General features: G+C 44.7%; 2 protein-coding genes across 4 annotated transcripts in view; one reads left to right on the forward strand and one right to left on the reverse strand.

Moving 5' to 3' along the window:
• slc2a3 (solute carrier family 2 member 3) overlaps positions 1-23,370 on the reverse strand; it is a 25,817-nt gene extending 2,447 nt beyond the window's left edge. The window contains exons 1-7 of one of the 3 annotated variants that reach the window (XM_031906330.1): positions 23,241-23,370; positions 3,584-3,682; positions 3,254-3,414; positions 2,149-2,389; positions 1,857-2,019; positions 1,474-1,661; positions 280-384 (exon numbers count right to left, since the gene is read on the reverse strand). In XM_031906330.1, the coding sequence (XP_031762190.1) occupies positions 280-384; positions 1,474-1,661; positions 1,857-2,019; positions 2,149-2,389; positions 3,254-3,414; positions 3,584-3,682; positions 23,241-23,261 (978 nt within the window). In that variant the 5' untranslated portion in view covers positions 23,262-23,370. Of the gene's footprint in view, positions 1-279; positions 385-1,473; positions 1,662-1,856; positions 2,020-2,148; positions 2,390-3,253; positions 3,415-3,583; positions 3,683-3,813; positions 3,904-10,740; positions 11,170-23,240 lie in introns of those variants that run through there. The other 2 variants (XM_031906331.1, XM_031906329.1) reach the window with 2 other exon arrangements.
• Positions 23,371-27,150: 3,780 nt separating this feature from the next.
• On the forward strand, positions 27,151-59,093 carry cep250 (centrosomal protein 250). The gene is made up of 18 exons (XM_004915785.4): positions 27,151-27,249; positions 33,686-33,820; positions 37,010-37,066; positions 37,159-37,217; positions 37,335-37,500; positions 37,931-38,037; positions 41,330-42,313; positions 43,118-43,262; positions 44,114-44,260; positions 45,158-45,370; positions 45,917-46,059; positions 48,605-48,732; positions 48,818-48,951; positions 50,055-56,123; positions 56,344-56,478; positions 56,578-56,667; positions 56,767-56,817; positions 57,994-59,093. Exons 2-18 carry the CDS (start codon positions 33,707-33,709, stop codon positions 58,210-58,212), a joined length of 8,961 nt encoding a protein of 2,986 aa, XP_004915842.2. The 5' UTR covers positions 27,151-27,249; positions 33,686-33,706; the 3' UTR covers positions 58,213-59,093.
• The last annotated feature ends 1,855 nt before the right edge of the window (positions 59,094-60,948 follow it).

A 60,948-nucleotide genomic window follows, 5' to 3' on the forward strand; every position in this document is an offset into this window, starting at 1 on the left:
GGGGAAACCTTCCAACTTCCCATTCACTCTAGATTCTAGAGTATTCTAGAGAATTCCTTGTGCTTCCTCTCCCTGGGGCATGAGTCTAGGCCAAGCCCATAGCTGTAAAAGCACTTTTTAGAGTGGCCTCGATGCACACTCAACTTTGCAGCCAATCTAGAGCTTTGCATTTGTTCTTGTGTTTGTAAATGAGCCCTATATTCCATTTGGCGCTCTCAGTTACCTTCCCAACCCACACAGAGCCATGATACATTAATGCACGTTTTCATAAATACTCACCGACACAACAGTAAACACCGTGTTGACCACCCCTGCACCAATGGTGGCATAAACAGGGTTCGGAACGCCCGCATCCTCAAATATACTGGTGGAGTAATAGAATACCTGTAGAAAGAGAAGCAGGAGGTTGGATGAGAAGGAACAGAGGGTTGGAAAAGAAATGGAGAAAGCAGAAGAACATGGATATGGAATGACAAGAGAATCCTCTACAAACCGACATAAGCACTGGGTTCGCTTAAGGCAGGGATCCCCAACCAGTGGCTCAGGGCAACATGTTGCTCCCCAACCCCTTGGATGTTGCTCTCAGTGCCCCCAAACCAGGGAGTTATGTTTGAATTCCTGACTTGGGGGCAAGTTTTGGCTGAATAAAAACAAGATTTCCTACCAAATAAAGCCCCTGTAAGCTGATAGGGTGCATAGAGGCCCCTAATAGCCAATCACAGCCCTTATTTGGCTCCTCCATGAACTTTTATGGTGCTTGTGTTGCTCTCCAAGTCTTTTTACATTTGACTGTGGCTCACAAGGAAGAAAGGTTGGGGGACCCCTGGCTTACGGTATACGGTAATCTATGTAGGTTTTATTATTTTTTTCATGTTCTGTTATACATTGATGTGGCTGGTGAGGGAAGTATGAATAATACAACATCATTGTTATTAGGTAATAGCAATTATTAGGAACACAGGTTGGTTATTTAGTCCTTTAACCCTCTTTTTGTGGGTTCCAGGGTAGTATGAATGGTACAAGTTGACTATCGGCTTTGGAACTTCATAGGGTTCCCTGTATGTTATGAATAAGGAAATCTACATGTAGCATAGTGCTCATCCTTTTATAGCCTTTAGTGTTCAAACTCGTACAGGTTGGACACCCCTGAGGGGAGACCCATTTGTAGTTGCACCCATAGGAACATAACCTAGGTAGGTGAAACCTGATCATGGGAAAGAGCAGCCCCAGAAGCTGAAAGTACAGCGAATGAGAGATCAGTACCGGGGTGAGTACTTGGAGAAGACTGGATTCACTTACCCAGGGGTAATGGACCCAGGTTACTTTATCAGTTATTTTGCAGTCTAATAACAATTATAGTTACAATTACAGTAGAAGGGTAAGAAGGAAGAGAGAATTGGAATGCAGAGAGGGCATCTAACAAAGGATACTTGGGGTATAATAGAATGTTCATAGGGGTTTATAGTTACGTACAGCATTGATCCCAGACAGTTGCTGAGAAAGTTGGAGGATGATGGCGATTGTTATTGGCTGCCGGTACTGGCTGGAGCGGAAGATTTCTAGGATAGACACTGATTTTTCTGCTGCCGTCCTAGCACTCTCATCCTTCATCTCTTGGACATCACTGGCCACGTCTGTAGTGCCACGCAGTTTCCGAAGAACTAGCCGAAGAAATGCATCATGTGACTTTACAGCAATGCACAATGGGAGGGGGTAAAACTGTTATTCCATCTTTTCTTACGTTTGGTATTAGTCTCCCTACTCTCCTTGCTTTCCTACGTGTTCCTTGAAGCCCAGGCTCAAAGTCAGACAGAGCAAGATTTGGGGGTGTATGTTGAGTGTATCCCCATACTTACTCCTCTCAGCTTTTTCATCTTCTTTCTTAACAATGAGCAGGTATCGAGGGCTTTCTGGACAGAAGGGTAGAAGCACGCATTGGATGATGGACAGGAAAACGGTGAGGCCTAACAGCAGAGGCCAAAGGGTCTCAGATCCAAGGATAAACTCTAGGCCAAAAATCTAGAGAATGGCAAAGATATAAGCAAAAAATCCAAATTTAAATGATAGATATAAAGCTTCTTAATGAGTTAATTTAGCCTTTAATCCACAAAAGAACAACATTCTCCATCCCCAAAGCCGTATACTAACCTGTGCCACCAAAATCCCCACCACGATGCCCAGCTGATTCAGGGTTCCCAGAGCTCCACGAAGAGAGGTGGGCGCCAGTTCCCCAATATACATTGGTACCAGGCCAGTACAGAGCCCACAGAAGATCCCAATAATGAAACGTCCAATGATGAGCATCTCTGGGGACCAGGCCAGTTTTGAGAAACCCATGAAAACCCCTCCGACTATGGCAGCCACATTCACAAGCAGCATGGCATTTCTCCTAAGAGATAGGTTAATAATGCACATAGGATTAATACATACAGAATCCATTTTAGGTGTCCCACATCTCTAAACAGAAAGTAAGGCCTCAAGGTCAGGCAAATGGGCGTTTGATGGGTTAAGGGACACAGATTAGACAACACTGATGTAAATTATTAAATAAAACTTACAAGTTTGCATAAGGCCTTGTAACCCTTGGCAACCTTTCATACAGTTGACCAGCAAAGACTACCTGCCAGTTGGTTCCTGAGGATTACCAGACCTGATGCAACGCATGCCCCAGGTCTAGTAACCCATATTATACTAAAAGTTTTCATATTATGCCTTTCTGTTGCCATTTTGTCCTTCTAACGCCATCTACCCTCCGTGTCTCCTCCTTCCCCAAGAGTTGCCATGTTGCCTAATATGCTTGTTATCCCTGTCTCTTCCAACAAGGGAGCTGAGTAGCTGACATATTAATAGACTCAGTGTGTATAGCCGTGCCCTTATGTCTAAATAACGGCCCAAGGGAATGCCACATTACCATAAAGTGCTAAAGCCACCATCTTACCCTTCTTTCGCCATCTTTCCCTGCTGTCACAATATCCCCTATTATGCCTGCTATCTGTCACTCTTCCAACTGCTGCTCTATAGGGAGCTTACATATTAGTAGGTGCAGTGTACAAGACCACCACATAATTGCGTGGACATTATTATATTTTTTTACTAAGCAAATTCCTGAAGAAAGCTCATGATCTGCCCAACCTTGGCACCTATGGCTCTATTAACACAAGTCCAAGGCAAGGCAACCTCTTTGTCCATGTACTTTTTCACCCAAGAGGCCCCTCTGAAGCTGGTGGCCCATGTCAAATGAAAGCCATCTTACCTTCCGAAACGGTTTGCAAAGAAGCCCACTGAGAGGGAGCCCACCATCCCCCCAACAGAGAAGATGGCCACGGATAAAGACCACAGGGATGTGAGGAGACTTTCCGAGATTTCCTTCCCATAGCGGTGCTCGTATGTGCCATTATAAAATGACTTGATGATCTGAAAAGACCAGACATTCAGTAAATGTAATGACCCCCAGAGTTGGAATAACTGGCTCCTCCACTCTTATTGTTTCTCCCGAGCACCACACACCAACACTAATTACACTTTTAATTTGCCAAATAAGTGTCTTCATGAGGAATTTTTACTATTAAACTTGAATTCTCACCTTCTCAGGCGCATTGATCACCCCGGTGTTGTATCCAAACTGCAGGGAGCCAATGGCTGCCACACAAACAGCAAAGACCAGCGAGCAAGTTATTCTGCCCTGAAATGAGAGAGAGTACAGGAACAGCGCCATTAGGGGGATGTGAGGAGTACTGCATTGCTAATTATACACCTAATTCCCAAGGTACCAAATATTATATCGACTAAACACAAAGCTCTTATCTTCTGCACCTCCTGTTCCTGGGCTGCTTTCTTTCCCATGGCCATTGATTAGATGGGCAGGGTCGGACTGGGCGACTGATATCCAACAATTGCCAAGGCTTCAATCTACAAGGCATAATATCTAAATACTAAATATCTAAAATACTAAAATTTACAATTAGTATAGATATTGGTATATACAGTATATATAGATATATATGCAAGTGTATAGTTCAACCCAACTTAACTATGTAACGATATTTAACTTAATGTATGTTCACTCCATGAATACAAAAAATAATCTTGTACTTATTGTACAGCGCTGCAGAATATGTTGGCGCTTTATAAATAAATGTTAATAATAATAATATAACAAAAAAATATCATTTTGCGGCTACTTTTACATTATTTTTGTGCTCCCGGTATTTATTTTATGTGAATATAGAATTCTTAACAACACTGAAAATTATTCTTCAGTGGAAAAACATCATTTTGTGGCTATAAAAGTTTTGTGTTCACAGAATTCATAAGTTTCCAATAAGTGTATGTCAAAGTAAAAAGATATTACGGGAATTCCACAAAATCACAATAGAGCACAACAGTGACTAAAAACTACCCCAACCCTTTGGGTTTTGGAGCCTATGAATCATTTTGTGACTGAATAGGCAAAACATTTGATAGAAGAGGGAAGGCCGTGCGTGTAAGGCTGAACGTATCTCCATCTGTGCTCAGTGACTCAGGGAGAGAATACTGGCGCGGCCTCATCATGGGGAGCAGCACGGGGAGAGGGGCCGGCAGGGTAACCCCATGGGCACCGGCAATATTATCACTAACATTTACTGACTGCTTGGGGTTATATTTGTTACCAGGTAAACAGACAGCGCACCAGGGAAGGCTATCCATAGTGACCAGAGCCATGTGGCATAGATACAGGTATGGGATCTGTTATCTGGAAACCTGGTATCCAGAAAGCTCAGAATGACAGAAAGGCCATCTCCCATAATCAATCTGTAATAATAAAACAGTACCTGTACTTGATCCCAACTAAAATATAATTACCCCTTATTGGGGCAGAACAGCCCTATTGGGTTTATTTAATGGTTAAATGATTCCCTTTTCTCTGTAATAATAAAACAGTACCTGTACTTGATCCCAACTAAGATATAATTACCCCTTATTGGGGCAGAACAGCCCTATTGGGTTTATTTAATGGTTAAATGATTCCCTTTTCTCTGTAATAATAAAACAGTACCTGTACTTGATCCCAACTAAGATATAATTACCCCTTATTGGGGCAGAACAGCCCTATTGGGTTTATTTAATGGTTAAATGATTCCCTTTTCTCTGTAATAATAAAACAGTACCTGTACTTGATCCCAACTAAGATATAATTACCCCTTATTGGGGGCAGAACAGCCCTATTGGGTTTATTTCATGGTTAAATGATTCCCTTTTCTCTGTAATAATAAAACAGTACCTGTATTTGATCCCAACTAAGATATAATTACCCCTTATTGGGGGCAGAACAGCCCTATTGGGTTTATTTAATGGTTAAATGATTCCCTTTTCTCTGTAATAATAAAACAGTACCTGTACTTGATCCCAACTAAGATATAATTACCCCTTATTGGGGCAGAACAGCCCTATTGGGTTTATTTAATGGTTAAATGATTCCCTTTTCTCTGTAATAATAAAACAGTACCTGTACTTGATCCCAACTAAGATATAATTACCCCTTATTGGGGCAGAACAGCCCTATTGGGTTTATTTAATGGTTAAATGATTCCCTTTTCTCTGTAATAATAAAACAGTACCTGTACTTGATCCCAACTAAGATATAATTACCCCTTATTGGGGGCAGAACAGCCCTATTGTGTTTATTTCATGGTTAAATGATACCTTTTCTCTGTAATAATAAAACAGTACCTGTACTTGATCCCAACTAAGATATAATTACCCCTTATTGGGGGCAGAACAGCCCTATTGGGTTTATTTAATGGTTAAATGATTCCCTTTTCTCTGTAATAATAAAACAGTACCTGTACTTGATCCCAACTAAGATATAATTATACTATATTGGGGTATAAAGTATGGAGATCCAAATTATAGAAAGACCTCATATTTGGAAAACCCTAGATAACCCTGGATAACAGAATGCCATTGTATTCCTTTTAATAGGGTCTGCGACACCCAACAACCAGAAATCAGATTTACTCTAATTATAGTATTATTTTTTTTTTTTTTTATTCAGACTCACTCATGCTTATCTAATAATCAAACCACTGCTTGGTAGAGTCAGTGTCACTTGGCGCCCCCTACAGTCCATATTTCCACATAAGTTTCATTCATTCTAATTCAAGAGACAAGCGGGCGTGGGAAGGTGCATTTTTAGGTATAGAGGGGGCCAACCTGAGGTCTGAACTAATAGAATAGGTTCACTGGGGGTTACATAACTTTCCACCGTATTCAATCTTCTCTTGTCCTTACATTCCTTTAGGGCAAAGACACATAGAGCTACTTAGTAGCAGCTACTTGTCACGGCTACAAAATGCCAGAAAATCCCCTGCCATAGACAATACTGAGAATTGCCTCGGCTAAAACACACATAGAGACAGTTATCAGTAAATGATCAGCATTGTCTGTTTCTGTAGCCACGACAAGTAGCTGCTACTAGTAGCTCTGTGTGCCTTCCCCCATCTATACTATATACCAGGGGGCTCAAACTCAATTTACCTGGGGGCCGCAGGAGGCAAAGTCAGGATGAGGCTGGGCCGCATAAGGGATTTCACAAAAAAAAAGTCGGGAGCTGCTGATTGCGGAAATGACGTTATGCCATCATAACAGTTATTATGGGAAGACGTTCTGTGTGCACAATTAGCTCCTTACGTCTTCCCATAATAACTGTTATGATGGCATAACGTCATTTCCGCAATCAGCAGCTCCCGCCCGCTGTGCCTTGCATTATCCCTTGAATCGCAATAAAAATCGCGATCCATTCATTCAGCGTTGGTGCGGGCCACAAAATATTGTACCGAGGGCCGCAAATGGCCCGCGGGCCGCGAGTTTGAGACCCCTGCTATATACTCTATGTCCCTGCCATGTGTTATGTGCAGGGCTCAGTGGCACATCCCTCACTTTCTGGTACTTATTAAGTGCAAAAAACCCCTAAAATTTGAATGTAAAAACATCTAAAAACTTGTTTCTATAGAAGTTAAGGGAGTTGTCCAAGGCAAAGTCAAGCCCTATTTTCAATTAGAGTTTTTGAGTTTTATTTGCGTTTGTAAACTCGCAAAATCAAGGTATTCATTTTTTTAATTGCTTCTAATTGTTTTTTTCTACATTAATTAAAAGCCCACTAGTGTCCTTTACCCTCTTCTCCTTCTAGATTGTAAGCTCTTTGCTTCCTGTCTCCATCAGTATTGGTCAGATCAGATATATAATCTGCATGTTTGATGCATACTCCCTGTTATGGTACAGCCATGCTGAATATGTTGGCGCTATATAAATATATGTGAATTATAAAGAATAGGAATAATAAAAACATCTGTATATATTTAGGAAGAGGAAAGTACCCAGCACTAATTTGAAGTGTATGACAATGAAAGAAGATCTGTGAAAGGCAGCACTCTTCCAAAGCTTGTCAGAGGATTCTGGGTATTGTAGTCAAGCTGTATAGAGAGGGGGAGCTATAGGGTGGGGACAGACACACAATACAGAATTGTGAAATTAGCATTTGGGCTCTTTCAGGTTGGGGGGAAATGAGACACTGAGCCGCACATCCGCTGAGTACGTTCCCACTCGCCCTCTGTGCGTAAATAGCAAAACCAGATAAAGGGGATGTAACCCCGCCCCCAAAAAAGTTTTTTAGTAATTAAAGAAAATGTACTTCACTACAAAAAATGTACTTCCCAATATAAATTGATTTCACATTTTATGTAGCTCTAAAGTTTTTAGTTGCAGTTTAAACCAATTTCTGCACTGCTGGTTGTGACTCTGTAAATGTAGCAGCAGCTCGTTATGCTTCAGCCATGACTTACCCACAATGCCTTGCATGCTCCTTCACGGGTCTGGCTTCGGCTATACTGCTATAACAGTCAGAACCAGCAGTGCAGCTTTCAGCAGAACAGACGCAGCATCCAACAGCTATTATATTTACAAATAACTTTAGAGCCAGTCAGAATGAGGAATGAATGAATATGGGGTTGGGATGATATTTTCTCTGGGGTTATTTTTGGGCTTACTTCCCCTTTAAAGATGTCAGACACACACACACAGCAGTGAAACAATCTGCATGATTCTGTATTTTGTGAAGCTTGTGGTTCCTCTCTAGACAGTGCTATCTATAGAGCCGATAGGAAGGAAGGACTGCGTGAGTACGTGCAAACATGGGGGGCTACAATGATACCCGCCCCCCTCCCCACGTGCTTTACCAGCCACAGCGGCCTATACATGCACGAGGTGGGGGGGTTTAATTATAACCCACCCAGTAGCTCTGCAGCCCCTCAGGCAACACTGGGAGTTGTATCTGCCTGCTATAGGTTAAAGAATCCTGATATAGTAGCTTTCCAATTCGCAATTTCAGTAGCTATCTGGTTGCTAGGGTCCCACTTACCTTAGCAACCAGGCAGTGGGTTAAATGAAAGACTGGAATATGAAAAGGAGAGGGGCTGAATAGTAAGATAAGTAATAAAAAAGTAACAATATTGATACATTTATAAGCACACAGAGCAATAGCGTTTGGCTGTCGGGGTCAGCGACCCCCATTTAAAAGCTAGAAAATGTGGAGAGCAAATCTTTGTAAACTATAAAAATTTAATAAAGAAGACCAATTGCAAAGTTGCTAGAAATAGGACATTCTTTAACATACTAAAAGTTGATGCAAAGGTGAACTACCCCATCTTGCCTTACTATAATAAATTTCCCATTGCATTAGGCACACTATTATACAGTTCAAAACCTTTCATCTAATACCATGTACAGGAAGGTATCCGGTGCTGCCCTAGCAGGGGGTAGGTAGAAGGGGTACCTGCCTAGGGTGCAACAGTGAGGGAGCACTAGGCAGGTACCTCTGTTGCCAACCCCCAAGTCTGGGATCTCTTATCCCCGCCACTGATTTCCTGGCACTCTCCCAGCCTGGCTTGTGGCGAGGTGGGGGCAAGATGGCCGGCCGGGTCACCTAAGGTGCCTAGGAATAGGACCTCAGCCAGAACCTTGATCAGTACTTGTGCTGTAAGTTTTTATTCCCAGTACCTAGTGGCAAGCTGGGGGGATTTTTTGATATTTATTTACCATATTTGCACCATATGGCCGTCCCCAAAAACTGCCACCCTAGGTATGGGCCCTGGAATGCCCCCTCTACCTGATGCACGTGCTCAGGGGATCCCCCTACGGGCATGGTAGGTTCCTCCCCAGAAAAGTACCCGGTAGTAGGGTAGAAAGTTGGTTTGTTTGCTGAGAGGATGGGGTAATAAAGTTGCACCCCTGATTTCTATACTTTATTACTGTATACAAATGGCAAGGGGATGCACCTACATACTAAACCACATGTAAAATTGCAAAAATGTTAGAAAATTCATTATTTTTGAACAAAACCATCTTTTAAAAATGTCAGATCCCTTTTATTTTCTAAATACAAATTCACTAAATTCATATTACAGGTAAGGGAGCCGTTATCCGGAAACTCATTATCCAGAAAGTTCAGAAATACAGAAAGCCCATTATAAGCGAATAAGTCTAATGTTTAAAAATAATTTACTTATATTCTGTAATAATAAAACAGTACCTGTACTTGATCCCAACTAAGATATAATTACCCCTTATTGGGGGCAGAACAGCCCTATTGGGTTTATTTAATGGTTAAATGATTCCCTTTTCTCTGTAATAATAAAACAGTACCTGTACTTGATCCCAACTAAGATATAATTACCCCTTATTGGGGCAGAACAGCCCTATTGGGTTTATTTAATGGTTAAATGATTCCCTTTTCTCTGTAATAATAAAACAGTACCTGTACTTGATCCCAACTAAGATATAATTACCCCTTATTGGGGGCAGAACAGCCCTATTGGGTTTATTTAATGGTTAAATGATTCCCTTTTCTCTGTAATAATAAAACAGTACCTGTACTTGATCCCAACTAAGATATAATTACCCCTTATTGGGGGCAGAACAGCCCTATTGGGTTTATTTAATGGTTAAATGATTCCCTTTTCTCTGTAATAATAAAACAGTACCTGTACTTGATCCCAACTAAGATATAATTACCCCTTATTGGGGCAGAACAGCCCTATTGGGTTTATTTCATGGTTAAATGATTCCCTTTTCTCTGTAATAATAAAACAGTACCTGTACTTGATCCCAACTAAGATATAATTACCCCTTATTGGGGCAGAACAGCCCTATTGGGTTTATTTCATGGTTAAATGATTCCCTTTCTCTGTAATAATAAAACAGTACCTGTACTTGATCCCAACTAAGATATAATTACCCCTTATTGGGGCAGAACAGCCCTATTGGGTTTATTTAATGGTTAAATGATTCCCTTTTCTCTGTAATAATAAAACAGTACCTGTACTTGATCCCAACTAAGATATAATTACCCCTTATTGGGGGCAGAACAGCCCTATTGGGTTTATTTCATGGTTAAATGATTCCCTTTTCTCTGTAATAATAAAACAGTACCTGTACTTGATCCCAACTAAGATATAATTACCCCTTATTGGAAACAAAACAATCCTATCCTAGGTATGGAGATCCAAATTATGGATCTCCTTATTCGGAATTATTCCAGTTCCCCAGCATTCTGGATAACAGGTCCCATACCAGTACCTCAGTATGGTGATATAACCTATGAACAGTTTATTAGAAACATTGCACCTGGAGCTCACTAGGCATCAAAATATGCAAAAAAAAATTTTTACCGTTTAGTAAATCCATCCCACCCTTACCCTCACTTACCTTATTAGACTCCATGATGTAGAATGTTGAATGCAGTTGAGCACAAAATACAAATCCAGTAACTTGGGACCAGTCACCTCTCTATCACTTATCTAAGCCTTTTCCCTCCTTAGTACATCTCTCCCTCTCTATGTGTATGTATAATGAGCAGCGCCACAGCCTAGGCTAGTGATACTATTGCTATAGTGACTGCTCTTTCCCTGCACGCTTACTCACAGTCTGCTCACTGAGTGATCAGGCATTTTGCACTTGCTGGGTAGGAAGTCTGCCCATAAAATGTGGCTTGCGTTTTTTTCAGTAATCGCCTCCTTACACCACGCACTTCCTTATTAAACTGAATGTCTGAATGTCACTTTCATCAGAACTCACTGGGGGGGGGGGGGTAATGGAGCAACAAAACGCCTGCCCCTTGCACAAAGAAATTATCAGTAACTCTTAACTGCTTTGGATTTTCTCTATGGCCTTGGACTGATGCCTACTGTATGGCAGTTTGGGCAGATAAAAAGGAATAGTGCCCTTCTTGTACCCCTAGGGGGCAGCAGTGAGCATGTTTGACTTAGAAATCAATAGGGCTTTTTATGAATGGAATATGCTCAATCCGTTATTTAGTTGGCAGGGGGCACAGTATTCCCAGCATGCAGTACTCTTTTATGAGGAACAAGGTGGCACTAGGGGTATACCCAGGCCCAGACTGGGATTCAAAATAGTTCCTGGCATTCCCAGTACCCAGAGGCCCAAACAGCCCCCCCCCAGCCCAATAAATAGTGACTGTCTGTGGCACCTTACAGCCCCCCTGGCATTCCCAGTACCCAGAGGCCCAAACAGCCCCCCCCCAGCCCAATAAATAGTGACTGTCTGTGGCACCTTACAGCCCCCCCAGCATTCCCAGTACCCAGAGGCACAAACAGCCCCCCCCAGCCCAATAAATAGTGACTGTCTGTGGCACCTTACAGCCCCCCCGGCATTCCCAGTACCCAGAGGCACAAACAGCCCCCCCAGCCCAATAAATAGTGACTGTCTGTGGCACCTTACAGCCCCCCCGGCATTCCCAGTACCCAGAGGCACAAACAGCCCCCCCCAGCCCAATAAATAGTGACTGTCTGTGGCACCTTACAGCCCCCCTGGCATTCCCAGTATTCAGAGGCACAAACAGCCCCCCCCCCCAGCCCAATAAATAGTGACAGTCTGTGGCACCTTACAGCCCCCCTGGCATTCCCAGTACCCAGAGGCACAAACAGCCCCCCAGCCCAATAAATAGTGACTGTCTGTGGCACCTTACAGCCCCCCCGGCATTCCCAGTACCCAGAGGCACAAACAGCCCCCCCAGCCCAATAAATAGTGACTGTCTGTGGCACCTTACAGCCCCCCTGGCATTCCCAGTACCCAGAGGCACAAACAGCCCCCCCAGCCCAATAAATAGTGACTGTCTGTGTCACCTTACAGCCTCCCTGGCATTTCCCAGTACCCAGAGGCACAAACAGCCCCCCCAGCCCAATAAATAGTGACTGTCTGTGTCACCTTACAGCCTCCCTGGCATTCCCAGTACCCAGAGGCACAAACAGCCCCCCAGCCCAATAAATAGTGACTGTCTGTGGCACCTTACAGCCCCCCTGGCATTCCCAGTACCCAGAGGCACAAACAGCCCCCCCCAGCCCAATAAATAGTGACTGTCTGTGACCCCTTACAGCAGCCCCTCTGGCATTTGTAAGAACCCACAGATTGCCAGTATGGGCCTGGATATACCAGAAGCAGGTAGTCCACTCAAAAATAATGGAATTCTAAGCAATTTTTCCAATAAACATTCATTCCAGGTTTTAATTGGTTTAAAGTTATTTACAATATGTAATTGTTTTTCAAAGAAGCCTGTTGACGTTATGGGTACTTCTGACTCTTGAAACAATTGTACATGTGTGGGATCCCTTATCCGGAAACCCATTATCGAGAAAGCTCCAAATTACGGAAAGCCTGTCTGATATAACAGTACCTGTACTTGATCCCAACTAAGATATAATTACCCCTTATTGGGGCAGAACAGCCCTATTGGGTTTATTTAATGGTTAAATGATTCCCTTTTCTCTGTAATAATAAAACAGTACCTGTACTTGATCCCAACTAAGATATAATTACCCCTTATTGGGGGCAGAACAGCCCTATTGGGTTTATTTCATGGTTAAATGATTCCCTTTTCTCTGTAATAATAAAACAGTACCTGTACTTGATCCCAACTAAGATATAATTACCCCTTATTGGGGCAGAACAGCCCTATTGGGTTTATTTCATGGTTAAATGATTCCCTTTTCTCTGTAATAATAAAACAGTACCTGTACTTGATCCCAACTAAGATATAATTACCCCTTATTGGGGCAGAACAGCCCTATTGGGTTTATTTCATGGTTAAATGATTCCCTTTTCTCTGTAATAATAAAACAGTACCTGTACTTGATCCCAACTAAGATATAATTACCCCTTATTTGGGGCAGAACAGCCCTATTGGGTTTATTTAATGGTTAAATGATTCCCTTTTCTCTGTAATAATAAAACAGTACCTGTACTTGATCCCAACTAAGATATAATTACCCTTTATTGGGGGCAGAACAGCCCTATTGGGTTTATTTCATGGTTAAATGATTCCCTTTTCTCTGTAATAATAAAACAGTACCTGTACTTGATCCCAACTAAGATATAATTACCCCTTATTGGAAACAAAACAATCCTATCCTAGGTATGGAGATCCAAATTATGGATCTCCTTATTCGGAATTATTCCAGTTCCCCAGCATTCTGGATAACAGGTCCCATACCAGTACCTCAGTATGGTGATATAACCTATGAACAGTTTATTAGAAACATTTGCACCTGGAGCTCACTAGGCATCAAAATATGCAAAAAAAAATTTTTACCGTTTAGTAAATCCATCCCACCCTTACCCTCACTTACCTTATTAGACTCCATGATGTAGAATGTTGAATGCAGTTGAGCACAAAATACAAATCCAGTAACTTGGGACCAGTCACCTCTCTATCACTTATCTAAGCCTTTTCCCTCCTTAGTACATCTCTCCCTCTCTATGTGTATGTATAATGAGCAGCGCCACAGCCTAGGCTAGTGATACTATTGCTATAGTGACTGCTCTTTCCCTGCACGCTTACTCACAGTCTGCTCACTGAGTGATCAGGCATTTTGCACTTGCTGGGTAGGAAGTCTGCCCATAAAATGTGGCTTGCGTTTTTTTCAGTAATCGCCTCCTTACACCACGCACTTCCTTATTAAACTGAATGTCTGAATGTCACTTTCATCAGAACTCACTGGGGGGGGGGGGTAATGGAGCAACAAAACGCCTGCCCCTTGCACAAAGAAATTATCAGTAACTCTTAACTGCTTTGGATTTTCTCTATGGCCTTGGACTGATGCCTACTGTATGGCAGTTTGGGCAGATAAAAAGGAATAGTGCCCTTCTTGTACCCCTAGGGGGCAGCAGTGAGCATGTTTGACTTAGAAATCAATAGGGCTTTTTATGAATGGAATATGCTCAATCCGTTATTTAGTTGGCAGGGGGCACAGTATTCCCAGCATGCAGTACTCTTTTATGAGGAACAAGGTGGCACTAGGGGTATACCCAGGCCCAGACTGGGATTCAAAATAGTTCCTGGCATTCCCAGTACCCAGAGGCCCAAACAGCCCCCCCCCAGCCCAATAAATAGTGACTGTCTGTGGCACCTTACAGCCCCCCTGGCATTCCCAGTACCCAGAGGCCCAAACAGCCCCCCCCCCAGCCCAATAAATAGTGACTGTCTGTGGCACCTTACAGCCCCCCCAGCATTCCCAGTACCCAGAGGCACAAACAGCCCCCCCCCAGCCCAATAAATAGTGACTGTCTGTGGCACCTTACAGCCCCCCCGGCATTCCCAGTACCCAGAGGCACAAACAGCCCCCCCCAGCCCAATAAATAGTGACTGTCTGTGGCACCTTACAGCCCCCCCGGCATTCCCAGTACCCAGAGGCACAAACAGCCCCCCCCAGCCCAATAAATAGTGACTGTCTGTGGCACCTTACAGCCCCCCTGGCATTCCCAGTATTCAGAGGCACAAACAGCCCCCCCCCCCAGCCCAATAAATAGTGACAGTCTGTGGCACCTTACAGCCCCCCTGGCATTCCCAGTACCCAGAGGCACAAACAGCCCCCCCCAGCCCAATAAATAGTGACTGTCTGTGGCACCTTACAGCCCCCCTGGCATTCCCAGTACCCAGAGGCACAAACAGCCCCCCAGCCCAATAAATAGTGACTGTCTGTGGCACCTTACAGCCCCCCCGGCATTCCCAGTACCCAGAGGCACAAACAGCCCCCCAGCCCAATAAATAGTGACTGTCTGTGTCACCTTACAGCCTCCCTGGCATTCCCAGTACCCAGAGGCACAAACAGCCCCCCAGCCCAATAAATAGTGACTGTCTGTGGCACCTTACAGCCCCCCCAGCATTCCCAGTACCCAGAGGCACAAAACAGCCCCCCCCCAGCCCAATAAATAGTGACTGTCTGTGGCACCTTACAGCCCCCCCAGCATTCCCAGTACCCAGAGGCACAAACAGCCCCCCCCAGCCCAATAAATAGTGACTGTCTGTGGCACCTTACAGCCCCCCCGGCATTCCCAGTACCCAGAGGCACAAACAGCCCCCCCCCAGCCCAATAAATAGTGACTGTCTGTGGCACCTTACAGCCCCCCCGGCATTCCCAGTACCCAGAGGCACAAACAGCCCCCCCCAGCCCAATAAATAGTGACTGTCTGTGGCACCTTACAGCCCCCCTGGCATTCCCAGTATTCAGAGGCACAAACAGCCCCCCCCCCCAGCCCAATAAATAGTGACAGTCTGTGGCACCTTACAGCCCCCCTGGCATTCCCAGTACCCAGAGGCACAAACAGCCCCCCCCAGCCCAATAAATAGTGACTGTCTGTGGCACCTTACAGCCCCCCTGGCATTCCCAGTACCCAGAGGCACAAACAGCCCCCCAGCCCAATAAATAGTGACTGTCTGTGGCACCTTACAGCCCCCCCGGCATTCCCAGTACCCAGAGGCACAAACAGCCCCCCCAGCCCAATAAATAGTGACTGTCTGTGTCACCTTACAGCCCCCCTGGCATTCCCAGTACCCAGAGGCACAAACAGCCCCCCCAGCCCAATAAATAGTGACTGTCTGTGGCACCTTACAGCCCCCCTGGCATTCCCAGTACCCAGAGGCACAAACAGCCCCCCCAGCCCAATAAATAGTGACTGTCTGTGACCCCTTACAGCAGCCCCTCTGGCATTTGTAAGAACCCACAGATTGCCAGTATGGGCCTGGATATACCAGAAGCAGGTAGTCCACTCAAAAATAATGGAATTCTAAGCAATTTTCCAATAAACATTCATTCCAGGTTTTAATTGGTTTAAAGTTATTTACAATATGTAATTGTTTTTCAAAGAAGCCTGTTGACGTTATGGGTACTTCTGACTCTTGAAACAATTGTACATGTGTGGGATCCCTTATCCGGAAACCCATTATCGAGAAAGCTCCAAATTACGGAAAGCCTGTCTGATATAACAGTACCTGTACTTGATCCCAACTAAGATATAATTACCCCTTATTGGGGCAGAACAGCCCTATTGGGTTTATTTAATGGTTAAATGATTCCCTTTTCTCTGTAATAATAAAACAGTACCTGTACTTGATCCCAACTAAGATATAATTACCCCTTATTGGGGGCAGAACAGCCCTATTGGGTTTATTTCATGGTTAAATGATTCCCTTTTCTCTGTAATAATAAAACAGTACCTGTACTTGATCCCAACTAAGATATAATTACCCCTTATTGGGGCAGAACAGCCCTATTGGGTTTATTTCATGGTTAAATGATTCCCTTTTCTCTGTAATAATAAAACAGTACCTGTACTTGATCCCAACTAAGATATAATTACCCCTTATTGGGGCAGAACAGCCCTATTGGGTTTATTTCATGGTTAAATGATTCCCTTTTCTCTGTAATAATAAAACAGTACCTGTACTTGATCCCAACTAAGATATAATTACCCCTTATTGGGGCAGAACAGCCCTATTGGGTTTATTTCATGGTTAAATGATTCCCTTTTCTCTGTAATAATAAAACAGTACCTGTACTTGATCCCAACTAAGATATAATTACCCCTTATTGGGGGCAAAACAATCCTATTGGGTTTAATTAATGTTTTATTGATTTTTTAGTAGACTTAAGGTATGGAGTTCCAAATTACGGAAAGACACCTTATCCAGAATACCCTTGGTCCCGAGCATTCTGGATAATGGGTCCTATACCTGTACCAGAAACCCGCGGTCCACCAGGCCAACACTTGGATAATGCAGGTCTAGAATGACCCAATGGGAGAAGACTACATCAATATGCCGATGCAATCCTCGCCCAATGAGATATTCTAACCTGCCAGATGGATATGTGGGCAGATCTTTAGACAGATATTGGTTGGGCAGGCTGTTAGGAGGCTCCATACACTAATCAATAAATTGCAAGCCTGGGGGGGCTGAGTGGCACAGCTTTTACCAAGACACCCAATGAACCCAGTGGGCATCCAACACAAGAGATTTAAATGATTGGTGCCAGATAACGATGCTCAATTTACAGTATTGTGTCTCATTTTCTCATCTCCTGCCCTCGTACTTTGGCCCTATGTGCCACCCAATGCCATGCTCCTGTTATGCTGGGATAGCACAGTCATTCTGGAGCAATAGTACATCCAATATTTTACTTTAAGAGCAATTATTTACCCTTGTTACAAGGAGTTTACCTTTTCCCTAATCTTGCAGGGATGAAATGCGCTGCCCGCTGTACAGGGCGTAGAGATAAACCCACAGGATAAGATTGTGCCAGTGGCTCTATTGTATCTGCTGTTCTAAGCTGCCATATCAGGGCTTTGATTGGGCCCAGTCCCAAGGAATGAAGGATTCTGGGAGCAATCTATTATAATGTCTATGCTAAGCTGCCATTTACAGGTATCAGCTTTAAATGGGCCCAGTCCCAAGGAATAAAGGATTCTGGGAGCAAGGAGGGGGTGGAGGTAGGAATGTAGAAAGAAGAGAGATTAATTAAAGAAACAGGAGATTCTGAGAAAAGGCAGAGCATTATTTGGATTTATTATGGTTGTTATTAGAGTATAGCAAAATACTAAATATTGGGGAGAAAATAAATACTAAAGTTGACCCTCTCTTTGCTGCTTAAATTGCCCCTACTGTTCTGGGAAGGTTCCCACTAGATGGAGGGACATTGTTACTGGGAGCATTAGTCATGTTGGGCATGATGTTGGGGATCAGGCTCACAGTTGGGGTTCCAGTCCATCCCACCGAGGTTCAGTTGGGCTGGGGTTAAGGCTTTGTCAGGTTATTCCCATCCCAGCAACCCCATTCTGTAGGATCTGGCTCTGTGCCTGGGGGCATGAACACCCCCTAAACTGTTCCACAAAGTAAGAAGCACAGAATTGTCAGGAGTTACATTGTACCCTGTAGCCATAAGGTTTGCTTTCACTGGAACCAGGGGCCCAAACCATGGAAACATCCCCAGACAATTATTCCTTCCCTCCACCAATCATCATGCATTAATGCAGGTGTTCTCCTGGCATGCAGGTTTAGACTGGCCAACTGGGGCACCAGAAGAAAACCCGGTGGGCACCATGGTTTCGACCCAGTTTTGCTGGTACATTGGTGGAACTCTAGGGTTCCAGAATAAATGGGCGATAACCTGCAGTTAATGTTAATTACCTGTGCTAGGAGCCATAATTAATTGGGGCAGGCAGTGTGCAGGAGCAATGGGCCCTTAACTGGGTGGGAGCGTGGGTAGGGGCCTTTGCTTGGGCTTTCTGGTGGCCCTGTCTCCCCTAGTCCGACACTGCTGGCATCTGTCAAACCCAATGGGACCAAGGAGGCCCAGTCCAACACAGAGTGCCAATATCCAGCCTGCTCTGATGAATTACATGCAAGTGTATGTACTGATGCACGGAACCCTAGAACTAAGGCCAGCTGGGAAGGGTGATAGTTCCAGGGTTCTACTAGAAGTTGCATGACACCTAATAATATAAATCCTATAGAAATTCATCCATTTCAAATTGTCCACAGGCCAAACAAATACTAATTTGGATCCATGTTGGTACATGACGTGTTGAAGTTGTGATGGCCACACCATCGGGTGGAATTATGTGCCTGGAATGATCTCCCTAGCGCCACAATATCTCATTGCCTCCTGAAGCGCATCACACCCCCTGCCATGTCCCCTGTATGTGCCATACGTGCCTCCAACTTACAGTAATTGTGTTGCAAAATGGCACAAAGGAAAGCATTTTGCAAGAAGTGGTTCCCGCCAATAGCCATACATAAATACATTTCATTTCCATTAACATCCGCCTGGTGCCCGGTAGTTCTATCTTCCAGATAAGCTCGCTCTCTAACCACTTCCTTCTGTTGGCAGTTTGATTGAGAAACGGAAACGTGACAAATCAAAAAATTATTTGTGTCCTACCATGGAATTAAACGTCATTAAAGGCTAAATATACCCAGGGGCAACGTGCACTCCAGCATGTAAGCACCCAGGGCAACCTGCTGCGATGGGTTCCTACAGCAATGCTAGGGTGGTGCATAACAAGCATTTGGGTGCAAGATGTGGGGAGCATTGGGAAGGGACATGGGCTTCAGTAGCTCCAAATTACAGTAAGAACCAGGCCACAAGCGTTCTGGAGAACCTGTACGTGGATAACTGGCTCTGCAGGGACAGTTACACGCAATGAATATGGAAAAAAAAACAAAGTGGGCAAGTAATACATAAATGGGAATCCATGGGAATATAAACATTTGGTATCATAATGCCATTTCCTATTTTATATACTTAATATCCTACTATAGGCACAATCCCTTCCCAGAGGCTATTATCCCCCCACTGCTACTATAGGCACCATCTCTCCCTACTATACCTGCTATCCCACAGCCCCAGTCCCTTCCCAGAGGCTATTATCCCCCCACTGCTACTATAGGCACCATCTCTCCCTACTATACCTGCTATCCCACAGCCCCAGTCCCTTCCCAGAGGCTATTATCCCCCCCACTGCTACTATAGGCACCATCTCCCCTACTATACCTGCTATCCCACAGCCCCAGTCCCTTCCCAGAGGCTATTATCCCCCCACTGCTACTATAGGCACCATCTCTCCCTACTATACCTGCTATCCCACAGCCCCAGTCCCTTCCCAGAGGCTATTATCCCCCCCACTGCTACTATAGGAACCATCTCTCCCTACTATACCTGCTATCCCACAGCCCCAGTCCCTTCCCAGAGGCTAGTTCCCCCCCCACTGCTACTATAGGCACCATCTCTCACTATTATACCTGCTATCCCACAGCCCCAGTCCCTTCCCAGAGGCTAGTTCCCCCCCCCCCACTGCTACTATAGGCACCATCTATCCCTACTATACCTGCTATCCCACAGCCCCAGTCCCTTCCCAGAGGCTATTATCCCCCCACTGCTACTATAGGCACCATCTCTCCCTACTATACCTGCTATCCAACAGCCCCAGTCCCTTCCCAGAGGCTATTATCCCCCCACTGCTACTACAGGCACCATCTCTCCCTACTATACCTGCTATCCCACAGCCCCAGTCCCTTCCCAGAGGCTATTATCCCCCCACTGCTACTATAGGCACCATCTCTCCCTACTATACCTGCTATCCCACAGCCCCAGTCCCTTCCCAGAGGCTATTATCCCCCCACTGCTACTATAGGCACCATCTCTCCCTACTATACCTGCTATCCCACAGTCCCATGTTTTTCCCCCACAATGCAGGGTTTTTTTTCCCAGAATTCATGTGTCATTGCAGATATAAGGGGGCATTGCGATTGCCTTAAACTGAGGCCAATTAGCAAAAGCTGATGCAATTATGCTTGTAGTTCCACGTAAATTGGACACAATTGAGTGGAAGTCCATCTTGTGCTATTTTCAGTATTTTAAATGAGCCCTAATGTCATTTAAACCCAGGAGCAGCCTGGCACAAGCGCTGGCCCATAACAAACACAAACACAAATCCAGCCTTCTCTTCTTTCATGTTCATTGGGCTAATCCTGATTATACACTCAGATTCCATTAAGGGCTCTGTGTGCTTTGGCAGCAGTCCGTGTTTAATAAGGCGTTACTGCCCACTTTGTATATATAGGAAATGGCGCTGCCTGGTGTTCTACAATGGGGTCTGGCACCAGCAGATGTGTATAAAGCTTTTGGAACCTCAGGACTGGAATGATCCAGTGAGATAAGAATAATAAAGAATTTCCCAAGCTTTAGGCCTGTAGTAGTCGAAAACTCTTTAGCCATCTTTATGGCGGAACTCTGGGCGAAATGGGCTTTATATTAGAATTAGGTACAGTAAGCTTCATGCTGAAACTCTGGGCAGTAGGCCTTAAACTGGCACCCCGGGTACAGTAGTTGCTATTCTGGAGCTCAGGGTACATTAAAGGTGGCCATACAGGGAAAGGTGGAACTCTAAGAATAGTCAGTAATCTCCATGGTGGAACTCTAGGTATAGTCAGTAATCTCTATGGTGGAACTCTAGGTATAGTCAGTAATCTCCATGGTGGAACCCTAGGTATAGTCAGTAATCTCCATGGTGGAACTCTAGGTATAGTCAGTAATCTCCATGGTGGAACTCTAGGTATAGTCAGTAATCTCCATGGTGGAACTCTAGGTATAGTAAGTAATCTCTATGGTGGAACTCTAGGTATAGTAAGTAATCTCCATGGTGGAACCCTAGGTATAGTCAGTAATCTCCATGGTGGAACTCTAGGTATAGTCAGTAATCTCCATGGTGGAACTCTAGGTATAGTCAGTAATCTCTATGGTGGAACTCTAGGTATAGTAAGTAATCTCCATGGTGGAACCCTAGGTATAGTCAGTAATCTCCATGGTGGAACTCTAGGTATAGTCAGTAATCTCCATGGTGGAACTCTAGGTATAGTCAGTAATCTCTATGGTGGAACTCTAGGTATAGTCAGTAATCTCCATGGTGGAACCCTAGGTATAGTCAGTAATCTCCATGGTGGAACCCTAGGTATAGTCAGTAATCTCCTTGGTGGAACTCTAGGTATAGTCAGTAATCTCTATGGTGGAACACTAGGTATAGTCAGTAATCTCTATGGTGGAACTCTAGGTATAGTCAGTAATCTCTATGGTGGAACTCTAGGTATAGTCAGTAATCTCCATGGTGGAACCCTAGGTATAGTCAGTAATCTCCATGGTGGAACTCTAGGTATAGTCAGTAATCTCCTTGGTGGAACTCTAGGTATAGTCAGTAATCTCCATGGTGGAACTCTAGGTATAGTCAGTAATCTCCATGGTGGAACCCTAGGTATAGTCAGTAATCTCTATGGTGGAACTCTAGGTATAGTCAGTAATCTCCATGGTGGAACTCTAGGTATAGTCAGTAATCTCCATGGTGGAACCCTAAGTATAGTCAGTAATCTCTATGGTGGAACTCTAGGTATAGTAAGTAATCTCCATGGTGGAACCCTAGGTATAGTCAGTAATCTCTATGGTGGAACTCTAGGTATAGTCAGTAATCTCCATGGTGGAACGCTAGGTATAGTCAGTAATCTCCATGGTGGAACTCTAGGTATAGTCAGTAATCTCCATGGTGGAACCCTAAGTATAGTCAGTAATCTCTATGGTGGAACTCTAGGTATAGTCAGTAATCTCCATGGTGGAACCCTAGGTATAGTCAGTAATCTCCATGGTGGAACTCTAGGTATAGTCAGTAATCTCCATGGTGGAACTCTAGGTATAGTCAGTAATCTCCATGGTGGAACTCTAGGTATAGTCAGTAATCTCCATGGTGGAACCCTAGGTATAGTCAGAAATCTCCATGGTGGAACTCTAGGTATAGTCAGTAATCTCCATGGTGGAACTCTAGGTATAGTCAGTAATCTCTATGGTGGAACTCTAGGTATAGTCAGTAATCTCTATGGTGGAACTCTAAGTATAGTCAGTAATCTCTATGATGAATCATCATCTTAAATCTGTCCGTGTATGGTCACCTTTGATTTAAAATGGGGTGTGTGGATGACAGTTAGCAGCCACAAATAACTACTGCTTAACATCTTTTTTTAAAGGGAAGTACCAAAAAAAGTTTTTTTTTGTTCTCCAAAAAACACACATTCATTAATGAAGTATATCCTTCTAACGCCTACCTAAGGGCTCTGGCACACGGGGAGGTTAGTCGCCCGCGACAAATCTCCCTGTTCGCGAGGCAACTTCGGCGATTTTCCGAAATCGCCTGCGCAGCGTGTGCCATCCTACCGGCGACTTACATTTTCGCCAGTGGGATGGCAATTCGGGGAGATTAGTTGCGGGCGACTAATCTCCCCGTGTGCCAGAGCACTAAACCCCTATTAGTTACATGTGCTGTGTTGTTATAGCAAAATATTTTCCTGTAATATGACATTTTTTTTTATCACTCACCTTGGACGCACGGTAATGCATTTTAGACCCTTAGATTATAGGAATCCGCTTGTATAGCCGACAGCTTCCAGCTCAGAGTTGGTAATTGGTTTGGTTTGTGGTCACGTTCTGCCTGTGCAACAAGCTTTAAACATATTGCACCATAAAATACAGCAATACAGTGCAAATACAGGCCGGTAATACCTTGCAATCCACATTATGCTTATTGCCCCATATAGTCCAGCAATACAGAGCAACAAGCCTTGTGCAAATGACTGAACAGGTCAACAATGAAGTAAATTGTAAAGTGACACTAAATTGTGCAAAACTATAAGTTCCATGCAGGATGTGCCGCTTTGCAGAGAGATTTGACAACATTGCAGAACTGGGCAGCAAACTGGGAAATGAGGTTCAATGTGGACAAGTACAAAGTTCTGCCCTTTGGTAGGAATAATATAAATGTGAACTATCTACTGAATGGTAGTGTGTTGGGGGTTTCCTTAATGGAGAAGGATCTAGGGGTTTGTGTTGATAACAAGTTGTCTAATTCCAGACAGTGTCATTCTGTGGCTACTAAAGCAAATAAAGTGCTGTCTTGTATAAAAAAGGGCATTGACTCAAGGGATGAGAACATAATTTTGCCTCTTTATAGGTCCCTGGTAAAGGTCCCCATACACTATAAGACCGCTCGCTTGGCGATGTCGCCAAACGAGCGGATCTTCACCCGATATCCCCACCTATGGGTGGGCGATATCGGGTAGCAAGTATCTTAAAAAAAAAATAATCCAGGGCCAAACGATCGGATTACATTTTCAGCCATGGGGCAGTCGGTTCGGGGACCGCATCAACGAGCCGATGCGGTCCCCGATCTGGATTTTCTAACCTGGCCGATCGAGATCTGGCCAATTTCAGGCCAGATATCGGTCGGCCAGGCCGCTCGGTTCTGCCCATACACGGGCCGATTAGCTGCCGATAACTTAGTGCCTTTTATTACATATTGGGGAATGACTACAAGTCTGGCTATAATAACCCCTCCCCCATACGTGTTACTTTTTATTCCTAAATGGGTTTGCAGAACCACAAAGAGATATAAACCCAGATTACATAAAGCAGAGCAGGGAGTTCTCATGGGTATCAAATACCAGAAGTTTGTTTTTATTATGCACCAAATAAGTAATTACTGCTTCAAATTCACTTTTGAGAAGGTGCTCAGTGGACATCGGACACACTGGGTTCAAACCCATTATTCTTGGTCACAATTAAGCCAAGTCAGAAACCCAAGTCCCAATGTAACAGGCACCATGCTATAGTCTCAGGGTATCAATTAAGCACCCCCCAAAAACTCCCCCTAACTGGCCTTCAGGCTGGGCCCCCTTAGCCCATAACAAGGTTACAGATATATAGAAACATTGGGGTAACAGTCACCCTGCTATAGTTCCAGGGGTACCCAGGGCACAAATAAGCACTCACCCCAAATCCCCCCCTAACTGGCCTTCAGGCTGGGCCCCTTAGCCCATAACAAGGTTACAGATATATAGAAACATTGGGGTAACAGTCACCCCGCTATAGTTCCAGGGGTACCCAGGGCACAAATAAGCACTCACCCCAAATCCCCCCTAACTGGCCTTCAGGCTGGGCCCCCTTAGCCCATAACAAGGTTACAGATATATAGAAACATTGGGGTAACAGTCACCCCGCTATAGTTCCAGGGGTACCCAGGGCACAAATAAGCACTCACCCAAATCCCCCCCTAACTGGCCTTCAGGCTGGGCCCCCTTAGCCCATAACAAGGTTACAGATATATAGAAACATTGGGGTAACAGTCACCCCGCTATAGTTCCAGGGGTACCCAGGGCACAAATAAGCACTCACCCCAAATCCCCCCCTAACTGGCCTTCAGGCTGGCCCCCTTAGCCCATAACAAGGTTACAGATATATAGAAACATTGGGGTAACAGTCACCCTGCTATAGTTCCAGGGGTACCCAGGGCACAAATAAGCACTCACCCCAAATCCCCCCCTAACTGGCCTTCAGGCTGGGCCCCCTTAGCCCATAACAAGGTTACAGATATATAGAAACATTGGAGGTAACAGTCACCGCCGCTATAGTTCCAGGGGTACCCAGGGCACAAATAAGCACTCACCCAAATCCCCCCCTAACTGGCCTTCAGGCTGGGCCCCCTTAGCCCATAACAAGGTTACAGATATATAGAAACATTGGGGTAACAGTCACCCCGCTATAGTTCCAGGGGTACCCAGGGCACAAATAAGCACTCACCCCAAATCCCCCCTAACTGGCCTTCAGGCTGGGCCCCCTTAGCCCATAACAAGGTTACAGAATATATAGGAAACATTGGGGTAACAGTCACCCCGCTATAGTTCCAGGGGTACCCAGGGCACAAATAAGCACTCACCCCAAATCCCCCCTAACTGGCCTTCAGGCTGGGCCCCCTTAGCCCATAACAAGGTTACAGATATATAGAAACATTGGGGTAACAGTCACCCCGCTATAGTTCCAGGGGTACCCAGGGCACAAATAAGCACTCACCCCAAATCCCCCCCTAACTGGCCTTCAGGCTGGGGCCCCCTTAGCCCATAACAAGGTTACAGATATATAGAAACATTGGGGTAACAGTCACCCTGCTATAGTTCCAGGGGTACCCAGGGCACAAATAAGCACTTCACCCCAAATCCCCCCCTAACTGGCCTTCAGGGCTGGGCCCCCTTAGCCCATAACAAGGTTACAGATATATAGAAACATTGGGGGTAACAGTCACCCCGCTATAGTCCAGGGTACCCAGGGCACAAATAAGCACTCACCCAAATCCCCCCCTAACTGGCCTTCAGGCTGGGCCCCCTTAGCCCATAACAAGGTTACAGATATATAGAAACATTGGGGGTAACAGTCACCCTGCTATAGTTCCCAGGGGTACCCAGGGCACAAATAAGCACTCACCCCAAATCCCCCCCTAACTGGCCTTCAGGCTGGGCCCCTTAACCCATAACAAGGTTACAGATATATAGAAACATTGGGGTAACAGTCACCCCGCTATAGTTCCAGGGGTACCCAGGGCCACAAATAAGCACTCACCCCAAATCCCCCCCTAACTGGCCTTCAGGCTGGGCCCCCTTAACCCATACAAGGTTACAGATATATAGAAACATTGGGGTAACAGTCACCCCGCCTATAGTTCCAGGGGTACCCAGGGCACAAATAAGCACTCACCCCAAATCTCCCCCTAACTGGCCTTCAGGGCTGGGCCCCCTTAGCCCATAACAAGGTTACAGATATATAGAAACATTGGGGTAACAGTCACCCTGCTATAGTTCCAGGGGTACCCAGGGCACAAATAAGCACTCACCCCAAATCCCCCCCTAACTGGCCTTCAGGCTGGGCCCCCTTAACCCATAACAAGGTTACAGATATATAGAAACATTGGGGTAACAGTCACCCTGCTATAACTCCACATCAGGGTCACTACGTTACGGAACTATAACTCCCAACACCCTACCAATTCAGTAGTTGTAAGCACCTACACACACGGTGACACTACATTACTCTATTAGAGGCAACAGCACTGTATATATCTTGTAACTCTATTAATAATCGGGGGGGGGGGGGGGAGACCCAGCAGGGGAGACACTGTTCCGATCTCTAAGGCAGGCAGCTTTTAACCAAACGTGTCCCATGTACTTTACTAACATTTTACAACCCCCGCCCCAACAGGTGCCCTCCCTATGCTGGAGACCCGGGCCAGGGCCCTCTATATAATGAAACAACTAGGGAGAGCGTTACACACATGTCCCGCCACTCGGTCTCTCCCAAATGGGAGGAGCTTGTACAGACTCTCACTCTACAGCAAAGCAGCCGGGGATCTAACAGCGGGGCGGTATCAGAGAAGGCCCCGCCCCATCACATGACCAGAAAGAAAGGAAGTGGTTGGCCAGAGAGGGGAGGGCGCGAAGGTCAGAGGTCAATACCCTTCTTTTCGGCGCAGAGATACTGAAACTGGAGGGAGATTCAAAATGGGGTGAGAGAAAATGGCGGCGCTTCGGGAGAGAGTGGGAATGTGTGTGCGAAGGGGGCATGGGGGGGATACGGGGGGGGGGGGGTACGGGGCGCACTGTGGGGAAAGTGAGGGGGAGGTGCGGGTAATAATAACAAAGGGGAGGAGCAGGGTTGTGTTTATGGCGGGGAGCTATGCGCTTATGTGATTGGATCATTAGACACAGGTGGAACCCTGCTTCTCTATAAATGAGTGCAGACGTGCCCATAGCAGTGCTTGTCCGGTACAGCGTTATGGGGTGGCAGAGATTGTATTGGCCCTGAGGCCCCCAGCACCACACAGGGGTCCCTACACAGAGGTTATATTGTATAGCGACTGGTTGGACAGTGTGTAGCGACTGGTTGGATCGTGTATAGCGACTGGTTGGACAGTGTGTAGCGACTGGTTGGATCGTGTATAGCGACTGGTTGGACGGTGTGTAGCGACTGGTTGGATCGTGTATAGCGACTGGTTGGATCGTGTATAGCGACTGGTTGGATCGTGTATAGCGACTGGTTGGATCGTGTATAGCGACTGGTTGGACCGTGTGTAGCGACTGGTTGGATCGTGTGTAGCGACTGGTTGGATCGTGTATAGCGACTGGTTGGATCGTGTATAGCGACTGGTTGGACAGTGTGTAGCGACTGGGTTGGATCGGTATAGCGACTGGTTGGACAGTGTGTAGCGACTGGTTGGATCGTGTATAGCGACTGGTTGGACAGTGTGTAGCGACTGGTTGGACAGTGTGTAGCGACTGGTTGGACAGTGTGTAGCGACTGGTTGGACAGTGTGTGTAGCGACTGGTTGGACAGTGTGTAGCGACTGGTTGGACAGTGTGTAGCGACTGGTTGGATCGTGTATAGCGACTGGTTGGATCGTGTATAGCGACTGGTTGGATCGTGAGCGACTGGTTGGATCGTGTATAGCGGATTGGATCGTGGACTGGTTGGATCGTGTATAGCGACTGGTTGGATGGTATAGCGGGTGGATCGTGTATAGCGACTGGTTGGATCGTGTATAGCGACTGGTTTGGACGGTGTATAGCGACTGGTTGGATCGTGTATAGCGACTGGTTGGATCGTGTATAGCGACTGGTTGGACAGTGTGTAGCGACTGGTTGGACGCTGTATAGCGACTGGTTGGTTGGTGTATAGCGACTGGTTGGACGCTGTATAGCGACTGGTTGGCTGGTGTATAGCGACTGGTTGGACGTGTATAGCGACTGGTTGGACGTTGTAGCGACTGGTGTATAGCGACTGGTTGGCTGGTGTATAGCGACTGGTTGGACGGTGTGTAGCGATGGTTGGCTGGTTGGACGGTGTGTAGCGACTGGTTGGCTGGTGTATAGCGACTGGTTTGGACGGTGTGTGTAGCGACTGGTTGGACGGTGTGTAGCGACTGGTTTGGACGGTGTGTAGCGACTGGTTGGATGCTGTGTAGCGACTGGTTGGATGCTGTATAGCAGTGATCCCCAACCAGTGGCTCAGGGGCAACATGTCGCTCCCCAACCCCTTGGATGTTGCTCTCAGTGCCCCCAAACCAGGGAGTTATTTTTGAATTCCTGACTTGGGGGCAAGTTTTGGCTGAATAAAAACAAGATTTACTACCAAATAAACCCCTCTGTAAGCTGATAGGGTGCATAGAGGCCCCTAATAGCCAATCACAGTCCTTATTTGGCTCCTCCATGAACTTTTATGGTGCTTGTGTTGCTCCCCAAGTCTTTTTACATTTGACTGTGGCTCCCGAGTAAGAAAGTTGGGGACCCCTGCTGTATAGCAACTGGTTAGATACCTACACATGAGGGATGTCTTTATGCTGTTGTCTAGCTGTAGCTCTGTCTGTGGGATTTGTGGTTGTACAACAGAGTTGCCAGATTTATCTTTCCAAATTAGCCAAAGTCAGTTTTAAAACCAGCCCAAAACTAGCCAAAAGCCACTTTGAAAGTAGCCCAAAAATAGCCCAATATGAGCAATGAAATTTTTTTTTTTAAAAATAAAAGTATATATGGGAAAACCTGCCTATTCAAAGCATATAATCACTACCCATGCCCTGTGCCCCCTCTCCTGTTACTGGGATGGCTGATAATTCCCTGCCCTCTGTGCCCAGTCCGGCTGGGATGTCATTACAGAAATAGATTCCGAATGTTGCATTAACCCCAGACATGATATCCTGATCCAAGATATCCTGAGAGTTATAGCTTAAGGATAAACTGCAGAACTGCCCCACATCCCAGTAGAAAGTAACAGTACAATCACATACCCTATAGAGCTGGGGGTAGAACTGCCCCACATCCCAGTAGAAAGTAACAGTACAATCACATACCCTATAGAGCAGGGAGCAGAACTGCCCCACATCCCAGTAGAAAGTAACAGTACAATCACATACCTATAGAGCAGGGGTAGAACTGCCCCACATCCAGTAGAAAGTAACAGTACAATCACATACCTATAGAGCAGGGAGCAGAACTGCCCACATCCCAGTAGAAAGTAACAGCCTATAGAGCAGGGGGTAGAACTGCCCCACATCCCAGTAGAAAGTAACAGTACAATCACATACCCTATAGAGCAGGGGTAGAACTGCCCCACATCCCAGTAGAAAGTAACAGTACAATCACATACCCTATAGAGCAGGGGGTAGAACTGCCCCACATCCAGTAGAAAGTAACAGTACAATCACATACCCTATAGAGCAGGGGGTAGAACTGCCCCACATCCCAGTAGAAAGTAACAGTACAATCACATACCCTATAGAGCAGGGAGCAGGGGTAGAACTGCCCACATCCCAGTAGAAAGTAACAGTACAATCACATACCCTATAGAGCAGGGGGTAGAACTGCCCACATCCCAGTAGAAAGTAACAGTACAATCACATACCTATAGAGCAGGGAGCAGGGGTTGAACTGCCCACATCCCAGTAGAAAGTAACAGTACAATCACATACCCTATAGAGCAGGGGTAGAACTGCCCCACATCCCAGTAGAAAGTAACAGTACAATCACATACCCTATAGAGCAGGGGTAGAACTGCCCCACATCCCAGTAGAAAGTAACAGTACAATCACATACCCTATAGAGCAGGGTAGAACTGCCCCACATCCCAGTAGAAAGTAACAGTACAATCACATACCCTATAGAGCAGGGGGTAGAACTGCCCCACATCCCAGTAGAAAGTAACAGTACAATCACATACCCTATAGAGCAGGGGGGTAGAACTGCCCCACATCCCAGTAGAAAGTAACAGTACAATCACATACCCTATAGAGCGGGGGTAGAACTGCCCCACATCCAGTAGAAAGTAACAGTACAATCACATACCCTATAGAGCAGGGGGTAGAACTGCCCCACATCCCAGTAGAAAGTAACAGTACAATCACATACCCTATAGAGCAGGGGGTAGAACTGCCCCACATCCCAGTAGAAAGTAACAGTACAATCACATACCCTATAGAGCAGGGGAGCAGGGGTAACTGCCCCACATCCCAGTAGAAAGTAATGGTACAATCACATACCCTATAGAGCAGGGTGTAGAACTGCCCACATCCAGTAGAAAGTAACAGTACAATCACATACCCTATAGAGGAGGGGGTAGAACTGCCCCACATCCCAGTAGAAAGTAACAGTACAATCACATACCCTATAAGAGCAGGGGGTAGAACTCCCCACATCCCAGTAGAAAGTAACAGTACAATCACATACCCTATAGAGCAGGGAGCAGGGGGGTAGAAACTGCCCCACATCATCCAGTAGAAAGTAACAGTACAATCACATACCCTATAGAGCAGGGGGCAGGGGGTAGAACTGCCCCACATCTCAGTAGAAAGTAAACAGTACAATCACATACCCTAGGGAGCAGGGAGCAGGGGTAGAACTGCCCCACATCCCAGTAGAAAGTAACAGTACAATCACATACCCTATAGAGCAGGGGGTAGAAACTGCCCCACATCCCAGTAGAAAGTAACAGTACAATCACATTCCCTATAGAGCAGGGGCAGGGGTAGAACTGCCCACATCCCAGTAGAAAGTTAACAGTACAATCACATACCCTATCAGAGCAGGGGGTAGAACTGCCCACATCCCAGTAGAAAGTAACAGTACAATCACATTCCCTATAGAGCAGGGGGCAGGGGGTAGAACTGCCCACATCCCAGTAGAAAGTAACAGTACAATCACATACCCTATAGAGCAGGGGCAGGGGTAGAACTGCCCCACATCCCAGTAGAAAGTACAGTACAATCACATACCCTATAGAGCAGGGGGTAGAACTGCCCCACATCCCAGTAGAAAGTAACAGTACAATCACATTCCCTATAGAGCAGGGGGCAGGGGGTAGAACTGCCCCACATCCCAGTAGAAAGTAACAGTACAATCACATACCCTATAGAGCAGGGAGCAGGGTGTAGAATAGACAGGTTGAGCCTGAAAGAGTAAAGAGCAATACAAAACAGAGCCTCTGTCTATACTGTCCAATTACATGCTGGGCGTTGTAGTTTTATATTAATCCTAGCTGTAGGCTAATTGTTAAATACAAACTACGTTACCCAGCATGCAGTGGGCCAAGTCTGACGGGTTTGTACTTTGGAAAACCGCCTGGGCTTTAAATTAGTAGCCCAATTTGGCAGAAAAAACGCCAACTTGGCAACCCTGTTGTACAATGTAGACGTACCATGGCAGCACTGACCAGGGCAACATCTGCAAATGGAAGCAAAGGCACATTCTACTTCCTGTTCTTAAGCAGGGAGTAGAATGCAACTTCACTTTCATTTCCCAACAAATTGCATCTGTGCCTCGCTATGCATAATATGGTAACAGAGGTGGTGCACCATTTTCATTTTTGACCTTATATAGTTAATATTTTTTTAACATTTGTATTGGTGCAGTGGTGTTGGGGACTATTTCAATGGGTTGTTCACCCCCAGTTGTACCAGTGCAGGAATGGCTGCCCCCGGGGCTACACAGCGGGGTATTTATATAAACTATAGTAGGGTTTCTGTAGCAAACACCCCAGCTGTACCAGTGCAGGAATGGCTGCCCCCGGGGCTACACAGCGGGGTATTTATATAAACTATAGTAGGGTTTCTGTAGCAAACACCCCAGCTGTAAAGTGCAGGAACGGCTTGCCCCGGGGCTACACAGCGGGGTATTTATATAAACTATAGTAGGGGTTTCTGTAGCAAACACCCCAGCTGTACAGTGCAGGAATGGCTGCCGGGGCTACACAGCGGGTATTTATATAAACTATAGTAGGGTTTCTGTAGCAAACACCCCAGCTGTACCAGTGCAGGAATGGCTGCCCCCGGGGGCATAACACAGCGGGGTATTTATATAAAGCTATAGTAGGGTTTCTGTAGCACAACACCCCAGCTGTACCAGTGCAGGAATGGTGCCCCCGGGGCTACACAGCGGGGTATTTATATAAACTATAGTAGGGTTTCTGTAGCAAACACCCCAGCTGTACCAGTGCAGGAATGGCTGCCCCCGGGGCTACACAGCGGGGTATTTATATAAACTATAGTAGGGTTTCTGTAGCAAACACCCCAGCTGTACCGGTGCAGGAATGGCTGCCCCCGGGGCTACACAGCGGGGTATTTATATAAACTATAATTAAAAATTAATCAAATAATTAAAAAAACTACAAATAATAAAAAATTAAGACTAATTGCAAATTGTCTCAGAATATTATTTACTAAAAGGTAACTCAAAGGGGAACAACCCCTTTAACAGGCGGGCCAGTGGGAAAGTCCAGCCCTGTTTAATCACTATATGGCCAAATGTATCCAGACGCCCAGTTTCAGCAAAATAATTTTTTCCCTAGGCACAAAGCCAGATCCTACAGAATGGGGTTGCTGGGATGGGAAGAACCTGACTGAACACAGCCCTGACCCCAACCCAACTGAACCCCTGTGGAATGGACTGGAACCCCAGTTGTGAGCCTGATCCCCAACATCACTAATGCTCATGTGTCTTAATGGAAGCAACTTCCAGCAACCAAGCCCCAACATCTAGTGGGAACATCGGGCTGTAGGGACTGTTATGGCAGCATAGGGAGGGGTCAACTACATTAATCCTCTTGTTACGGAAATAAGATGTTGGACAGGGAGGGCCCCGGATACTTTCCCTTTATATGGGTGTATTTATTAACATTGGAAAGAAACATCACCGGTAATGGTGCCCATAGCAACCAATCAGATCTTTGCTTTTCTAACTTGGATGTGTATAAATCTAAGTGCTGATTGGTTGCTATGGGCAAGATCACTGGTGATGTTTATCTCCAGTGTTAATAAATATGTCCCTTAGTGTATTTCCGGTACTTGTCAGATATATAAAGAATAGTAAAATCGGAAGGGTTGGTTGTTGTGCATTCCTGTGCTGCCTACTTACTGTACAATGCATCCTGAGAATGGCTTCTTCTCTGCTTTGGTTTAGGTGGGCAAGAGTGAAAGAAAGATGACACAGGGGGCGGAGCATGGCCGGGATTGGCTGGCTCTGCAGAAGGAGCTGCAGAATTCATTGGATGCTCAGAAGAGGCAGGCTGTGTTGGTGGAGAAACTTCAGGCCAAGGTGAGCAAAAGGAATGGTGGCTGTGCCACACCTGAGTGTGTATAAATGGCTGCTGCTATCCCTTTAACACATTTTCCTGTGTGTGTGTGTGTCTTATGGGACATATCTAGGGAATTGTGAAACATACACGTATGCACAGCTGTGTGACAGTGATTACCTGCTTTTTACCTACACTATTGCCTTGTATAAATAGTGCCCATCCAATGGCCTTCCTTATCTTATTGCCTGTTGGATGCTCACAATCCTTTGTTCACATAGCTATGCTTATAATGCATTATGGGTAACAGGTAACATTCACATCAGTTCCTGATCCAGTGGAACTAATTTTCCTGTGAAACACATAAGGGTTGGTATTAATGGGACACTTAACAGTGAACAATGAAGAAAACCTTTGCACCCAGGCAGGGGATACCACATGGAGGACATAGAAGTCCGTACAACAATATACCTAGTTACATAGTTAAGTTGGGTAAAAAAAAGCCAAAGTCCATCAAGTTCTATCTACTCACATACAGACCCACACTGACCTATGTATCCACTCACATACAGACCCATACTGACCTATCTATCCACTCACATACAGACCCATACTGACCTATCTATACACTCACATACAGACCCATACTGACCTATCTATCCACTCACATACAGACCCATACTGACCTATCTATACACTCACATACAGACCCACACTGACCTATCTATCCACTCACATACAGACCCACACTGACCTATCTATCCACTCACATACAGACCCACACTGACCTATCTATCCACTCACATACAGACCCATACTGACCTATCTATCCACTCACATACAGACCCATACTGACCTATCTATACACTCACACACAGACCCATACTGACCTATCCACTCACATACAGACCCACACTGACCTATCTATCCACTCACATACAGACCACACTGACCTATCCACTCACATACAGACCCACACTGACCTATCCACTCACATACAGACCCATACTGACCTATCCACTCACATACAGACCCATACTGACCTATCTATCCACTCACATACAGACCCATACTGACCTATCTATCCACTCACATACAGACCCATACTGACCTATCTATACACTCACATACAGACCCATACTGACCTATCTATACACTCACATACAGACCCATACTGACCTATCTATCCACTCACATACAGACCCATACTGACCTATCTATACACTCACATACAGACCCACACTGACCTATCTATACACTCACATACACTCACATACAGACCCACACTGACCTATCTATACACTCACATACAGACCCACACTGACCTATCTATCCACTCACATACAGACCCACACTGACCTATCTATCAACTCACATACAGACCCACACTGACCTATCTATCCACTCACATACAGACCCATACTGACCTATCTATCCACTCACATACAGACCCATACTGACCTAACTATCCACTCACATACAGACCCACACTGACCTATCTATCCACTCACATACAGACCCACACTGACCTATCTATCCACTCACATACAGACCCATACAGACCCATACTGACCTATCTATCCACTTACATACAGACCCACACTGACCTATCTATCCACTCACATACAGACCCACACTTACCTATCTATCCACTCACATACAGACCCACACTGACCTATCTATCCACTCACATACAGACCCACACTGACCTATCTATCCACTCACATACAGACCCACACTGACCTATCTATCCACTCACATACAGACCCACACTGACCTATCTATCCACTCACATACAGACCCACACTGACCTATCTATCCACTCACATACAGACCCACGCTGACCTATCTATCCACTCACATACAGACCCATGCTGACCTATCTATCCACTCACATACAGACCCCTACTGACCTATCTATCCACTCACATACAGACCCACACTGACCTATCTATCCACTCACATCCAGACCCATACTGACCTATCTATCCACTCACATACAGACCCACACTGACCTATCTATCCACTCACATACAGACCCACACTGACCTATCTATCCACTCACATACAGACTCATACTGACCTATCTATACACTCACATACAGACCCACACTGACCTATCTATACACTCACATACAGACCCACACTGACCTATCTATACACTCACATACAGACCCACACTGACCTATCTATCCACTCACATACAGACCCACACTGACCTATCCACTCACATACAGACCCATACTGACCTATCTATACACTCACATACAGACCCATACTGACCTATCTATACACTCACATACAGACCCATACTGACCTATCTATACACTCACATACAGACCCACACTGACCTATCCACTCACATACAGACCCATACTGACCTATCTATCCACTCACATACAGACCCACACTGACCTATCTATCCACTCACATACAGACCCACACTGACCTATCTATCCACTCACATACGGACCCACACTGACCTATCTATCCACTCACATACAGACCCACACTGACCTATCTATCCACTCACATACAGACCCACACTGACCTATCCACTCACATACAGACCCATACTGACCTATCTATCCACTCACATACAGACCCACACTGACCTATCTATCCACTCACATACAGACCCACGCTGACCTATCTATCCACTCACATACAGACCCATGCTGACCTATCTATCCACTCACATACAGACCCCTACTGACCTATCTATCCACTCACATACAGACCCACACTGACCTATCTATCCACTCACATACAAACCCATACTGACCTATCTATCCACTTACATATATAAACTATATAGTAGTTTATTCCAAAATCCCAATTCTGTCAGACCAGTGCTACCCAATAAGGTTCTAACTTGTTCCCCTTGTCCCTTTTTCCCCACAGTGTGTGTCCATATAATTTTATAGTGATCATCAGACTCGCCTCATATTGTGCTCCTCAGAGCACCCACGGTTGTGCATTCCTTCCCCCTTTCATAGGTGTATGTCACAGCCTTTTTTAGTGTTTCACTGGTGAAAACTTTTGATTGGTTGCTGTGGGTAACTGCACTGGGGCAGTTTAGTATCTCTGCTAGTAAATCAGCTTGTGTGTTAACCCATTCTGTGTATCAGTGTTCCACTTAATGTGCTTTTTGTTTTTTGTTTTGCTTTATTCTAAATTTGTGTCATTTTTTTCCTCCCCTCCTCCAACAGGTGATACAGTACAGGAATCGTTACCAAGAGCTGCAGCAGAGTCAGGAATGGAGCCTGGTAACAATAAACTGGCAGATACAGAGAACAGATAACTAGATAGAGTGTCTGATGCAGATATACAAGATTCTCTATGTGCCTTTATGTTCCAGGACCACGGTGAGACAGAGTTGGAGAGGGCTTTGCAGAAGCTGGAGGAGGAACAGCAGAGGTAGGAGAGCGTCTGGGTAAATAGGATTACCCAATCTGTCAGTTAGTAGTAATAATCAGAGTACCAGTGACATAAATATGGACAGGTACCTGGTATTGCAATATTCAATCTCCACAGGTGTGAGAACCTGGCTGCTGTGAATGCTCTGCTCAGGGAGGACCTTGGCCACACACAGGAAGCCAATAAGGTGCTCTGCAATGATATGCACAAACTGACTGCTGACTGGACCAGCGCTCTGCAGGAACTGAAACACAAGGAGAATGACTGGGAACAAGAGAGAGAGGTATGTTCCGATTTAGTCCCCTGGTAAACTAAATAAAGTCTAAGGCTGGCCAGAAACATGCAAATAATAATGTACAGAACTAGGGTTCGCATAACTGGGCCACGTGTATGGTGGCCCCCCAATCCTGACAAATATCTGTGTATTTGGGCTATCAGTCATTTTGTGAATTGGGCTGATTAAAATGCATCTGCCTACGCATTATGTTGGCCAGTCGCAGCCAACAGCAATACTAAGAAATCTCAGGCTGTCAGAAGCCTGTCACTTTTGTCAACTGAATGGGACCCAAAGCATAAACAGACCCAGAAATGAAGGAGATAAAGGGTTGCCTCCCTCACACTCGGTTTGGCTTATGGGAAAGGGAGAGATACTGTATGTTACTGAGGCACAGTTACAAGGTATACCTGACTATATATCTCTCATTACTCCCTAGCATTATAACAGCCTTATGAAAGGAGAGCACTCTCGCCTTCTGCGCATTTGGACTGAAGTTGTGACTTTTCGGCGCCATTTTCGTGAACTCAAATCTGCAACTGAAAGGTATGTGTAGTGTTCTCCTTAATATGATAACATAAAGCCTGGAACTATGTGCAGTATAATTACAATTGTTATCCCCTCTGGGACACCAGAACTGCAGAGATCCCTGGTTCCTGTTAAGCTCATTATAGGGAACTGGGCTAAATTATCTGCAGAACCTCTGCAAAAAAAATTACAGAAGTTTTAGGCTTTCATTATCATTAGTAACATATTTGCTTTAAAGGGCAACTATACTCTTTTGGGATCAAGCTGCAGTAATTTCTGGTTCTGTTTATTAGAGAGACCTGCTACAGTAGAATGGAACAGAGTTAGGAAATATAGGTTTGCAACAGCACTGCAGTGATGTTGAGAAAGATTTGCTTTGCGGAAATACGATGGTGACATTGGTTTTGCTAAAGCCATTGAGTAAGTCTAGAGATACAAAAAACTATGAAAAACTATTTGCCCCCTTCCTGATTTCTTATTCTTTTGCATGTTTGTCACACTTAAATGTTTCTGCTCATCAAAAACCGTTAACTATTAGTCAAAGATAAAATAATTGAACACAAAATGCAGTTTTTAAATGAAGGTTTACGTTATTAAGGGAGAAAAAAAACTCCAAATCTACATGGCCCTGTGTGAAAAATAACTTAACTGCGGTTTATCACACCTGAGTTCATTTTCTGTAGTCACCCCCAGGCCTGATTACTGCCACACCTGTTTCAATCAAGAAATCACTTAAATAGGAGCTACCTGACACAGAGAAGTAGCCCAAAAGCACCTCAAAAGCTAGACATCATGCCAAGATCCAAAGGAATTCAGGAACAAATGAGAACAAAAGTAATTGAGATCTATCAGTCTGGTAAAGGTTATAAAGCCATTTCTAAAGCTTTGGGACTCCGGCGAACCACAGTGAGAGCCATTATCCACAAATGGCAAAAACATGGAACAGTGGTGAACCTTCCCAGGAGTGGCCGGCCGACCAAAATTACCCCAAGAGCGCAGAGACAACTCATCCGAGAGGCCACAAAAGACCCCAGGACAACATCTAAAGAACAGCAGGCCTCACTTGCCTCAATTAAGGTCAGTGTTCACGACTCCACCATAAGAAAGAGACTGGGCAAAAACAGCCTGCATGGCAGATTTCCAAGGCGCAAACCACTTTTAAGCAAAAAGAACATTAAGGCTCGTCTCGATTTTGCTAAAAAACATCTCAATGATTGCCAAGACTTTTGGGAAAATACCTTGTGGACCGACGAGACAAAAGTTGAACTTTTTGGAAGGTGCGTGTCCCGTTACATCTGGCGTAAAAGTAACACAGCATTTCAGAAAAAGAACATCATACCAACAGTAAAATATGGTGGCGGTAGTGTGATGGTCTGGGGTTGTTTTGCTGCTTCAGGACCTGGAAGGCTTGCTGTGATAGATGGAACCATGAATTCTACTGTCTACCAAAATCCTGAAGGAGAATGTCCGGCCATCTGTTCGTCAACTCAAGCTGAAGCGATCTTGGGTGCTGCAGCAGGACAATGACCCAAAACACACCAGCAAATCCACCTCTGAATGGCTGAAGAAAAACAAAATGAAGACTTTGGAGTGGCCTAGTCAAAGTCCTGACCTGAATCCTATTGAGATGTTGTGGCATGACCTTAAAAAGGCGGTTCATGCTGAATATAAAGCTGAATATATAAAGCTGAATTACAACAATTCTGCAAAGATGAGTGGGCCAAAATTCCTCCAGAGCGCTGTAAAAGACTCGTTGCAAGTTATCGCAAACGCTTGATTGCAGTTATTGCTGCTAAGGGTGGCCCAACCAGTTATTAGGTTCAGGGGGCAATTACTTTTTCACACAGGGCCATGTAGGTTTGGATTTTTTTTCTCCCTAAATAATAAAAACCCTCATTTAAAAACTGCATTTTGTGTTTACTTGTGTTATCTTTGACTAATAGTTAAATGTGTTTGATGATCAGAAACATTTTGTGTGACAAACATGCAAAAGAATAAGAAATCAGGAAGGGGGCAAATAGTTTTTCACACCACTGTATATGAAGTAAAGGAAACAAATTTCCTTATGTCTCATAGCACAAATCATCTTTATTTCTGTGAAATGACCTACACAAGGTAACCGAGAGGGCTTTCACCCAGACCGGGAAGGTCAGTTTTATTACAGTAACATGGGGAAAATCATTGTGACTCTGTATCTAAGGACCGACGTCGTGCTTGCAATGAGGTTCCTTGCCTTAAAGGATAAGTAAACCATTCAGTGAATTTAAAATTTATGAGTCTGCTATTCTAAGAACTTTTGCAATATAGATTCATTGTTCTTTTTTTTTAATTCCATGACATTATGGGGTACATGTACTGTTTGTATGAATTTTGTTACAACAGCGCCACCTACTGGTCTGTTTCTGACCATAATGTTGTTGGGGAAAAAGGAGAAAGAAAGAGATGTGATGAAATTTATCTGAGGTTTCTAATGTTTTTCCTAATTAGAAGAACATCAGACGAGCCCTCTTACTTTCTCTTCGATTTCCCTGACTACTTCATAGTTGGAAACTGACCAACAGGCGGCGCTGTTGTAAGAAAATTTATTCATATTCACAGTACATCTATCCCTTAATATTTTGGAATAATGAATGTAAATAGCAAAAGTGCTTAGAATAGCACTGTCATTGATTTTACATTCACTTATTTTAAAAGTTTACTTATCCTTAGTAACACTTTAGTAACCGATTTATCAAGAACCAAAAAATCATTCTTAGTTCTCACCTGATCTCCCCAGTGACAAATCCTGAGTATGTTTTTTCTCTTTATTTCTAAGATTTTGTATTTCTTGTTCCCGTAAGCTTTATTTGAATATTTTTTTTTACTCCAACTTGAGAATTCTTGAGTAAAGCCACTGATTTGGAATATTTTCATAATATGTAATCCTATTGGATAGGTTTATTCTGAGCGCCTGAGTTGCTCCCGCACAACACAAGCAAAGGAAGGAAGATAATAAGAATAATATAAGTGTAGATAAGCGTTAAATAAAATGTCTACTTTTATATTTGTCTTGCCCAGTCACATACACCATTGTCCAGGGAATCTGGGATACTGTTGGCTAATAAACAAATGGTATGTCCTTATATGGCTATGTTGGGGTGGGGTTAGTGTAATCCACTTAAAGCTTACATAGGCATTGGGTTATACAAAGAACTCTCAGGTTTGCTCCATATTGGTTATATGATCTGACTTTCAAATCAACCATTACTATAACAAATAAAAAAAAAACTGTTTCTTATTAAAGTCTGAGTACATATTTATCTTCACTCAGAGACTTATCATCGGTACGTGCTGATTGGTCAAGATGCCTGTGTCTCATACAGTCTTGCTGCTCCTCCCTAAAGTCGTACAAGATCCATGGACTGCCGGTTTTACCATCACCCGAACCACCGGCATACCTTCTTTTGACTTGGGACCATGGAGTTGGGTCAGGTGACCAAGACGAGGCCCCAGCAGAGCAGGGGATGGAGTCGAATGTTACAAACGCCACACATGATATGGAATTAATGAAGTCCTTAAATGAATCCTTCAAACAGGAAATTCTGTCCAGCCGTCTGCTGCTTGAGACCTCAGGACAGACATTAGAGTCAATGAGGTCTCAGTTAGAGATATCAGAAAATAACGTCATTCTGATACAATCACATGTTGAGGCATTGGAAGCGGAAGTCATATCAGTAAGATCGCAGTTAGAGACAGCTCAAAGAGAAATAACTTTGCTCAGGTCACAAAAAGAGACATCACAAAATGAAGTCTTTAGCATTAGGTCAAAACATGAGACAGCAAAAGAGGAAAGTAGGTCAGTGCATGCACAATTAGAGACAACAAGAGAGGAATTAAGGTCAATGAGGTCTCAAGTGGAGACAGCTGATGAGGTGGAACGATCCCTAAGATCACAAGTAGCCACATTGGAGCAGGATATAAGAAGCACAAGGTTGCAGTTGGAGACATCTAAAGAGGACACACAGTCAATGACGTCCCGGCTAGAGGCCCAAAAAGAAGAGGCGGCCATTCTGAGATCGCAGTTGGAAGCGGAAGAGGAAACATCACAACTAAAACTGAAAGCTTCGGAACAGGAAATCAAAGCTCTGAGGCAGCAAATTCAAATGTCGGAGGCGGAGTTAAGTTTTGTGAGGTCAGAGCTGGCAGGATCCACGCTCGAAGCAGAGTCGTTAAAATCGCGCCTGGAGACCTACGAGATGGAGGCAAAGTCACGGCTGGAGGATAAGAAGCAAGAGTTACGAATCAGTCAGAGAATGTAAGAAAGTACAGGGTTAAAGGACAAGGAACCCCATTTATATATCACAGGGTCCTCCTCCAGAACTGCACACATGTACTCTCCAATACAGCCCTGTCTGCACATACCTGCTAATAGATAAAAGCACCAAGTCTGCCTGCCTGACGTCCTCTCCCAGCTCTCTGGCATCCAGGAACATGCTTTTTTCCTTTTCAGTGGAGGCTATCCCCATCAGAGAGCTGGGGAGGGAATAAAGCAGCCAGAGATGGCAGCTACTGAACCCACTGCTCTGCATTTATTAACAGGTACTGGCAAACTGGGCACTATTGGGGCTGTGTGTGGTGTGGGTTGGGTGGTGGGAGAGTGGCTGTTACAGGGTGCGTGCCATCAGGAATTGCAGGGCCCCATACTACTAAGCTAACAGGGCCTTCCTATCAGGGAGCCTCAATTATTAACTTAATTGTCTGGAAATAATATTGGGCCCCAATGAGAGAAAAAACGGTCATTGCAGAAACAGCCATGCCCATGACTCGCCACTGCCACGCCAATCATGCCAGAACCCTGCCCATGTTATACCCAAACCCCACCCATTTTTGTGACCCACAAATCACACTTGTAAGTCTCTTGGGTACCCCTATGGCATGGGGCCCCTGAATACAATACCATCTATACCCCATGATCGCAAACCCTGGCCTAAGTCATATAAATGGGTTTCTACTAATTTTTTTGTTTTAGTTCGATACCTGGACAGATCAGTCCATGATGTCTCAACTTTATTGTGCATTTTATTTTTCTACCCATGTCCCACGGGCCCACTCTCTGCAGGCAGCAGTCTTTGGAAGTTCTTGAGTGTGAGCGTTCCGCTGCGCACCAGGAGCTGATACAGTGCCGGGAGGATCTGCTGCGCTCACAGCTAGAAGGAGAATTGTGTCGGGAAGAGTGTAAGGGCCTTCGCAGTGCTCTCAGTGAGGTACATTGTGCTTATAAGAGATAGGGGTATTGCACAGTAGCTAGACAGCCCAAAGAAAGAGCAACTAGTCAAGAGAGCATGACAAATCCTTCAAGGTGGCCATACACGGGCAGATTTCAGCTGCCAATTTGGGTTCTTCAGACCAATTCGGCAGCTTAAGTGCCTGTGTATGGGCAACCCCAACGGGCAGGTTTGATTTTCTGTCAGATCGGGGACCGCATCAGTTAGTTGATACAGTCCTTGGTCCAACGGCTCCAAATCCTGCCGGTGTAATTAGCCCGATATTGCCCACCTTTAAAGGAGAAAGAAAGGTAAAAACTCCGTAAGCTTTATCTGAAAGGTCTATGTAAATACAGCCATAAGCACTCACAGAAACACTGCACTGAGTTCTCTGGCAAAAGATTTGTTGTGTCTGTTTTCCTCTGCCAGAGACACGCAGCTCTCTCCTCTCTCCCCTCTCCTGCTTCCCCCTCCCTCAAGAATGCAAAGAACTCACTCCCCCCCCCCTTAGGAATGTGGATCTGAGCCAATCAGCAGGAAGCTGACTCATAGTCTTACTAACTGATGAATGTACAGGGGTCTTGCGAGGCATTATGGGAACTTTCTTTACACAGCTCAGCGTTTTTTCTTCCTGTTTGGCTTCTGATCATCTGAACAGGAGAAATATGGGGAGACTTAAGGGCACTATTGAGAGAACTGAAGGTATGCCTGCAGCTTGGGATTAACTCTTTATTAGCCTTTCCTTCTCCTTTAAGTGGTGGGCATATTGGCATAAGATCTGCTCATTTGGTGACCTTGCCAAACAAGCAAACCTTACCGTGTATGGCCACCTCTACATGGTGTTTTTGCAGGTAGAAAGAAAGAATGTTGAGCTAGCCATGGCTCAGAGCAAGCACAAAGCAGAAGTAGATCATCTTCAAGATGCGGTCAGCAAGATGGGAGACTTGAACCGGGCTCTGTCACTGGATAAAGTGCAATTAAACAACCTCATTCTTCAGGTAAGGAAATGGCTCATGTTGTGTGTAGTACTGCTTACTGCTTACTCCCTATCTCTTAAAGGAACAGTAACACCAAAAAATGAAAGTGTATAAAAATAATTACGATATTATGTACTGTTGCCCTGTGCTGGTACAGCTGGTGTGTTTGCCTCAGAAAGACTACTATAGTTTATATAAACAAAGCTGCTGTGTAGCCATGGGGGCAGCCATTCAAAGGAGAAAAGGCACAGGCACTTAGCAGATAACAAATAAAGCCCCATTATATTCTACAGAGCTTATCTGTTATCTGCTATGTAACCTGTGCCTTTTCTCCTTTTTTCCAGGTTGAATGGCTGCCCCCATGGCTACACAGCAGCTTATTTATATAAACTATAGTATTGTTACTTTAGCAAATACACAACTTTACCTGTGCAGGGTAACAGTACATTATATTTTTAATACTTTAATACACTTTCATTTTTGGCATTACTGTTCCTTTAAGGTGCCCATACACGGGCCGACTATAGCTGCCGATATGGGTCCCTTGGACCGATTCGGCAGCTAATCGGCCCGTGTATGGGCAGAACAGAGCTGCCTGGCCGACCGATATCTGGCCTGAAATTGGCCAGATCTCGATCGGCCAGGTTAGAAAATCCGGTCGGATCGGGGACCGCATCGGCTCGTTGATGCGGTCCCCGAACCGACTGCCCGATAAGCTCAAATGTAATCCGATCGTTTGGCCCCAGGGCCAAATGATCAGATTATTTTTTTTTCAAGTCCCTTCCTACCCGATATCGCCCACCCGTAAGTGGGGATATCGGGTGAAGATCCGCTCGCTTGGCGACATCGCCAAGCAAGCGGATCTTATAGTGTATGGGCACCTTTAGTCTTATTCCATCTTTCCCCTTCTGTTTGCAGATGGAGAGAGAGGTGGCATCTCTTAGAGAGCGACTGCAGGAGTCGGAGAAAGAGCTTGCACTGGCACGAGAGCAGCTTCATTCAGAGCTAAGTGCAGAGATTGCCAAGAGACAACATCAAGCGCAAGAAAGTGAAGGGGCAAAGGAGAGTCTAGAAGCTGAGCTTGCAGATGTCATGGGGGAAAGAGAGAGACTACAGGCTGAGCTCACACAGGTATATTATTATTATTATTAAGGTTTATTATAAAGCGCCAACATATCCCGCAGCGCTGTTCAATAAGTTGGTTTCATACATTGGACATACAGAGTAACATATAAAGCAATCAGTAACCGATACAAGAGGTGAAGAGAGCCCTGCCCAAAAGAGCTTATAATATATATAAAATATACATTTTATATATTTTCCTTACTGCCCCCCCTGCTTGTCATGGTAGTGTCTCATTAGGCTGATATAAAAATTCCACCTATGGGCCAGTGATCTGATCACGTGGGGGGGGGGTAATTAAATACCAGAGTGGGGAGACTGAGTAACATGCAGCCCCTGTAACATTGAGAGGTAAAGATACTAGGGAAGCAACTCCATAATAATGGGATTTAGCTACACACAGAATCCTCCAGATTCAACCACATACTAAGACAATGCTATCTGCATTTAGTTGCCATGTCTTTGGTCAAACTGAGTTCTATCCATGCTGTACATGTGGCACTTTGCTGGATGTTAAGAATATTAACTTTCAATAATTGTGTATTTTCTCACAAGGTCATAAGCCAGTTGGAAGAAGAGAAATGCAGGTGGTGCCAGGATACGGAGACCTTGCAGCGGGAGCAATCTACTGTTACTGTACAGCTGGAAGTAATGGAAAGAGAGTGCCGGGACCTGAGGGAGAAGCTGAAAAACACAGAGTGAGTATCAGTGCCACAGAGATGCCGGTAGTATAACGTGCGGCAGGAATATATATTACTACTAGTTCTTTCATAAGAACTTGTGCATAACCCATGTAATAACCTGCGGTCAGCATCTTAAAGGAGAAGGAAAGGCTAAATCACTTTGGGGGACATGCAATCACTGGGGGGTGCCTAACACTTTGGAAACTCCCCAGTGATTTAGCCTTTCCTTTTCCTTTAACAAATCTGTACATGCTACGAGTGTGGCTCCGAGAAGCTAATGTTGGCCAAACTATACACTGACTGCCAGCCCAACCTTGCTGCCTTGCGCCAATAATCAAACATGTACGACTCCTCCAGAGCTGAGGAAACTGGTCATTCTTCAGGCTTCTGCCACTTCCAATTGACTTGAACGGAAAAGTGCCTCTTCTGGTACTTTTCAACCTAAAAATCTGAAAGTGTCAGCACTCAAGTATTTAAAGGGACACTGCCATGATATTTATGGGTACGTTTTATTTCTAAATGACACTGTTACACAGCAAATAATTCCCTCTGCCATTTAACCTTTTATTCTTGAACCAACAAATGTATTTGTAGCTGTAATATTGGTGTGTAGGCGCCATCTCAGTGCCTTGTGCCTGAGTCTGAGCTTTCAGCCAGCGCTACACATTAGAACTGCTTTCAGCTAACCTATTGTTTCTCCTACTCCCATGTAACTGGAGGAGTCCCAAGCCGGACTTGGATTTCTTACTATTGAGTGCTATTCTGATACCTACTGGGAGCTGCTATCTTGCTCCCTTCCCATTGTTTGTGTTATTGAAAAATGGATTTCAATGCAGGATTCTGTGTGCTTTTAGCCTTAAACCTCAGATTAATCCCAGGTGAACTGGAAGGAAATCATCTGATTCAGTCTCACGTCTTGTGACTGGAAGGTCGGGGAGTTTCTAAGCTGTTAGTTCCGTACCTCTTCATCTGTAGAATGTTGTCTGATATATCACTATCATTTCCTGTTCTTATACAGAGAAACTCTAATTTACCACAGAGCTGCCCACTAGATTATCCCGCTGATTATTCAGATGGCACACAATGCTAAAATGTGGGCGTCCTGATTCAAATGTTTTTAGGTTGCTTTCCTGTGATTCTCCACCAGGGGGCAGCACTGGGCCCGGCACAAAGTGGCATTTTCCTTACATGTGATAGTGTGAGCAGCTTTCATTACGGATTTGCTTTTAACAAACAGTAAGGCTAATGTCACATGTGCTGTTGTTTAACCCATCTGCTGCCAAAGTACATTTTTGGCCAATAGCTGTCCAAAAAAATTACTGGTTGAAATCTGCCCCAACTGAGCACTTACAGGTCAATTTCATGCCTGTCATTGCTTAAAGGGGCGGGTCACCTTTTTGTATGTTATAGAATGCCCAATTCTAAGCAACTTTTCATTTGGTCTTTATTATTTATAGTTCTTGAATTATTTGTCTTTTCCTTCTAACACTATGACTTTGTGAAACTACAGTTCAATTGTTATTGCTACATTTAGTACTTATTTTTCTATCCAAGCCCTCTCCTATTCATATATCAGTCTTTATTTCAAACCACTCCCTGGTTGCTAAGGTAATTTGGATCATAGCAGCCAAATAGTTGTTAAAACTCCAAACTGGAGCGCCGCTGAGCAAAAACTGAAATGATTAAAAAACTAGAAATAATAAAAAATGAAGACCAATTGCAAATTGTCTCAGAATATTACTCTCTACATCATACTGAAAGTCAACTCAAAGGAGTATTAGCCCAATGATACATTAGAAGGAAGATGGGATTAGCACAGCAGCAATAAGGTTTGTTTTTAAAAATTAAAAAACACAGTTCCATGCACGTAATATAGGGAAACACACTCACCAATGGTAAAATGAAATGCATATGGCCGAATGCAAGTAAATATATTAAAGGGAAACTATCCCCCCAGAATGAATACGTAACCAACAGACAGTTTATATTATATTAAGTGGCCTATTGAAGAGTCTCCCCAAACTGGAATATATATATCAGTAAATATTGCCCTTTTACATCCTTTCCCTTGAGCCGCCATTTTGTGTTGGTCTGTGTGCTCCCTCAGAGATCAGCTGACAGGAAGTGATGCAGCTCTAACTGTAACAGGAAGTAGTGTGGGAGCAGAAGGCAGAACTCTGCCCATTCATTGGCTGATGGGGCCTAGCATGTATGTGTGCCTTGGCTTGTTTGTGTGCACTGTGAATCCTATGATCCCAGGGGGCGGCCCTTAGTACTTAAAATGGCAGTTTCCTATTTAGGTTTACCCAATGGCACATACTGCTAAAAAAGTATATTTAGTTTATTTAGTTGAAGCAGGGTTTTACATATGAGCTTGTATGAGCAATATATTTATATAGAGACCTACATTGTTTGGGGGTGTAGTTTTCCCATGTAGAGTATTAATAAGAGACAGAGGCAGATAAAGATAATGCAGTAAAACATGTAATGACTATACTAATAAATAACAATAAAAAGATCTAATTGGCAAGAGAAATCCCTAAGTTTGCGTCTCTTTCAGATCCATGAAGCAGTCTCTTGAGAGTTCATTGTTTGCCTCCCAGGACAGAGCCTCCCAGCTTGACATCTCCTGCAGCCAGCTGAAGATGGAGTTTCTGGCAGTGGTGCAGTCTAAAGAGACAATCCAAGGTGGGAAACATACTGACTGTACCGTTATAGATCATTGTGGCCGGAAAGAAACTGACCGTTACACCCGCGGGTGGACTTTTTTTAGATGAGGTGTCCATATTGTATACTGAGAGAGAGACATCAGAGCGGAACCTGCTGGCGCTGTCCCAGAGACTGTCTGACACGGAGCAGGAGTTGCAGGAAGAGAGAGCACAGAGACTGGCCCTTGAAAATGCTAAGGTAAGTTTGAGCTGTAATAAAAGCCATGGCTGACGGAGGTGTAATTTAAAGTGCAGACCTGCAGTCGACAGTGGAATAAAATGACAGTTCTCTGCTCCGCAGTGGCACCATAGCTATTTAACGTGTACGCTGCATTAAAGGGGAAGTGTGCTGAGTATTTGTGGCTGAAAAGCAGACTTTGGTACGTATTTATTAACATTGCAAACAAACATTACTGGGGATGTTGCCCATAGCAACCAATCGGCAATTAGATTTGAATGGTCACCTTACAAAAGCAAAGATCTGATCTGGTTTCTATGGGCAACATCACCAGTGATGTTTGTCTCCTTAAAGTGGTGGTTCACCATTACTGTAACTTTTAGTATGTTATAGAATGCCCTATTCCTAGCAACTTGGCAATTGGTCTTCATTATTTATTTTTTTATAGTTTCCAAACTATTTTCCTTTCACATTTCAAGTTTTTCAAGCTTTCAAATGGGGGGGTCACTGACCCCGACAGCCAAAAACTATTTGTCTGTGAGCTTACAAATGTATTAATATTAGGGATGGGCCGAACCCACCCTGACTGATTCTGCTGTATCCCGAACCGAATCCTAATTAACCATGCCAATTAGGATCGGAAGGGGTTAAAAAGAATTTTTTCCCCTGACTATTTAACCCTTTCCAAATGCTAACTGAATCCGGGGTTTGGGGTATCCCTAATTAATATTTTCACTTTTTTCAACTTATCGTTCTTTCCAGGCCCTGTCCTAGTCCTATTCCTATTCCTGTCTTTCATTTAACCCATTGCCTGGTTGCTAGGTTAAACAAGACCCTAGCAACCAGATAGCTACTGACATTCCAAACTGGAGAGCTGCTGAACAAAAAGCTAAATAACTGAAAAACTATAAAAAATGAAAATCAGTTGCAAATGGGCTCAGAATATCAATGCTTACATCATATTAAAGGTTAATTTAAAGGTGAACCACCCCTTTTGCTCATCAGAAATGTTATTCTGCTCTGATGAACCATTTATTTATTATGGATTGTGGGTGCAATGCCTGCAGTTTGGGGGCAGAGTTACTGGAGTATCATCCATAAGTAACAAGTAAATCTCATTGCAGAATGAATTAGAAATCGTGGCAGATAATCTGAATGTGGAAAGATCCCAAAGACAAGCGGCGGAGAGGCAAGCAGAGAGAGAAAGGGACGTTCAGAGAACTCTGCAAGGGTCGCTGGGAAAAGAGCAAGAAATGGCTGGGAATCTTCGTCAGCAACTTGAAGCAGCAACTGCCTCTCTCAAACTGCTTGAGACAGAGGTCTCAGATCTCACACACAGTCTGCAAGACAGCCAAACCGAGAAAGAGACTGCTCTGTACAACCTAGAGCACCAGACTCTAATGAAACAAGAGCTGAGTCGTGAAATTGAGATCTTAAAACAGGCCAACAGGAGCTGCCAGGAAGAGAAAGAAAGCGCCCTGGCAATCACACAGCGCAATGCTCGCACTATAGAGGAGAAGGACAAGCAAATTGTAGAGCTGAGAGAGACTGTCCAAGTGTGCAGTGAGGCGAAGGAGACAGCTTTAACTTCTCTAGCACAACTAAACCTGACTGTACAGGAGCGAGAGCGTGAAATTAGGTCTTTGAAAGAAAATATTCAGAGGGCCCAGCAGGAAAATGAAGCTGCTGGTAATGCATTAGAGCATTATAGAAAGGTCACCAGTGAAACTGATTCCCAAGTGGCCACTCTAACAGAGCAGATCAGAGAGTGCGAGAAAGATAGGGAGACTGCTATGAAAGCAGAGGAGAGCAGTCGCATTACTTTGAGCGAGAAGGGCAGAGAAATCAGTAAAATGAAAGAGGCCGAAAAAGAGCATCAGTTTAAAATGGAGAATGCCTTGAAGGAGATAGAGTCTCAAACCATCATCTTACGAGAAAAAGACACTTTTCTTGAGACATTAAAACAGAGGTTGAAGGAGTGTGAGGAGGAAAAAACAAGTGCTCTTAACTCTGTGCATAACCAGATTCTAGCTCTAGAGGGAAGAGACCAAGAGATCAGGCATTTAAAAGAGGCAGCTCGGGAGAGGGAGATAGCCCTTTGCACTTTAGATATCCAAAGCCAGACCATCGAAGACAGGAATAAGGAAGTGGCGACACTGAAAGAGGCTCTGCAAAAGTGCCAGGAGGAAAAAGAGGCTGCTCTTGGTTTTCTTGGGTCCCAAAATATACATTTGGCAGAGAGAGACAGTGAGATTCAATTACAGAAAGAGACAATTCGGAGTCTGCAGAAAGAAAAAGAAGAAGCACTCCTAATTCGGGAGAAAAAGAGCAATGCTCTAGAGGAGAAAGAAGACCAACTGACATCCTTGCAGGAGATCATGAATGAATTGCAGAGACAAAAAGAGAGTACGTTACTTCAGCATATGTTAATTGTTGAGGAGAGAGAGAGAGACATCAAAATACTGCAAGAAAGCGTACAGAGGGAGAAGGATATGGTGAAACACATAAGTGATCAGTGGGAATCCCAAAGAGAATCATCTGAGAGACAAAAAGAGAGTACGTTAATTCAGCATAGGTTAATTGTAGAGGAGAGAGAGAGAGATATCAAGATACTGCAAGAGAGCGTACAGAGGGAGAGGGATATGGTGAAACACATAAGTGATCAGTGGGAATCCCAAAGAGAATCAGCTGAGAGACAAAAAGAGAGTACGTTAATTCAGCATAGGTTAATTGTAGAGGAGAGAGAGAGAGACATCAAGATACTGCAAGAGAGCGTACAGAGGGAGAAGGATTTGGTGAAACACATCAGTGATCAGTGGGAATCCCAAAGAGAATCAGCTGAGAGACAAAAAGAGACAGAACTGAAGGGTCTTCTAGATAAAATTTCAGAGCTTTCCCAGGCTTTAAGTAAGAAAGAACGAGAAGCAGAACTCCTGGAGAGACAGACTAAAAGGGACAGTGACCTTCTTCAAGAGCAATTAGATTCCCTTACCCAGCATTTAGAAGAGAAAGAGATAGCACATAAAAAGAATAGTGAACTTCAGAGGGAGAATATGGCTCTAGAGCAAAAAGTATCGGAACTCACCCAAGCTGAGGAGCACAGAGAAAAAGACATCAAGTTCCTACAAGAAAGACTAAAGGAACTTTCTCAGACATTGACAGAGAATGAAATTGGAACCGAACGCATAAAACAACATGCTGAGAAAGACACTAGTGCACTGAAGGTTAGGGTATCGGAGCTCTCGGCGGCTCTCACAATGAGAGATACAATAGAGTTGGAAACTTTAGAGCAGATAAAATCTTTAAAAAGAGAAATAGAATCTTGTGAAATGGCCTTGAGTGATAAAGAAAAACGTGCAGAGGATGAGAGAAGACAGAGTGAGAAAGAGATCAGCTCTCTCAGACAGAGGGTGACGGAGCTTTCTGAAGCCATAATGAGCAAAGAAATACAACAGGAGGAGAGAGAAATAGAGGTACGAGCACTGAAAGGGAGACTAGAAGAGCTTGAACATGCCCTGGAAGAGAGTGCAGAGAAATCAAGGGTTGAGAGGCAAATGTTCCATAATCTCATAACAGACCATTCCTGGGCTTTACTTGGAGAAGTACCTGAGGGCAGTAGAGAAGGGGATACTCTGATACAGAGAGCTGAGTTGTTTGGAAAAGCCCTCAAAGAGAAAGAGAGGCGGCATATGGACGATCACAGAGAGAAAGAAATGCTCCGGCAAAGAGTAAATGAACTCTCACAGGATATCATTAATAAAGAGAGAGATGCAGAAGAGGAGCTGAAGGCTCTGAGAAGGAAGACTGTGGAACTCAGGCAAACTCTTATAGAAAAGGAGGAAGATAAAGCAGAGGAGCAAAGGCGAAGTGAGAACGAGAAGGAGGCCCTGCGACACAAAGCGACAGGCCTTTTACAGGCTCTGGAAGAGGAAAGGATGGCAGCAGAAGTAAGACAAGGAGAGCTGGATCACCTGAGAGTTGATTTGAACAAGCTGAGACAGGCTCTGGCAGAAAAAGACAGCGAGTTAAGAGAGGAAGGGAAACAGCATGAGAAACAGATTTGTGCTCTTCAGCAAAAAATATTGGAACTCTCTGAAACACTAATGACCAAAAACATCCACAAAGAGGAGATGGAAGGGCAAGTGAAAGCTCTGAAAGGAAGATTGGAAATAACTAGCCAGGCCCTTTTAGAGAAGGAGATTGAGACAGAGAAACAGGAGAAAGAGAGACAAACGCTAGATAAGCTGATTTCAGAACTTTCCCAGGCTGTGATTGAGGAGGTTCCTGAGGATTCTGAAGGCAAAGATCTAACTGAGAGACTTGGGAAAGCTGTCAGAGAGAATACAAAGCAGTTGGAAGTAGATAGGTCAGAAATAGGAACTCTGAGACGACAAGTAAAAGACCTTTCTCTGGCCCTATTACAGAAGGACAGAGAGGGAGAAACACTACAAGAGGAAATGGCAGCTGTGAGAAGGAAGAGAGAAGAACTCGGACAAGCCCTAAGGGATAAAGAGCAAGAGAAATGTGAAGCAGATACACAGAAAGAGAAAGAAAATGAGTCTCTAAGTAAGAAAGTAAAAGATCTGTCGCAGGCGTTATTGGAGAAGGAAAGAGAGGCAGACATTTTGCAAGACGAAGTGACAGCCCTGAGAAGGAAGGGAGAAGAACTCAAACAAACCCTGAGAGATAAAGAGCAAGACAAAATAGAAAAGGAAGTACAGAATGAGAAAGAAAGGGAGGCTCTGAGTCTGAAAGTAGAACACCTCTCACAGGCTTTATTAGAGAAGGAAAGAGAGGCAGACACATTGCAAGAAGAAGTTGCAGCCCTGAGAAGGAAGGGAGAAGAACTCAAACAAACCCTGAAAAATAAAGAGCAAGAACATATAGAAAAGGAAGTACAGAATGAGAAGGAAAAGGAGGCTCTGAGTCAGAAAGTAGAACACCTCTCACAGGCTTTATTAGAGAAGGAAAGTGAAGTTGAATTAACAAAAGGAAAGAGGGAAGATCTTACTATTCAGATACGAGATCTCAGACAATTTCAGTTAGAAAACGAAAAAGAAATAAAAGAAGAGGAGAGACAGAGTAGGAAAGAGATAAAAGCTTTAAGGTTAAAAGTTACAGAACTCTCTGAAACTCTAATAAACAAAACTCTCCAGGAAGAAGAGAAGCAATTGGAAGTCAAATCTCTGAAAGGAAGGTTGGAAATGTTTGAAAATGCCCTTTTGGAGAAAGAAAAGGAGAGGATGGAGAAAGAAGTTCTAAAGAACCAGATTTCTGAGCTTTTCCTGTCCCTGGATGAGAGAATAATTGAGGGTGAAGACAAAGACTTGACAGACAAACTTGATTTACTTGGGAAGACTTTGAAACTGAAGGTAAAAGAGTGTGAAGAAGAGAAGAAGGAAAGGAAAAAACTAAACCAGAAAGTGTCGGAACTTTCACAGGCTTTGTTAGAGAAGCAGAGAAACTCTGAAATGATAGAACAGGAGATGAACACTTTGAGAGAAAAGATAGGAGAATCTGGAAAGGCCCTCATAGAAAAGGAGCAAGAGAAAGCAGAGGCAAGACAAAGTGTGAAAGAAAAGGAAACTCTGAGACAGAAAGTGGCCGAGCTTTCACAGGCATTGTTAGAGAAGCAGAGAAACTCTGAAATGATAGAACAGGAGATGAACTCTTTGAGAGAGAAGATAGGAGAAACTGGAAAGGCCCTCATAGAAAAGGAGCAAGAGAAAGCAGCGGAGGGCAGACAAAGTGTGAAAGAAAGTGAGACTCTGAGACAGAAAGTGGCCGAGCTTTCACAGGCTTTGCTGCAGAAGGAGAGGGATGTTGGACAAGAGCTGGTGAGCCTAAGGGAGAAGATAGGAGAACTTGCACAAAATCTTGTTAAAAAGGAAAAAGAGATAAAAGAAGGAGAGCAAGAGAAAGAAGAAGTGAAATTAAAGCTAACATCACTTTGTCAGTCTCTGAAAGAGAAGGAAACAGAAGTGGAGTTGACAGGAACAGAGCTGAAAGCTACAAGAGAGAAGGTAGGAGAACTCAGACTGGTCCTGATTAATAAGGAAAGGGAGTTAAACGAGGAACAAAGACAAAGTGAACGCGAGAAAGAAGAACTGAAGCAGAGGGTGGAATCACTTTCCCAGGCTCTGGTGGAAAAGGATAGAGATGCAGAGTTAGCTGGTTTTGATATGAAAGGTCTGAAAGAGAAGATAGAACAACTTTGGCAAGCTCTAATAGAAAAGGAGGAGGAGGTGAAAGAAGGAGCAAAACAAAGTAAAATTGAAGTGGAAGCTCTGAGAAACCAGTTAGTGCAACTTGAACTTGCCCAGGCACAGGAAATGCAGGAGAAAGGGGATTTACAGGATGAGAAAGACAGGCACGCGGTAGGTAGAACGCTGACGGAACTTCCCAAGACTCCAGATGAAAAACAGAGAAGAAAGACAGAAAGTGCTGTCCTTGAGGGTAATATAGCACAACTTGCACACACTCTGACTCAGAAAGAGCAGCAGATAAGTGATAGTGAGAAAGAAAGAATGGCTTTGGGAGAGAGGATCATAGAAATATCCCGAGATTTGAAAAGGAGAGAAGTAAAACAAATCAAAGAAGAAGAAGAAAGTGTTTCACTGCTGAGGAAACTACTAGAACTGTTTAGGGTTCTACAAGGGGACAAAGAAACAAAGCAGAATGAATTATTAAGGAGTGAGATAACAGAACTTTCCCTGGTTCTGGAAAAAAAGAGTAGTGGAACTTTTGAAAGACAGGCAGAAAATAGAGTTCTCGGGGAAGATTTAGAGAAACTTGGTCAGTCATTGATATCTCATGAAAGAGACTCAAACAAAGAGAGTGGATCTTTAGGAACAACTAAGTTGGACATTGAGATAAGAGACAAGAGAAACCACCAAGAAGTGGATAAAGGGAAGCCAAGAAAGGAGCAGGAACGAGGGAGACACAGGTCAATAAACAGGGTTGGTGCAGAAATGGAGGAAAGCGGTACCTATCGTAGAGAATGGGAGAGCCTGGGAGATTTGCAGCAGAAGATCGAGACCCTTCAGAAAGAAAACAAGGAGGGAAAGCAGAGGGAGGAACGGCTGAAACACAGGCTCAGGAGAACAGAAATGGCACTGAGACACACAGAGTCAGAGGAGATTGCCTGGAGGGAAAAAGCACGGGAACTGGAATCCAAATACAGGGCCAAACAGGTGAGTGTGAGTGTACAGGCAATGGCTCCATGTAACTGTGGCAACAATCATAGCAAATTGTATTGGGGTCCGGAGAATTGCATGCAGGGGCCTTTGTCCCATTCGATCCATTACTCCAATCATATGATATTGATAGGGTACAAGGGCAAAAGGGGTCTTCATTACAGACCATAATGCATTAGATGGGCATGCCTGATACGTCTTTACCTGTCTTACCTAGCTCCATACCCCGGCCGCTGCTCGGGGCAGTTTACAGGAAAGACTGGAAGTTCTACAAGGGGCAGTTGCAAGACTGGAGAATGAGAAAACCGCGCTGGAAATCCAAACCCTGCAGCTGAGCCAGACCCTGCAAAGAGTGAGTGTTTGCAACTGATCTGTCTGTCTGTCTAGCTGTCTGTCTGTATGTATGTGGGTTTGTTCTGCCCGGGAAGCTTCACCCTTGATCTGCCCTCAGGTGGAGAGCGAGAGGAGAAATCTCCGCAGGGAAGTGCGCAGTCTGACCATGATGTCCCCTCAGAGCTCGGTGGTCATCCAGCCACTGCAGGTGAGTCTGTGGCAATACCCAAGGGTGCTGGGCTGTAATAAACCCCCAGATTTTCTGCCGCTTATATATTAGATTGATGTGTTTTTCTGTTTTCTGCAGGATCTAGGGGGCGCTACATCAACACTAAGCTTGTTAGACTTGCAGAAACAGGTGAGTGAAATAGACTAGAGAAACCATGGCTGCCGCTCGGGGTGTCTTTAGAAAAACCAATACTTTCAGCATGTTATAGAATTATCTGTTCTAAGCAACTTTTCAATTGGTCTTCATTATTTATTTTTTATAGTTTTTGAACTATTTGACTCTTTGCAGCTTTCAAATGGGGCTTTCTATTCAGGTTGTCTCCTATTCATATACCAGCCTCTCATTCAGACCGCTCCCTGGTTGCTAAGGTCATTTTGGACCCTAGCAACCAGATAGCTGCTGAAACTCCAAACTGGAGAGCTGCTGAATACAAAGTGAAATAACTAAAAAAAACACTAATAATAAAAAATAAAGACAGATTGCAAATTGTCTCAGAAAAGTCGCAGGATAATCTAGAGGGTGTATAGGGAGGGTTTAGTGAGTTTGTGGGTAGGGTGTAACAAGGCATTAGGGCAGGGGTGGCCAATACATCGATTGCGGTCCACCAGTCGATCCCCCCGTGGATTCCTGGTGGACCGCGATCAAGCCGGGGATGCGAAAGTGCTGCGTGAATACGTAAGTATGCTGCGTCATGTACATACACATTCACGCCGCACTTCCATATTACGCGTCGGACTGGACAGAGTCCGGCTACCCCTGCATTAGGGAGTGTAAAGGTGCCCATACATGGGCAGATTTCAGACAATTCTTGTCCTTGGCGGCTTACCTGCCGTGTATGGGCGCCCCCGATAGGCCTATCCGACCGATATCTGGCCTAAAACTGGCTACATCTCGATCGGTCAGGTTTGATATTGGGATCACGTCTGCTCGTTGATGTGGCCCTCGGCCCGACGGTGCCCATGCCATCACTGTAATTCGTTGCTCTAGGGCCAAACTATCTAATTAGCCCAATATCGCCCACCTTTAGCGCTTGGCCAAATGAGCAAATCTTCCCATGTATGGCCACCTTAAGGTTATAGGGCATTTAGGAAGGGTGCAGCAGGCATGTAGGAGGGGCTGGCAGGGTGCTGGGGGTTTATAAGGCAGTTCCATAGAGTTCAGTAGTGTATAGGTTTGCAGGAGATTGATATCAGCTGTATGGGAGGTGCAATGGGGGCTATGATATGGGGAAGGGAGTAGGATAATGGTGGCTGCTGTGGCTACACATGGAATTGCTGATGGAGGTTTGGGCTAATATCCTTACAGGTGTCCCTGTTAAAGTCACAGCTGCAGGCGGAACAAGAACTGCGCTCACAATATATACATCGCTGCTCTCGGACCAATGATGACATTATGAACCTACGCAACGATCTTACGGAATCACTGGCCGCTGTGGCTAGTGATCCCCGGCCAGAAATCCTGGAGAGAGAAACCGTCCGACTGGATGATACCCTGAACCACAGTCTTGCCCTTCCCTCTGCCTGACTGGGCCCCTGTGTCTGTGGGAAAGAACTAGATGTGTTAGTGTAACTGCGTTGCTGTACAGAGAAGGGCAGTTTGTTACTGCGCCACAGCGGTGTATTGGTTACGGTTCCAGAGAGGCGCGTGGCACAGTGATTGGTTTATTTGGTGCAGTGATAAAGGAGTATTGTGTTACAGAGACATGATATAGTGCAAAACATCAGCAATCTAGTTGCTATAGTAACTGCCCCCTATCTATCTTAGTTACATGTGTGAATGCTGCGCAGGGGGCAGAGCTACATGTGTGAATGTTGTGCAGGGGCAGAGCTATATGTGTGAATGTTGTGCAGGGGCAGAGCTACATGTGTGAATGCTGCGCGGGGGCAGAGCTCCATGTGTGAATGCTGTGCGGGGGCAGAGCTACATGTGTGAATGCTGCGCGGGGGCAGAGCTACATGTGTGAATGCTGTGCGGGGGCAGAGCTACATGTGTGAATGCTGTGCGGGGGCAGAGCTACATGTGTGAATGCTGCGCGGGGGCAGAGCTACATGTGTGAATGCTGTGCGGGGGCAGAGCTACATGTGTGAATGTTGTGCGGGGGCAGAGCTACATGTGTGAATGCTGTGCGGGGGCAGAGCTACATGTGTGAATGCTGCGCGGGGGCAGAGCTACATGTGTGAATGCTGCGCGGGGGCAGAGCTACATGTGTGAATGCTGCGCGGGGGCAGAGCTACATGTGTGAATGCTGTGCGGGGGCAGAGCTACATGTGTGAATGCTGCGCGGGCAGAGCTACATGTGTGAATGCTGGCGGGGGCAGAGCTCCATGTGTGAATGCTGTGCGGGGGCAGAGCTACATGTGTGAATGCTGCGCGGGGCAGAGCTCCATGTGTGAATGCTGTGCGGGGGCAGAGTACATGCTGTGCGGGGGCAGACATGTGTGAATGCTGTGCGGGGGCAGAGCTCCATGTGTGAATGCTGTGCGGGGGCAGAGCATGTGTGAATGTGCGGGGGCAGAGCTACATGTGTGAATGCTGTGCGGGGCAGAGCTACATGTGTGAATGCTGTGCGGGGGCCAGAGCTCCATGTGTGAATGCTGTGCGGGGGCAGAGCTCCATGTGTGAATGCTGTGCGGGGACAGAGCTACATGTGTGAATGCTGTGCGGGGGCAGAGATACATGTGTGAATGCTGTGCGGGGGCAGAGCTCCATGTGTGAATGCTGTGCGGGGACAGAGCTACATGTGTGAATGCTGTGCGGGGGCAGAGCTACATGTGTGAATGCTGTGCGGGGGCAGAGATACATGTGTGAATGCTGTGCGGGGGCAGAGCTACATGTGTGAATGCTGTGCGGGGGCAGAGCTACATGTGTGAATGCTGTGCGGGGGCAGAGGTGTGTGTGGGGGGCGGGGCCTGAGTGGGCTGTATGGGCGGGGCAGGGCGTAAGTATTAAAGGCCCCAGTACACTGACAGTTACAAGCTCCCTTATTGGCTCTCCCTGGGTGTATCAGTGCATGGGGCCTATAGTAATAAGCTATTCTGTACTAACCAGGCAGCGAGACACAATCAATATTTATCTATTTGTATCTGTAAATATAGTTTTTATATGAATAAATGGAGGTTTGGTTACCAGATCAGTGAGGAATGTGAGGTTCCCTGATGCCCCGGTCCCCTTTGTGGGACCAAAAGCCAACACCGAGCCACTAGCCACTCAGCCCACCCCCCGGGGCTTACACAGGCCCAATCATCATTGATCTTTTTTGTGGTTCTGACAGCTTCTTAGTGGGCCGGCATGTGACCCGTCTCTGGGGGGGCCCTGCATCAGGCAGTTCAGCAGTGGGAAGATACAAGAGCTCAGCACCCCCTTTCCCTCTAGAAGGGCTGCAACAAAAAATACAAACAAGGAAAAAAAACAGATGCTGCACATGGATTGGTTCCACCACTGGAGTCAGAATGGATTATCCTTTGTGCCATTGGCTGAAGATCACATGACCAACCTCTGTGACAGCTACAATACTACATGAGGGAATAGAGGCTTCTGGCCCAGGCAGCCTTTCTATTGAGATATATATACACCTACTGATATATATACACCTACTGATATATATACACCTACTGATATATATACACCTACTGATATATATACCTACTGATATATACACCTACTGATATATACACCTACTGATATATATACACCTACTGATATATATACACCTACTGATATATATACACCTACTGATATATATACACCTACTGATATATATACACCTACTGATATATACACCTACTGATATATATACACCTACTGATATATATACACCTACTGATATATATACACCTACTGATATATACACCTACTGATATATACACCTACTGATATATACACCTACTGATATATATACCTACTGATATATATACACCTACTGATATATATACACCTACTGATATATATACACCTACTGATATATACACCTACTGATATATACACCTACTGATATATACACCTACTGATATATATACCTACTGATATATATACACCTACTGATATATATACACCTACTGATATATACACACCTACTGATATATATACACCTACTGATATATACACCTACTGATATATACACCTACTGATATATATACACCTACTGATATATACACCTACTGATATATATTCACCTACTGATATATATACACCTACTGATATATATACACCTACTGATATATACACACCTACTGATATATATACACCTACTGATATATATAC

This window comes from Xenopus tropicalis, chromosome 7, assembly GCF_000004195.4.
Source record: "Xenopus tropicalis strain Nigerian chromosome 7, UCB_Xtro_10.0, whole genome shotgun sequence".
NCBI classification, from domain to species: domain Eukaryota; kingdom Metazoa; phylum Chordata; class Amphibia; order Anura; family Pipidae; genus Xenopus; species Xenopus tropicalis.

Coding starts and splice junctions, on each gene's coding strand:
- cep250 (XM_004915785.4), top strand. CDS start 33,707: ATGACACAGGGGGCGGAGCATGGCCGGGATTGGCTGGCTCTGCAGAAG. Junction 37,067..37,158: donor AGAGTCAGGAATGGAGCCTG/GTAACAATAAAC, acceptor TTTATGTTCCAG/GACCACGGTGAGACAGAGTT. Junction 44,261..45,157: donor TAAACAACCTCATTCTTCAG/GTAAGGAAATGG, acceptor TTCTGTTTGCAG/ATGGAGAGAGAGGTGGCATC.